This window comes from Mya arenaria, chromosome 3 (genome assembly GCF_026914265.1).
Source record: "Mya arenaria isolate MELC-2E11 chromosome 3, ASM2691426v1".
NCBI classification, from domain to species: domain Eukaryota; kingdom Metazoa; phylum Mollusca; class Bivalvia; order Myida; family Myidae; genus Mya; species Mya arenaria.
In genome coordinates this window covers 86,896,059-86,964,646 of record NC_069124.1, presented here as the reverse complement: position 1 = coordinate 86,964,646, position 68,588 = coordinate 86,896,059, and the positions used below count along the sequence as shown (strand labels likewise).

General features: G+C 36.9%; 6 protein-coding genes across 9 annotated transcripts in view; 3 read left to right on the top strand and 3 right to left on the bottom strand.

Moving 5' to 3' along the window:
* LOC128227513 (methionine aminopeptidase 1D, mitochondrial-like) overlaps positions 1-5,202 on the top strand; it is a 19,535-nt gene extending 14,333 nt beyond the window's left edge. The window contains exons 6-8 of the mRNA XM_052938137.1: positions 2,846-2,943; positions 3,663-3,719; positions 4,059-5,202. Coding sequence (XP_052794097.1) covers positions 2,846-2,943; positions 3,663-3,719; positions 4,059-4,225 — 322 coding nt within the window. The 3' untranslated portion in view covers positions 4,226-5,202. The remainder of the gene's footprint in view (positions 1-2,845; positions 2,944-3,662; positions 3,720-4,058) is intronic.
* A 9,084-nt stretch (positions 5,203-14,286) lies between these two features.
* On the bottom strand, positions 14,287-15,833 carry LOC128229181 (uncharacterized). The gene is made up of 3 exons (XM_052940909.1): positions 15,378-15,833; positions 14,924-15,187; positions 14,287-14,789 (listed from the first exon to the last, which is right to left on the bottom strand). The coding sequence occupies exons 2-3, from the start codon at positions 15,139-15,141 to the stop codon at positions 14,600-14,602; spliced, it is 408 nt and encodes a 135-aa protein (XP_052796869.1). The 5' UTR covers positions 15,142-15,187; positions 15,378-15,833; the 3' UTR covers positions 14,287-14,599.
* A 722-nt stretch (positions 15,834-16,555) lies between these two features.
* On the bottom strand, positions 16,556-18,077 carry LOC128229250 (uncharacterized). The gene is made up of 2 exons (XM_052941029.1): positions 17,739-18,077; positions 16,556-17,466 (listed from the first exon to the last, which is right to left on the bottom strand). Exons 1-2 carry the CDS (start codon positions 18,022-18,024, stop codon positions 16,775-16,777), a joined length of 978 nt encoding a protein of 325 aa, XP_052796989.1. The 5' UTR covers positions 18,025-18,077; the 3' UTR covers positions 16,556-16,774.
* A 4,762-nt stretch (positions 18,078-22,839) lies between these two features.
* On the bottom strand, positions 22,840-38,670 carry LOC128227992 (kelch domain-containing protein 1-like). 4 transcript variants are annotated; one of them, XM_052938998.1, is made up of 10 exons: positions 38,578-38,648; positions 36,793-36,877; positions 35,789-36,029; positions 35,373-35,525; positions 33,095-33,240; positions 32,768-32,861; positions 31,128-31,280; positions 30,804-30,959; positions 25,454-25,627; positions 22,841-23,527 (listed from the first exon to the last, which is right to left on the bottom strand). In XM_052938998.1, exons 3-10 carry the CDS (start codon positions 36,000-36,002, stop codon positions 23,484-23,486), a joined length of 1,134 nt encoding a protein of 377 aa, XP_052794958.1. In that variant the 5' UTR covers positions 36,003-36,029; positions 36,793-36,877; positions 38,578-38,648; the 3' UTR covers positions 22,841-23,483. The 4 variants fall into 4 exon arrangements, with proteins under 4 accessions (XP_052794960.1, XP_052794958.1, XP_052794957.1 ...); XM_052938997.1 differs by lacking the exon at positions 36,793-36,877 and having other exon boundaries at positions 38,578-38,670; XM_052938999.1 differs by lacking the exon at positions 36,793-36,877 and having other exon boundaries at positions 38,565-38,637.
* A 193-nt stretch (positions 38,671-38,863) lies between these two features.
* LOC128227991 (m7GpppN-mRNA hydrolase-like) lies at positions 38,864-53,325 on the top strand. Its single transcript, XM_052938995.1, has 9 exons — positions 38,864-39,038; positions 46,590-46,741; positions 49,154-49,281; positions 49,401-49,499; positions 49,877-50,029; positions 50,256-50,368; positions 50,563-50,968; positions 51,575-51,635; positions 52,522-53,325. The coding sequence occupies exons 1-9, from the start codon at positions 38,956-38,958 to the stop codon at positions 52,755-52,757; spliced, it is 1,431 nt and encodes a 476-aa protein (XP_052794955.1). The 5' UTR covers positions 38,864-38,955; the 3' UTR covers positions 52,758-53,325.
* Positions 53,326-57,680: 4,355 nt separating this feature from the next.
* Positions 57,681-60,531, top strand: LOC128228139 (uncharacterized). The gene is made up of 4 exons (XM_052939274.1): positions 57,681-57,835; positions 58,110-58,199; positions 58,470-60,161; positions 60,404-60,531. The coding sequence occupies exon 3, from the start codon at positions 59,074-59,076 to the stop codon at positions 60,151-60,153; it is 1,080 nt and encodes a 359-aa protein (XP_052795234.1). The 5' UTR covers positions 57,681-57,835; positions 58,110-58,199; positions 58,470-59,073; the 3' UTR covers positions 60,154-60,161; positions 60,404-60,531.
* Positions 60,532-68,588: the final 8,057 nt, after the last annotated feature.

Genomic DNA, 68,588 nt, shown 5'->3' with positions numbered 1-68,588 from the left:
AAGTGGGTAGGGTAACGCTTCTGTGACATTGGCATGGCGGTCAGATGGGTAGGGTTAGGCTTCTGTGACTTTGGCTTGGTCCTCAGGTGGGTAGGGTAATGCTTCTGTGACATTGGCATGGCGGTCAGGTGGTTATGGTCAAGCTTCTGTGATATTGGCTTGGCTATCAAGTGGGTAGGTTAACGCTTCTGTGATATTGGCTTGGCTGTCAGATAGGTTGGGTAACGCTTTTGTTATAATGGCTTGGCTGTCAGGTGGATAGGGTAACGCTTCTGTGACATTGGCTTGGCCGTCAGGTAGGTTGGGTAACGCTTTTGTGATATTGGCATGTGACTTTGGCTTGGCCCTCAGGTGAGTAGGGTAATGCTTCTGTGACATTGGCATGGCGGTCAGGTGGGTATGGTCAAGCTTCTGTGATATTGGCTTGGCTATCAAGTGGGTAGGGTAACGCTTCTGTGACATTGGCTTGGCTGTCAGGTAGGTTGGGTAACGCTTCTGTGATATTGGCATGGATGTCAGGTGGGTAGGTCAACACTTTTGTGACATTGGCTTGGCTGTCAGGTGGGTAGGTCAAAGCTTTGGTGATATTGGCTTGGCTGTCAGGTGGGTAGGGAAACGATTCTGTGATAATGGCATGGATGTCAGGTGGGTAGGTCAACACTTTTGTGACATTGGCTTGGCTGTCAGGTGGGTAGGTCAACACTTTTGTGACATAGGCTTGGCTGTCCGGTGGGAAGGATAACATTTTTGTTACATTGGCTTGACTGTCAGGTGGGTAGGTCAACACTTCTGTGACATTGGCATGGCCGTCAGGTGGGTAGGTCAACTCTTTTGTGACATTGGCTTGGCTGTCAGGTGGGTAGGGTTATGCTTCTGTGACATTGGCATGGCTGTCAGGCGGGTAGGTGAATGTTTCTGTGACACTGGCATGGCCATCAGGTGGGTAGGGTTATGTTTCTGTGACTTTGGCTTGGCCCGCAGGTGGGTAGGGTAATGCTTCTGTGACATTGGCATGGCGGTCAGGTGGGTATGGTCAAGCTTCTGTGATATTGGCTTGGCTATCAAGTGGGTAGGGTAACGCTTCTGTGACATTGACATGGCGGTCAGGTGGGTAGGGTAACGCTTCTGTGACATTGGCATGGCCGTCAGGTGGGTAGGTCAACATTTCTGTGACATTGGCATGGCCATCAGGTGGGTAGAGTAACGCTTCTGTGACATTTGCTTGGCCCTCAGGTGGGTAGGGTAATGCTTCTGTGACATTGGCATGGCCGTCAGGTGGGTATGGTCAAGCTTCTGTGATATTGGCTTGGCTATCAAGTGGGTAGGGTAACGCTTCTGTGATACTAGTATTGGCTTGACTGTCAGGTATGTAGGGTAATGCTTTTGTGACATTGGCTTGGCCGTCAGGTGGGTAGGGTAACGCTTCTGTGACATTCATGATTGGCTTGGCCGTCATGTGGATAGTTCAATGCTTCTTTGACATTGGCTTGGCCGTCAGGTGGGTAGGTCAACGCTTCTTTGACATTGGCTTGGCTGTCAGGTGGGTAGGGTAACGCTTCTGTGACCTTGGCTTGACCGTCAGGTGGGTAGGGTAAAGCCTCTGTGACATTGGCATGGCCGTAATCTGGGTAGGGTAACGCTTCTGTGATATTGGCTTGGCTGTAAGGTGGGTAGGGTAACGCTTCTGTGACATTGGCATGGTGGTCGGGTGGGTAGGGGTATGCTTCTGTGATATTGGCTTGGCCATCAGTTGGGTAGGGTAACGCTTCTTTGACATTGGCTTGGCTGTCAGGTGGGTAGGCCTGGAGTAGTTCCTTTGACATTGTCTTGGCCGTCAGGTGGGTAGGCCTGGATTGGCTTCTTTGACATTGGCTTGGCCGTCAGGTGGGTAGGCCTGGATTGGCTTCTTTGACATTGTCTCGGCTGTGAGGTGGGTAGGCCTGGATTGGCTTCTTTGACATTGGCTTGGCTGTCAGGTGGGTAGGCCTGGATTTGGCTTCTTTGACATTGGCTTGATCATCAGGTGGGTAGGCCTGGATTTGCTTCTTTGACATTGGCTTGGCCGTCAGGTGGGTAGGCCTGGATTGGCTTCTTTGACATTGTCTTGGCTGTGAGGTGGGTAGGCCTGGATTGGCTTCTTTGACATTGGCTTGGCTGTCAGGTGGGTAGGCCTGGATTTGGCTTCTTTGACATTGGCTTGATCATCAGGTGGGTAGGCCTGGAGTGGCTTCTTTGACATTGGCTTGGCCGTCAGGTGGGTTGGCCTGGATTTGCTTCTTTGACATTGTCTTGGCTGTCAGGTGGGTAGGCCTGGATTGGCTTCTTTGACATTGTCTTGGCTGTCAGGTGGGAAGGCCTGGATTGGCTTCTTTGACATTGGTATACGAGAAACAACTTCAAATTTTTTGAATTCCACTGCATTGATATTTGTAAACAAGGTGAAGATCTTAATTCCTAGTTGAATGAGGTTATGCGCCAATGGAGGGTCATTCAGTAGGATGAGCAGCCTTGTTTTGGAATTGACTTCTATTTAATATAACTATGGAAAAACCAAACCAATTCCAAAACTAGTCAGATAATAAAATAAAAAAAACATGTGGGTTTTTACTCATCTATTGTACAACAATACAGGAATCTATCATAAATCTCTATAAAATAACAGTTACTGCATTAATTATCCTCTTAATCGAAATTATACAAAATTGTGCTTTATGTTTGTTGTGTTTAATTCAATAACTTGACCAGTGGATGCAGTGCCTATTATTTTTCATCTTCTGAACCTTAACATCACAATTATTCAAAGGAGGCAACACAAATAAAAGTTTTTTAACTGTAACTATTTCAGTGAGCATGCTGATGCAAATGGTTTCGCTGTGGTTCCAAACATTATTGGCCATGGCATTGGTACATACTTCCACGGACCACCAGATATCTACCACGTTGGTAAGTGCAATCACTTACATAGCCTTGTAATGATACAATAATTTGAATTTTTCAACAATGACAAAACAGTGTAATGCCTTATTTTCATATTTGTACTGGGGATAGAGTTATTACTGCTGTTTTTTACTATCATTCTTGTTCCTTTGAATATTATCATTATTGTATACATGTGCCTTGACATGACATAATTTTGGTAAGCCATGGTCAAGTTGTCTTAACAGTTAATGTGCCTTTGAATTTAACTTTGAACACTGCTCGCTATTGCCTACATGAGAGTTTGTGGTCCATTTACTGCCCTCACAGGTTTGGATGGACTGTTCTGTTATATATAATCATGGCGATATATCTTGGTCCCTGATATACCTTTCTTCAGTCACAGGTGGCTCATCTTTGAATGTGTCTGTTATTTTTTTAAATTTTACTCTTATTGTTTTATGGGAGTTTATCCGTTGAACTACATTGACAGGTTCGCTAGTTAGGCCCCTTACATATTTGTATAATAATACTAATTGCTATATGTTCTTCCTGAAGCTAATGATAATTGCTTTTGTCAAGGTGGTGTTCAGGGCAGTCATTATTACTGTGATAGCTATAGTTTCAACCTTTTATCACCAGTGTTCAATATGGTTTTCCTGTTCCATCTGTTTTATATGAATTTGAAAGTAAAATTGATACAATAAATACATTCACTATGAAAGTATGCTTTTTTTTCCCTTCAGAATACGTCACGGAAGAAACAGAAAAAGAAATGCAACCAGGGATGACATTCACAATAGGTAATTCATAGGCCTACTACAGTACATGTGTATTTTCAAATTTAGTATTTTTCTGCTGTTCCTTTCATATAAATCAAATATCCATTTTATGTTATAAAATGGAAGTATTTATCATTAGCCCTGTAAGTGTTATTTTCAAATTGTATTTTCAGATATTTTTACTAATAATAAACACACCCAGTTAGCCTGGATTAGGTAAAGCCAATGTGTGATCTCTTTCTACATCACAATCATTTTATTAATTATGCCAAGTCAGATTAATCCAAAATTGCAAGATTGTGTTAGTATCATGTTGAATTTAATCCCCATATTGTAATTTGTTGTTCACTTTGTTTATAGAGCCGATCATCAGTGAGGGTTCAGACGAGGTGCAGAAGCTGGAGGACAATTGGACGATTGTGTCTGTGGACGACAGTCGCTCCTGCCAGTACGAGCACACTATCCTTATAACACAGACTGGCTCAGCTATACTTACAAAATACTTTGATGACTACGAAGAGATCTGATAAACATGACTTATATCATTATACCACAAGATAGATACATGTATATATTTTTTCACATATAGGCATAAAAGTATTGCACCTACTCAGGGCTACTGACATGAAACTTTATAGAAATGTGCACCCATTTCACTTCATGACTGTTACAAGATTTTTATGACCTTTAGAAAAAAAAAATATCTCATTTTTTTTGTTTCATGTAGCACCGAAATTATTGCACCTACACTCGCGAAACTTTATAGGAATGTTGATCAGCATAGGAAATTTTGCACTTTCATTTTTTGTATCTTTTACTTTGTCTTACAAGAGTTATAGCCCTGTAGTTGGTAAAAAAAGTCCTTTGATCTGCAGTGAGCAAAAAATGACCAGAGGCAGCATATAAACAGTTGTGGTGCCTTTTTTGCTGCTTTTTTGACAGCATTAGTTATTTTCAACATTCATATCCAACTACGTACATGTATGTGTAAAGTGCTTGAAGAAGATTGTTGTGATTATTCTTGCAAAAATTGATATATCCGTCAATATGAGATCATTTATTTGTAATATTGCACAACAGATTAATGGACACATTTTTAATTGGTGCTGGCTAAGTGTTTTTTTTCTATTGTTTGAATGTTTGCTATTCAAATAACATAATATGAATACCGATAAAAAATATTCACATGTTGTTGTACAATATGTAAATAGTTGTTTTTGTTTTTTGGTATTCATCAGTTGAACAGTACATATAGTTAATTGTGCTAGTTTATAATTAAATTTATACTAACATTTGATTTCTGAAAATAATTATGCTTACTTAATAACATTAATGAAAATGTTTCAGTGTCTGGTTCAATTCCAAGCCAGCTGTTCAGCTGTTATGACATGACAGTGGTTACATTGATAATCATGTGTGCGCAGATTTTATATTTTATATTTGTTCATGTTTGGGTAAATATTCATTATTTTTGCAAAACAATAAAATGTTTGAAGACAAAAAATGCCATACATTTGCTTCAGTCCCAAAGAATATAAATTGTATGTTATTCCATATTTAGAAAACCTATGCTGTGTTTATATGCAAATCATTTGGCTTTGTCGAAGCGATAGCCATTTGTTTAACAAGGTTAATTTGAAAAGATTGTTGTAACCTGGGACCAATAATAGAATCTTGTGTAATGATCTTACTCCCAGTTAAAACTGACATGTACTGAAGTTGGACGTGTTTTTCATTCATGAAATATATCTTCACACACATTCAGCCAACTTTGAAATTCCATCCTCTTTATCTACTGACCATCTACTGTGACCTTGACCAATGAGAGTTTCAATCTGCGAGAAACGGCTCCATGTGCTAATCTACAATTGTGTGAGGTTTGATCAAAATCTGGGAGTAGAATTGTTTTTCCCAGTCAAATCAATCAAATCTAATAATAAAAAGACAAGAACAACTTAAAAATTGCTGAGCGCTACTCACCTTCCTATGCTGCTGTGCAATTCTCTGAAGTTTGATCAAACTCTCGATTAAAAGTGAGTGCTGAGATACAAATTATAAGTATAACATTTTATTAAGTAATTGACCAGAAAATGTGATATTGACCTGTCATGCGAGAGGAAAAATAAGGGTATTTGCGGGCTGTGTGTTTGATCAAAATCTGATTGAAAGTGAGTTACAGCTGAGACAGGATTTAATATGATGAAATATCTAATTAATATGATGAAATATCTAAAAGACTCTTTGACCTCTTAGTGTGACATTGACAATTAGTAGAAAAAACGTTATAGCTGATATATGAATTATTGCTATGAAATCCAATTTGTATAACATTGACCTCAGTGTGACCTTGACCTATGAGTCGGAATCTACGATCGGCATGTCTTATCATTTGACAAATGAATGCATGCATGGGCTATCAACTCCAGGCCTGTTAGAACTGTGGCGGTCAACGACCTTATTTACACTTCCATATACATCTAAATCACATAGTTTCCAATCTGCTCTTATAGCTACGGAACTGTGTTCTGCATATTAAGAGGCTTGCTAAAAGAAGCGCTGTAAGTATTAATATGTTATGTAGTAAATATAGTGTGAATACGCTGCGTTTTTGTTTATTATGCAATTAAAATAACAGAAAAAGCAATTATTTTAGTATCAGCGAGTTTCAAAACGCAATATAAAAAGCAGAATGCGCAAATAGTTTCATAATTAACGAATACTGAATCAAAATTAATACATGTATGTAAATTTGTATACACTTCGGCCAGGGTACTAGATACTATCGGTTTTAAATAGAATATGGGTAGTAGGACAGGTTTATTCCCTTCAAATTATGCACCTGTCGATTGTAACCACGGCCCACCCAGGTCCCGGGATAGCGGTGGAATTGGGCCGTGTTTTCACCTTCCAGGTGTCCCCGCAGTGCCAAGTGAATGTGGTGGTTTTGTTTTCGCGTCGAAATAGCGGGGAATGGGCCTTACCTAGTTATTCCGGGGAGCAGGGGCATTTGGCGGGGATTTTACCAGCAGTTTGTCCCCTCAGGACGGACATTTTACCCGGGATTGGCTGGACCGAAAGTCAAAGTCCCCGCTATTCCCCTGACTTGGGGGAGGGGCGTGGTTACAACTGGCCTATGTACATATTACTAAAGAAACGTCTACATGCTTTATCTGTGGCAGTGCATTGCTTATAAAACATAAGTTCCAGATAAGGTTTCATATGCATTTGGGTACTTTAGTAATTATTTGAGTAATCCACATATATAAAGTGGTTTTGATTTAATTGGATATCAGCATAAAAATCTGTAAGTATTTGGGAAGGAATTCATGAGCATGCATATATTCTAACTTTATATGTTTTAAATAATTTGTTTGACAATAACATGAAGCCTTTCATCGCTTCAAGCATTTCGATTAGATTGTGTAGTTGGGTTTATGTTTTACTCTCCCTTGCCCTTTTTAAAAAGAGGTCATAATTAAAGAGGGTTGGTTGATTTTTAGCTCTACTGATCCAAGGGTTAAGCGATGGCGCAATGGACGTCGTTCGTGCGTCTGTCTGAATACCATTTCTTGTGAATGTTCGTTCAAATTATCCCCCTGGTTTCACAAGTTTGGTGTTCTTATATAGGGAAATGTTTGAAAATCTTCAAACCGCAAGGATCTGACCCTTGATATATTATATGAGGCATCAAAGAAGGGTCCTCTACCAAGATTGTTCAAATTATGCCCCTGCGGTCAAGCAGCTAGGCCCTATCCAAGGAATGACAAGTTTCGTAAAGACTTATGGTATACAGCAAAAACTTTCAAAGTCTTCTAGGCTTATGCTTTGATATTTGTTATGTAGCATCAAATTATGATGGCCCTCTACCTAAATTTTTGAAATTGTGTCCTGGGGTCAAAGATTGCTCAACTCATTTTGACCTATTTTCTTATTTTTGAGCTTTATTTAAGTTGTGTTTGGATGACCTTGACTGTGACCTTTTGACCTACTTTCTTTATAGACACTACAGCGATACAATAGAGATCATGCAAACAGTTTAGAAAACAAATATCGAATATGTGCTATCATGACCTTGATTGTGACCTTTTGACATTTTTTTATTCTTGAAGCTACAGCAATGAAATTTGGACCATGTATACAGTTTTTATAACAAATATCAATATCGTCCTCGGATGACCTTGAATGTGACCTTCTGACCTACTTTCGTATTTTTGTAGCTACGACAATACAATTAGGACCATGTTTACAGCTTTGTAAACAAGTATCAATGTTGTCCTGAGATGACCTTGACTGTGACCTTTTGACCTACATTCTACTTTTTGAAGCTACAGCAATGAAAATTGGACCATGTGTACAGTTTTGAAAACAGATCAATGTTTTGCTTAGATGACATTGCGTTTGTCCTTTTGACCTACTTTCTTATTTTTAAGCTACTGCAATGGAATTTTAGACCATATGTACGGTTTTGAAAGCAGATATCAATATTGACATTGACAGGTTACTTTTGACCTGCTTTCCTTTATTAAAGCTACAGTTATAAAAATTAGACCATTTTGTTAATTTTGAAGCACTTATATCAACCTTAGATATTTGGTGTGTAGCATTATCTGATGGTTCTCTACCAAGATCGTTCAAATTAAGCCCCGGGGTTCAAAATTGGCCCCGCCCTGAGGGTCACCTGTGTAACATAACAGGAAAAATATTCTTGTCTAAAATATAATGGCCTAGAGCTTAGATATTTGGTGTGTAATATTGTCTAGTAGTAACAAAGGTTTAAAACATTCACTCAGATGAATGATTTAGGGCCAGTGTGGCCCTCTTGTTATTGTATCTCGATCAGACAAATATAACAGTTTGATATCCATGATAGCTCTGTTCCTTTTCATAACCAACAAGATCCGCTCATGTGTAATTGATTGTGACCGTTATAATTGTGTAGCCTCAATAGCGTCATATTTGAACTTGAAGCAGATACATTTGGTTATAACGTGAAGCAAAACCCCGCTCGATTCGGGAAGGATTATCGCTGTTAGTTTGTTATTTTCATATCAATTTTCATAAAACATAGCGGAGGCTAAGCGGGAAAATGTACACTATACTCGGTTACTGAGCGTTATGTCGAGCAAATTATAGGTGTTTTTTTTCAAAATGCTGATAATGTACAAAATATTGTTTGTTATAACGAAAAGCAAATTACGTTTCTGGTCCAAAAAGTTGTTTATATACATATACAATATATTCACCATGTTTGCCTTAAGACGGAAGTCTCGGAATACATGTTCTATCCCCAGGATATATTCATACTTTCAAATGAGGCATACACTATATAGAAATGTTAAATGTTTGTATTTTGTTATGACGAAAAGCAACACCAATGGGTTATAACGAAAAGCAGTTTTTGAGGAACAATTGCCAACCTCTCTCCTTCTTGCCATGAGCCCAATTAAAACCCGTTTTGCAATATTTGTTTACATAGACAGTAGGTATGATAATTGGTTATGTTATACAGCAATATATATATATATATATATATATATATATATATATATATATATATATATATATATATATAATTCCAACAGCACGTTGCATGTTCTTCATTAGCTCGTCTGTTTTTAGTTCTGGCTTCCATAACTTTAATGTTAATATTTATTTTTTTGATGTTTACAACACATTAAAGTTATGGCGTAACCCCCATAATAAAGTCAACCAGAATCAATTGAGTGTGATGATGCAATGCAATCACATGACCATGATGACGTCGATGTATTCTATTTATAGCATCGGATTCACATTGTTCATTTAGTTGAATCCAATTGCAGTAAGGCTGTAAATACCTTTTGATAAGTAAAAACTATTTATTTATTCCAAATTTGTTATTAGTTATTTATTAATTATTCGAAATAGATAAAATAACAGCAAAATAAACACTAGGTCACATGGGTATTTTCTGAAAATCTTGGTGTCACGTGATTAAATTTGAACACAACTATGACCTAGATAAGGAATGCTTGTAATAGGATTTATTAAAATGCTAAATCAACTATCTTTAAAGCGTTTTTTGGTTTTGAAAATGAGTTTGTGAACTACATTTTACTTCATTTACCTAAGGATACAGCTATTTTGTCTGTACAATACATTCAAGTGAAATAACAGCGTGACATAAAAATGTCACGAATTCTTGTAGGGTTTGGATACGGCGTTCTCTTCAGCGAACACATCCAAAAAGGTAATATATAACGTGTTCGCTGAAGTTCTTTAGCTAGTCTGATTTTTACAATAATAGAGTTTATTCGTATATGATTTTATTTTCACTATACACGATACATAGCGTGATAAACAATAAGAGTAAATTAAAGTTTGAGTGATATCAAAATATCAATCATTGATAACACGATTGTCAACGTGTTTTAAATTGCTTAAAAATCAAATGACAAGTGGATCCTGAATGATTTACGGATATCAACGATCGTCTCCGTAAAAGTGTTTTGGAGATATCTTTAATGCCATTGACCCCATCTTACGTACTAATGATATAGCGGTAGAAAAAAAGATTATGAATTATGTCAAGTTCAGCATGTAAGCAAGTTGCTTAACTGACAAACAAGAAGACAGAGAGAAGTTATCATGAAATGGTTACTTTTTCGGGCACTTTCAAATTCGATTCACTTGGACTCAACGTAATATTTGGAAGTAACAATGATTTTTTTTTACTTATTTATATAAACTGCATGAAATCAATCTTCCTTTTTTAAGCAAAAATCATGTTAAGAGCTGATGATTCATGTCTTTCTTTTTGTGTTGTGCTTATCGTGTGTGTTGTAGTTTCGATTTGTGATTTCCGACAAACATTATGCAAATTAGCAGCGTTTTCCGAACTCGGTCGGAAGATGGCGGTCCATTTAAAAGTGTATCATTTCCAGGTGACAATATCGTGTTTTCTGCACCTTTCTGTCAAATTGAATGCGGTATTGTTAATGTTAATAAATTTTAATGATACGATTTGTTAACATTTAGGTACAAATTGATGTATTGTTCGGCATTGATGTTATTATTAATGTATTATATTCATGTTTCTTTATGTTTTCGTATAACATTTTAATACGTACCCTTTTGAAATAACATAGATTTATTGCTTGCGTTTTCATTCTAAGCATTTATGTGTGTGTGCGTGTGTATGTTTCTTTCAGAAGGCCACATTGTAAATAAGTCGTGTGTTATGTTTGTTTATAATATGGTGCCTAAGTCTTAATGTGTTACCTTCTTTAAATAAAGTTTTTATTATTATTATTATTGTTATTATTATTATTATTATTATTATTATTATTATTATTATTCCTCATAAGAAATCCACAACTAACTCCCATGTTAACGACGGTAATGTCCGCAATCGACGACATGTTATCTTCAAATTACAATAGACCGTGTAACTTGTATGATTTGGTCACTGGTGGTTTGACAGTGCATATAATTTGCTTTTGTAATATATTTCTGATGAATATTTTAAGAACTGCCGACAAAAAACAAACAGTAATAAGATAAACAATTTTCATGTATATTAATATGCCATGATTCGCCACTGAACATTATCAGAAGATATTATATATATATTCCCTCCACCTTCTTATGTATATTGTGCACTGATTCATTGTTAAGACCATTTTTGTTCTAAATTGTCTTTTAGAGGAGGAAATGAATATATATGTCAATTCCTAACTATTAATTAAAGCGATTGTTATTTATTTCATTTGAAACTTTTGGGTTAAAGAATTTCTTAAAAAAATATTGTGATACATGTATTGTTAGTAGTGTCTGTTTGTGCCGTTCATTGTTCAGTACCTCATGGGTCCTAGCATTGTGCGTCTAGACAGGGTCTTACATTTCGATTTAAGAATTCATGTCTTGTCACGAAGTTGTCATTTTTATGTCTTATAATTGCTGCAAAACATAACCGATGCTCATACCTTCTGTCTATGTAAACACATATTGCAAAACGGGTTTCAATAGGGTTCATAACAAGAAGGAGAGAGGTTGGCAATTGTTCCTCCAAAAACTGCTTTTCGTTATAACCAAATAGTTTTTGCTTTTCGTCATAACAAAAACAAACACTTAATATTTCTTTATAGTATATGCTTCATGTGTAGGTATGAAAATATCCTGAGGATAGAACATGCATTCCGAGATTTCCGTTTTGGGGCAAACATGGTGAATATATATATATAAAAAAACTTTTTGGACCAGAAACGTAATTTGCTTTTCGTTATAACAAACAATATTTTGTACATTATCAGCATTTGCCCACGATTTTTGAAAAACACTATGAATTGCTCAACATATCGCTCAGTAACCGAGTATAGTGTACACTTTTCCGCTTAGCCGCCGCTATGTTTTATAAAAATTGATATGAAAATTTAACAAACTTACAGCGATAATCCTTTCCGAATCGAGCGGGGTTTTGCTTCACACTATAACCAAATGTGATGTCACAAACCACGTGGTATGTCCGCACTGATTAGTGATCAACACCATGAACACTATTTGAAAGGCCGTGGCCTTCGTTCGAGACGCAAGGGTCATGTCATCTTCGACTTCAAATCTGAGAACATGTTTACTGCAGCCTCGACTTATAGCTGTCTTAACACCACAGCTAAAAATAAAATAAAAATTTGCAAAGTTTTATTTTTAAGAATTATCACATTTTATGTTTACAACGATAAACAAACTGGTTTGCAACTGATGAATGCTTTCAAAATATTTACAAGATATGAAATAAATGATGCCTAAAATACTTTAACGTCATGAGATACAAATACAAACACGGCCTCTAAACGCCAGCTCCACCACTTGACGGTGGTGCAAAGAAAAAGAGCTGTCGACACTTCCGTGGTGGAGCTGTGCCCTATGTTTACATGAACAAACGTGAGAATGATGGGTTTTTTTTTATAATTTCATTTAATCGACATATTTCGAAAATCGGAGAATGTGGTACCGTGTAAGAACACTTCTACTGCAGGCTGGTTACTATTTCGCTTCAATATTGCGCAAAGTGTGGTGCCAGGAGCTTTTCTCTCGAATCGGACTTGCGCATATTTTGAGATCTGACTGCATAGCAAGTACATTTCGGTGCTTACACACCCCGTAAGAACATTCTCACGCATGCAAATATTGGTGTTATGTATATTACATATGCCAGAACACAACAAAACTAATAAACACTTCTTAAAAAGGAAACATGCACATATTTATAAAAGTGGTGGCGCTGTTGCCCTAGTGGTGGCGCTGTCGAGTAGTGGTGGCGCTATCGACTCCGTAATCGAGTATGTTTTGCGCTTGAAGTAATATAAAAAGTTAACGCTTTTGGAATGAATACAAATGTTGCTATGTTTATCATTCATTGTTATGCTGGTTATGCATACTTCTTGCGGAAACAAAACTCTACGCGAACTACCTTAACCTTAATGAAACCTATTTCGAAAACAAACGGCTAGGTGCTGTTAATTTTACGATAAAACTATAAGTATCTATCATTGTGTCCGGTTCTTGCATACCGGATGTGTGTTTCCGGTCAATTTACCAGTGCTGGAAACACGCATCTTACACCACCATGTAAGATGAGTTACACGCAACAACGCGCTACTTCTTATTTCTTTTATTGTATGGTTTAGGAAAAATACATTAGTTCATGTCAATAAAGCGCAATCAAATACATAAGTATGCAATTAATTAAAATAGATAATAAATAATCGTAAAAACGCGATATACTGTTAAGAGTTATTATTTGACGTTAATAATGATTTAAAACAACTGCGCTTCATGACGTCAGTAAACAACGCTGCACGCGCATTTTGGTGAAATGTCAATGAAAAGTGCGTTTTCTACGTCAATTTTTCCACAAATTGATAATTTTAGATGTGCAAGAAAAAATATCAATCATGTTTTTCCGGTCCGGATCGAAAAATCCGTCCCTCGGTAAGCCTCGTTACTGGCTTACGCGCGTGCACTCGGGTCGGATTTTTCTTTCCATACCGGACACACATGATTTATACTTATAGTTCTATGGTTAAATTAACAGCACCTAGCCGTTTGTTTTCCAGATAGGTTTTCAGTAAGGTTAAGGTAGTTCGCGTAGAGTTTTGTTTCCGCAAGAAGTGTGCATAACCAGCATAATGTTCAATGAATGATAAACATAGCAACCTTTGTATTCATTCCAAAAGCGTTAACTTTTTTTTATATCACTTCAAGCGCAAAACATACGCGATAGCGCCACCACTATTCGACAGCGCCACCACTAGGGCAACAGCGCCACCACTTTTATAAATATGTGCATTTTTCCTTTTTAAGAAGTGCTTATTAGTTTTGTTGTGTTCCGGCATAGGTACTATACATAACAGTTATGTTTGCATGCGTGAGAATGTTCTTACGGGGTGTGTAAGCACCGAAATGTACTTGCTGTGCAATCAGATCTCAAAATATGCACAAGTCCGATTCAGGAGAAAAGCTACTGGCACCACAGTTTGCATAATATTGAAACGAAATAGTAACCAGCCTACAATAGAAGTGTTCATACACGGTACCACATTCTCCGATTTTCGAAATATGTCCGTTAAATGAAATGATCAAATAAAATATAAATCATACTCACGTTTGTTCATGTAAACATAGGACACAGCTCCACCACGGAAGTGTCGACAGCTCTTTTTCTTTGCACCACCGTAAAGTGGTGGAGCTGGCGTTTAGAGGCCATGACAAAGTGACATTAAAAATGCAAGTTAACAACACAAAATTCCATTTCAAAAATTGATAATGGAACGAACTACACAAGTCACACAGCAGTATATGAGTATGCACATTGTGCGTAAATTACTAATCCATAATGCTGCTTTCGACATGAAATCCAGCTCTTATCCAAAGTAAGCTAGCGATACGCACGCGCTCACAAACACGCATGCGTTGTAGAGATGGTCGATGAGAAAGCCAACGACCGCTCGCCGACTGAAGGCGCAGTGGGCCACGTCCACCAGCATGGACAGGGTCGCCATGCCGAGACCTACCCGCACTCCCTGCTCCACCGACCGCACACCCAGGTACGGTCTGCAATTGATGTTTAAAAATTAATCCTTTGAAAATCTTAAAAACAAAACAAAAAACAAGGATAATAAATACAGCGACATAATAACTGAAACCGTCGGTCAAAGGACACAATTAGCAGTTATTAAAGTACATACCCGATAACATAATGTATCGCGAGGACAAGCGCCACCTGGGAGACGATGCAGGCTATAAACTCTACATGGAAGGATTCCTTTTGCAGCTCCCAAACTTGTTTATCGCTCTTGCCCGGAAATGTGGCACGCAGCCATAACGGCCCCAGCGCCAGCTTCGAGTACAGCACCGCCCCAATCACCTGCGCCGCTGCCATGGCAACCACTGCGCCCCAAACCATATCGGATCCGTGCGTGTGAATAAACTGTTGGGACTCTACTATATTGCTGAAATAAAATTAAGTAAATAAATTAATGTAGCTTTTCTGTTACAATTCCTGTTACTTTATTTCCCGATATTTCCCTCAACAAAAATTGTAATACCAGCTCAAAAAGAAATCAAAATGATATGTATAGTATGCACATGATAACGTAGCAATACTTTTGAAATTCTAAAGTACACTATGATAAGCCATACCTTACAACCACGCTCGAAGGTAGACGCTGCTATGAAATCCGTTTTTCACAAGATAACTTTTAAAACCAATCTTAGACCATAAAATATAATTTCATCAGTTCTATTTAAGTTTCATAAGATAATCAAGTCATAAAAATACGATTATTCCGCACATTTAACGTTCCTTTCCAACTACTTTCACTCGAGAAATAGGTCAGGTAAAGCTACAAGAAAAAGGGGTCAATAAACCCGCTGTTAAAGAATTTAGCGATAACAGCTGAGTCCAACAATGGCGGGAACACGCAATTTACACAGACGATCTGTAGTCAGATCTCTCCAACACAAGTAATGCCGATATGCTGAACACGAACTTGTACATTATTCACATTTTTGTGCGATGGTTTATTGGTTCTTTATATTTTCGTTTTACGGTTCAAATATATATCGTAGCAGTTTTTTGTTTCTCAAATTAAACCGTAATTCGTAGAAGCCAATCCATCACGAAAACACTTATTCTAACTTGTGAAAAGCTCCGAAATACCTATGCAGTTTCTTGGGAAAGGAATGCAATAAAAAGAACAAAACATAATGGATATTATTTTCAAGCATCGTCCGTTAAAAGTCGGGCGAGCGAGCAAACCAAACTTGACCGACTGCAGTCTTCACATACAAGAAAACCAGGATTAGTATATTCAATTTAATCAAAGTGTAAGCATAGTATTGCCTATCCATATCCTGTATCATAAATAGTTTTCAGCGAACACGACATCAAAAAAAGAGCCACGAACTGAACTGTCGTCTTTTTCTTAACGGATCTTTCCGTGTCTTAGCCGTAACTTCAATACAGTTTGTAATCGGTCCTGTCCGAGTGTACACAAACCGGTCACAAAGGTTGTTTTTTCAAACTTGAATCTGTTCATTTGTTTAATACTGGGTAATATTACATTTGTGTAGTGAAATAAACACAAAATAAGACCCCTAGATAATTCTAAGATACGACAAAACCGTCAGGCTATAAAGTTTTTTTATTGATACGAGCCACTGATGTCCAGTTAGGCGTCAACTGAGGACGTACCCGGCCTGAACCCCACTTACTGACCTGGAGCGGCTCCAGGATTCGACGTTAAAGGGGTCGTAACTTAAGGCCGTAACATTATGACTTGTGCCCCCCCCCCCCCCCACACACACACACACACACACACGCGCGCGCACAAGGAAATTTTAACAATTGCTAGTCCGAAATCGTGCATTTTGGGCGTATTTTATTACTTTTTTCTCTTAATACATTAAAATAAAAAGTAAACTTGGACGAAATTAGAATTTGGATCCGCTAGTGCTGACATCTTGGGCCGGAAGCCGGTTTTTATTTTTTCCACGAAACTGATTGTTTCGTTACATTGTAAAGGTACACTATTTTGTCATACAATATTTGCAATAGACACGAACAGTTTGTCTGTGATAACATCAATAGTGCTTTTTGAGTATAATCTCGTGACTGTCATGCCCTTTTCCGCGTTCTTGAAGCAACGCGGGGGTCGCTTACAACTCGGAACTCGAAAACTCACAGTAGAACCAGCTGACAAATGGGAGAGAAGTCCTCTAATTACATAATCCGCGACTTTTTCATTCTCCGCTGTGACATTTCGCAGTCCGTGAAAGCCATCCCTCTTCTCGTGAATGCTTCCAAACCCGACCACTCTTCTACCATCCAGAGCAACTAGAGTCTTAACACCCCGTCCTACAAAGAACGCCCGAAGGACGCGCTCCCTGTCCAACGAAGGGTACACCGCCCGATCAAGTCTCATCATTTCGGGCCAGTGTTCCTCAGACAACAGTTCCAAGCGGCAAGCGGGTGTTACCTCCTGTTTTATGGTGTTCATCAAAGGCATTGTATACCCGGTGAGGTCTACTCCAGGGTGCACGAAACCCTGGCGTCGGTACCAGTCTACCATGGCAGGGACGCCGTCCAGAATTATGTTGCTGCTGCCACCTTGGGCCACCATCGCCGTCCAAATATTACGTCCTATCCCCTGACCACGTGCTTCTGGCAACACGATCAGGTTATCCATGTAAACCACGTCCTTCGCGCACTGTATGGACATCCCAAAGCCTGAATATATTTGCCAACATAAAGGTTCAGCGTAGCAAATTTTTAATAATTTCCCAAGCTAGCATTTCATTTCTTCTATCCTAGTCAGTCAGAATTTTTCAGTTTATAGTATTCCGTAAGCATATAATTATGTTCATTACCAAATTCATTTAACATACAGAATATAATCCAATTAACTAGTGTTAACTGAAATAGTGTTTTATTTGGATATCACAGTCAGGTACTTCACTCCGCTAGTATTTAACGAACGAATGTGCAAGTATGTTACTTACCAACAGGCCGGTTGTTGTCGTCAGCCGCCACAAGGAGACAGTTGGGGTCGAGGGTGAGCTGCGCGGTGATGTCATACATGGAGCCATCCCAGCCCTCCGCCTCGATATGCGACCCTAGGAACGCTGCTTCCTCCGGCCTCCCCGCCCGGATCCGCGAACACACGGACTTTCGCCGGGCTCCTGGCTGGCATGAAAACAGTCTATCCATTTTCAACCTTGAACGACACATCTTATGTAATGAACTTGCCATTTCAGAAATTGCTCTATGGTTTGACACTACTCTCATAAAAGAATCTGTAAATTAGAACAGTGTACATATAGTGAGTATACACACACTCTTTATACGCCTGATACGGATTACTGCTCACGCTATCTAGAGCATAATCAATTGGTTGAATGATCCGACGACGTTAATCGGGGTCAAGTATTTTAGGAGCTTGGTAAATGTCTAAATAATATAAATATGTTTCTGTATCAAAATGTTCCAGCTTCATACCAACTCAACAATGTGGTATGGTTTCTTGAATTAGAAAGATATTCGAAAAAATAGAGAAAAACAGTAAATTATATACGCTTTCTTGTTTCAAAAATGCACACTTATATCTTTCTTAAAAAGCAAGCAATCACCACAATGTCACAAGACACAAAAACGTATTCATTTTGTAGAAAGACTTTTCCAAAATGCATATGCTGTATGCACCAGTCAATTGGAACCCGCCCCCCCCCCCCCCCCCGGTCCGGAGAATAGTGGGGACTTGACTTTCGGTTCAGCCATCCCCGGGCTGGTAAAATCCCCGCCAAATGCCCCTGCACCCCAGGTTAGGCCCATTCCCAGCTATTTTGGCGCAAAGACAAAACCACTGCATTCACCGGCACTGCTGGGCCACCTGAAAGTAAAAACACGGCCCATTTCCCCGGCTTTCCCGGACTTGGGGGTGTGGGGTGTGGTTAGCTCAACTTCTTATACACCTACACACTTTGCAAATATTGAGCCTCAAAACTAAATAAAAAATAAAATTTGAAGCGTTCTAGGTTTTGGTCAATATTGCAGTGTGGAAGGACCTGATGTCGTATATTCGAAGTGTCGTCGAGGAAGGCAAATCAAAGGGCAATTAGTCTGTAATCAGCTAAAATATAGTTATGGTTTCTATACGCTTGCACTTCCTGTCATGTTCGATTTAATATTTTTCAAGTTATACCCCGGATACGTGAAATTGCAACAGATCGACCGAACGGCTGGTGGTAAGCTTATTTATACTCGCACTTGGGCCTTGCCCATTCGGCGATTGCTCCAATAAGATTGTTAGTCTTCTGTTTTAGGAGTATAGTGCACAGACAGAATGGTTAACCCTGGTTAGAGCTACAGTGTATTTGTTCTTTAACGTGCACCAGTGTAAAGCATTGTCACACGGAACCTGCGATCCCTGGATTGACAGTCAACGCCACACCACACCTTCCGCCGACCGACCAAAGGGTGAGTGACTCTAGAATACCCCCTTACAACACAACCTGCATGTTCAGCCAATGAAAATGCAGAAAGGCAATCATTAAGATTAAGAAATTACAACTTTCTCGGATGTTTGAAGGTCCGCCTGTTGCCCCTAATCCGATACACACTCCCTGTGTTAGATTTTGCGTTGACAATATGTCTGTCAATGAGGTTGTTTTTTAAGTCAGTTCAATGACCTCAAGTAAAATCTTAATTGTTAAAGAGCTCGTTCCTTCGCCCACAGGGGCAGGGTCCGTTGTTATGCCACACCCTATGGCCTACTCCTTTTTTTATTATAAAAATAAATAAATATTCCCAGGCTTATTCATAATGATGGGGGAACTGTTACTAGTAATAACTAACAAGAATTATATATATCTTTTATATTATCATTCTATAATCTTGTTAATTATTTCTATTAACAGTTCCCCCTCATTATTAAGCCTACTAGGAATATTTATTTATTTTCATATCTATATTTATTTATTGCTTTTTTTTAATTTTTGAGGGGGGAGCGTGGTCATAGGGTGTGGCATAACAACCCGACCTGCCCCGGTGTTCCATGTGGCACAGCTGAAAATTTATTTAAAATATATAGCAGCTTATAAATATGTATGTATAAACACTAACATGTACAATACTATTTTATAAGGTAAAACATTTGTACATAACTGCCTTTCGGTAATTGCGAATATTTTCCGATCATTTATGTGCATCAACCTACATTGTGGGCCTTGAATGGGTGAAACGGGGACATGGTAAAGGTGCAAGATATATACCCAATGCAAGACTATGACCTTGTGTACATTTAATTTAAGGAGAGCAGAACAATTGCAATATAAATAATAGAGACCGTTACCAAGGGCGGCTCCAGGATATTATGTTAGAGGGGGGTGTAATCCACGGAGAACATTCACAATGCTGGTGATTGGTTGCTAACGTAGTCAATGGTTGTTTTTTAGACTCTGAATTTGAATTCGTCCAAAATATGTACATGGAAGAAGTCTCCCAAGGCGTGACCAGTTTTGAACACAGGGGCCAATGGGGTCATTTTATCAACAGTCGTACGAAAACAAATTGTAAGATCAAGAATTTCGGTTCAATTCTAATTGAATGACACAGCTTAAATTGAAAGTCTAACTTCCAAAAATATACACTTAACGTAAACTGGGCAATTAGCTTTTATTTGAATAGAGGGTATTACTAACTACTCAAGTATACTATAACAATTCCAACAAGACCGGTCACAGACAGCTATATCCCCCGCCTCATGGGGACATTTTTTGTAACGAAAGCTAATCAATGGTAAGGGTAGTTTCTCAGGAACATAAGAAATGCGCAAAATTAAGAAAGCGCAATAACTCGTTCGAAAAAGGTCAAATTGCGAAAGCCTGACAATATGCACTGTGTAACTATATAGTCATAAACCTAAGAGGAGTTGCGAAGAAACCAATTTTAAATGTAAAATAAAGAAAGGGCAATAACTCTTTCAAAAATGGTCGAATCGCGAAAGTCCAACAATATGCACTGCGTCACTATATAGTCATCAATCTGTGAAAGTTTGGTAGAAATCGCATGAAAAACGTAAGAGGAGTTGGGAAGAAACCAGTTTTAAATGTAAAAAAGGGCAATAACTCTTTCAAAAATGGCCGAATCGCGAAAGCCCGATAATATGCGCTGCGTCACTATATAGCCATCAATCTGTGAAAGTTTGGTAGAAATCGCATGAAAAACGTAAGAGGATTTGCGAAGAAACCAATTTTAAATGTAAAATAAGCAAAGGGCAATAACTCTTTCAAAAATGGTCGAATCGGGAAAGTCCATCAATATGCACTGCGTCACTTTATAGTCATCAATCTGTGAAAGTTTGGTAGAAATCGCATGAAAAACGTAAGAGCAGTTGCGAAGAAACCAATTTTAAATGTAAAATAAGCAAAGGGCAATAACTCTTTCACAAATGGTCAAATCGCAAAAGCCAGACAAAATGCACTGCTTCACTTTATGGTCATCAATCTGTGGAAGTTTGGTAGAAATTGCATGAAAAACGTAAGAGGGTTTACAAAGAAACCAATTTTAAAGTAAAATAAGCAAAGGCCAATAACTCTTTCAAAAATGGTCGAATCGGGAAAGCCCGACAACATGCGCTGCTTCACTTTATGATCATCAATCCGTTAAAGTTTGGTAGAAATCGCATGAAAAACGTAAGAGGAGTTGCGAAGAAACCAATTTTAAATGTAAAATAAGCAAAGGGCAATAACTCTTTCAAAAATGGTCAAATCAGGAAAGCCCGACAATATGCGCTGCTTCACTTTGTCTTTATGATCATCAATCTGTGAAAGTTTGGTAGAAATTGCATGAAAAACGTAAGAGGAGTTGCGAAGAAACCAATTTTAAATGTAAAATAAGCAAAGGGCAATTACTCTTTCAAAAATGGTCAAATCAGGAAAGCACGACAATATGCGCTGCTTCACTTTATGATTATCAATCTGTGAAAGTTTGGTAGAAATCGCATGAAAAACGTAAGAGGAGTTGCGAAGAAACCAATTTTTTTTCGGTAAAATAAACAAAGGGCTATAACTCTTTCAAAAATGGTCGCATTGCAAAAGCCCGACAATATGCGCTGCTTTACTTTATGATCATCAATCTGTGAAAGTTTGGTAGAAATCGCATGAGAAATGTAAGAAGAGATGTAAAGAAATGAATGTGGGATGGACGGACGCACACACGCATGGAATCGTGCCTACCATTACATGATTACTATATCCCCTCGCCTTTTCATGGCGGGGGATGAAAAGCGATCGTACACTAACGATACATGCGTAGTTTAGATGGCCCCCATGAGCAAAATTGGTAGACCACTAGTCATTGCTGTAAACAACATATCTTATACATTGCATATGAGCGAACTTGGTAGAGTACAACTAGTCAATTCTACCCACTAAATATATAAGCATATGGCCAAGTTGTTGGACTATTTTTATTTTTTTTCCTTTTCGTCACCATGGTAATCAGAGTTCTGAAAGGAATTCTTTGGGTAATATTTGAATTAAGACCATCCAAGAAACGTTCCTGTGAAGTTTGGTTAAAGATGACGTAAACAGAGATCATGAAAGCTCCCTGGAAATTTTCAGTGAAGGTTAAAAGTAACAAAGATCATGATATACTAATGGCCAAAAGTCTTGTCCGGTCTACAAAAACTACAATATCCAAAGTCTTGTCTGGTCTACAAAAACTACAATATCTGTTTGATTTTATATCGCACACTCATAAATTTGGTATCGATGGAAAGAGGACATTAATATGCATTCAATGAAAAAGAATTTTGGAATTTGAGCCAGTACTGCCGGTACAGTAATCTGTTGAAAATTGGCATTTAGGATTTGCAAGGCACAAATGAAACCCATACCGGACACGATTTTGGCCATTAGTATACTTGCATCATCATTGGATCAAGGTTGTTACGGAACATAGGCATAGGTCACAATGATAGTTATATTTCTTTGCAGAAGAATTTCAGATGACTATAAAGAGCCCCAGTGTTCATAGTTAATCATTTTTACTCTCGAGATACATGTGTATAATATTTGGGTTTGATCAATGTTCTAATAACTAAGTAGAGAAGCATAAAAAGTTTTTTACAATTCATTTATCAGTATACAAAACAACATTTCTAACACAGAAATACTAGTACATCGTATTCAGTGAACACTTTTAATTAGAAACGATTAATATTTATACAATTATTGTTTACAATTTATTTATATGCCGGTAGACTATTCTGTAGAGCTTTTCAATGAATTCTATGCAAGTCTAAATTAAACAAACATGTTCTTGAACGGACAGCTGGCCCAGTTGTGCTCAATTAGTGTCATGAGGCAAAGCATATTGTGTTTCACTGACCTGGGTCAAGCCCTTATGTAACTATTGAAGGCCTAGATTGTCAGGTTTGAAGCTCATTTATATTCAGATACATAAACAAGTGTTTACAAGCACTGACTGACTCCATATAATGTCATCTAGACTTGCCTTCGTCTTACTCCTTCCTTGGTACGTAAGTAATCAATGAATCAAATAATTCCATTTAGGACGCCTTTGTAACATTTGTGGACTGGTTAAAAACAAAGATACTGTCATTATTACTGGCTATATCCCTCTGCACAATTTATGTTCTTAAAATATATTCATAGCCAAATCTTCCCCACATATATATGAAGGTCCTGCAGTACAGTGGATGTTCATACTGCTGCTGGTCCATCTCAAGAACTGTTCACAGGCCGAACTCCTCCTTTTAAAAGATCCGCTGTAATAAAATGTTAAAAGAATGATAAAGTTTCACTTCTGTCAAATGAATCAAGAAATATTTTAATCAATAAAAACAAAAATGAAGTATGCTGCTCAGTAATCATAATTATAATTGAAACAAGAGCTGTCATAAAGACAGCGCGCTTGACTACGCCGAAGAATGATTGGCAGAAGAGATTCAGTTTCAACTGCTTTCTTCTTGTTTTGTAACAGTGACCATGATCCTTGGGGCCTAAAACACAATCCCATGAAGGTCCTCCATAAACTCTTCCTATATATCATATCAACTTATCAAGTTCGGTCACAGTAAGTCAACCATAACTAAAGTAATTCAGTACCAAACAGTAATCTTTTTTTAGAAACAGTGACCTTGACCCTAGGTGCCAAAAGGCAATCCAATGAAAGCTCTCAATAAACTTGTTTGATATACCTAGTTTGATCAAGCTATGTCAACCCTTACTTAAGTTATACAGTACTAACCATATTTCTATTTTCAGCAACAGTGACCTTGGCCAAGACCATAACTCTGGGAGCCAAAACACAATCTTATAAAAGATATCTAAAAACTCTTCTCACATACCAAGTTTGGTTGCAATATGTCCATCCTAACTTAAGTTATTCAATACCAACCATTTTTCTTTTTATAGAAGCTTTGACCTTGTCATTTATCCCAGGGGCCTCAAACGCAATCCCGTGAAAGGTCTCCATAAAGTCTTCCTATATACCAAGTTTGGTCACTATATGTCAAACCTACCTAAATTATTCAACACATAAAGTGACTTTGAAGCTCCCCTTCCACCAATCCGCCTGAACAATGATGCAAGTCATTCTAGTAACTAGTTTTCCCTTTGTGAAAACCTGGTTAAGAATATAAAAATCTGCCAGTCAATAAAAAAGTCAAACAAGGGCCATAATTTGTATCGAGGGTTAAAATGGAGTTATGTAACCTTACTGTAAGATGCTCGTCATTAATAGTGCGAAATATTAAGTCAACTGTATAGAAGTTTCTTTTATTAAAATCTCAACTTGCCCTAAAACTTTAACATAAGATCCTAGGTCAACCAGGGGGCATATTATAATATTAATTATCTTCTCAAATGGCCTTATAAACTAAAAGCAGTCATGTGTAAACAGTGATAAAAAGTTTTTTTCACACTTAATCAAAAACCCTTCAACTGTCATTGTAATTCTTACAACTTGCGAAAGTTTTAACACCTAGCAAGTTTCGGTTTATTTTGAAACAACGCGTTCGGGGAAAAAGTCTGAAATAATGACCTCGAAGGAGTCATAAGGTTTTGTGCATGATTTGTGTACTTGTGACTGGCTATTGTGCTCGACTCCTCAACTTATCTCGGTTTCTATGCAGCGTCAATATATTTTTATATGAAAATAGAAGGAAAAATGTTCAGGACTAAGCTGTGACCTCGAGAGACCGCCGCTTCTCGACTGCCTGTTCGACCAAACACAGTTTAACTATAAAAAACTTGTGACCTCTGGGGAGGGGCCAAATTTGACCCCAGTGACATAATTTGAAAACTCTTTGTAAAGGACCACTAAATGAGGCTGCATACCAAATAACACCGGGCTTGGCCTTGATGTTTCAGAGAGGAAAGATTTCAAAGATTTTTGAGAAGAAAGATTTCAAAGATTTGTTTTTTTAAGTGTATAGAAATTTTGTGACCTTTGGGGCCGGGCTAATACCAACCACATAGACATAATTTGAAAAATGTTGGTAAAGGACCACTTTATGAGGCTGCATATCAAATATCAAGGGTCTAGGGCCAAGGGGTTTCAGAGATGTTAAAATTTTAAATGTTGACGCTGGACGACAAACAACAGATGAGTGACGGACATTGGTTAATCACAATAGTTCACTTTGAACACTTCATGGCCAGGTGAGCTAACATGACATTTCTTTACATACCAGTTTGTAAGGTGTAAGTGTCTCCAAAGAATTTCCGGCACATCCTGTTCTCAGCATCATAATCTGAAGAGCCCCCAAACAGGACAAGCAGTCCAACTACTACAGCAACAGAGTGCTGTCCCCTGGCACATGGCACTTCTCCATTCAGCTTCGGCTGTGACCACTCATATGTTTCTGTTATAGGAGAATGGTAGGATTTACACTTTTTACCACATATGTTACAGACAGAAACGAAATCCTAAAAGTTTGAACATGTGATGAGGTCATACAACACTGCTCTAGTAAAATAATGTGAGCTGTTGAATTACCATTGAATAAACGAATGAGCATTATAATATTGTGGAGTCAACTGCCTTAAGTAGGGCTTCTAAAAGTATGGAACCTAAATCAGTCCGGACCCGGTGACAACCCCACCCCCCCAAAAAACGGTTACAAAGTCTGATTAAAAAGAAATGTCCGAAGAATTATGTCACACATTTTCATGATGTGTATTCTATCAATACTTTTTTGCGATGTGGCAACTCGTAAGAGGACTTTAAAACCATCATAGCCGACTTTGATAGTATTTGATAAAATCTTAATTTTAAATGAGATTCTCATCAAATTCTGCGGCGTTTCTAGCAAGAAACACTGCGATCTTAATTAATTGTGGCTGGCGAGAAGCGGTCAGACGACAAAAAGTGAAATTTTATTTGCTTAATGCTTCAGTGGATCAACATTCAACTGATAATCTTTAATAAACAAATATATCTATATTCATAATCAAGGCTTCTAACATTAAATTTGATATAGACAACAAATTTTTCATTATATTTTATTAAAATGACTTAAGCGGCACACTCAGCTTTGAGACTAGTTAATCAAGCGCATCGCTGTTGATGTCCTATAGAATAAGGGCAGGACCGATTGCAAGCGTCTGCTAATTAACAGGTATCGAGTGTTCAGCATAGCGGAAAAAGCAGCTGGTCGGGTCAGTCTGATGGTAACCAGGACACTTTTATTGGGGTTTATTTTGAATGTGTGAATGACCAAAGAAGGATTGTGTATTATAATTTCTACAAATTTTATTGACTTAGTCTTTTTGGGCCAAATTTATAAAAAAAAATTGGACCAATTTTTTTTACCCTTTTTGAAACTGAAAACGGTATGGCTTGGTCAAAATCAGCCCAGACTGGCAAATTGCTGGTTTTTAGAACCCTTGGACTTAAGATATTATTGCCTTGGTCACGATATAATGACAATTTCCTTTTTACTGTTGTTACGGTGTAATTTTCTTAACATGTTATGTTAAAATTGTCTTTTTTATGTCTCATGACATGTAGAATATATCTGTTGACTCAACTTATACAGACTTCCATCGCTTGATTTGACACGTTTTCTAATTTCAGACTCGAAATAGCCAAAATGTGGCTAAAAACTGTCGTTACGATGTTTCATTTCAAAATTACCCCTTTTTTAACATAAAAAATAAAAAATACTGGAAAATAATTTTATCAGATATCTTGAGCATTGAGTAAGCAATTTAGTCTTCTTTCTGTAGCTGGTTATTTCATTTAAATTGCATAAAAACTGACGTAGTACTACTAAAATAACTGAACCCACCATTTCGTTACCAAAATCTGGCTTTTTCAATTCAGGGATACAAAATGGCCAAAATTTCTTAGCAATATGGTATTTTGTGAAAATATGACCCTCAATTTGAAGAACTACAACTCATTTATTAATAGCAATAAGAAATTTATACATAATACCTACATTACCAAATTTATTATACGCCTAAGTATGCACCCAAAAATACAGAAATTTTTGTCCCATCCATAGACGCATGTTTTTCCCAGCAAGGAATATGCTTAGCATATAACCAACCAGGCAGATTTTGCATTTCCATTCAGTGACCAAATATATTATTTGTTGCATTAATATCTGATTGTAATTCGTAAATATGAAGCTCAACATGTCAATGTCCCATCCGTAGACACCATGTCCCATCCGTAGACACACATAAAATGCTCAGAATTTGCATATATATATATATTAAGCGAATTGAACCACTTTCCTTTGACAGAAATGTAGCACATATTCAAACCTAGGCAATGGATTACCAAAAACAACTCATTACCTTTGTATTTTCATTTCTTTACTTCTATATGTTGCTAAAAACATTGAAATTTATTTTTTTCTATAGTGTGTATGTTTGGGAGTTAAAATAAGTAGCCAAAATACAGGATGGATTATGCTGTTTTAGCCAGACATAAAGAGGCCTATTAGAAATTTATTTATGGTTAAGAAAATGAAGTACAGTAAAGCTGGTAAATGTCTACGGATGGGACATTTAAATCACGCTATGTACGAAATGTCCATTTATAAATTCAGGTGTGACTAGAATTAACATTAATACAAAAATGGACAAGCAGAGAAATAAAAACCATTCAAATATACCTGAAATTGACATTAATGTAAGTGCAAAAGCACTTAGAATGAAATGATACAGGGGAAAACAGAAAAATCAAAGAAATGAAAAATATGATGAAATGAAGAGGAAAGATGCTGAAAGGAAAAACACATGATAGGCAAATTGACAAAGGGAGAAAAGAAAGTGATCCAAGAGAAACCAAAAAACAATAATAAATATGGAGAGAAAAGAAAATGAAATAGCTTGCCAAAAAGAAAGAAGGTGCAGACAATATCGCAAACAAAACTAATGGAGAAAACCAGACTCCTAGACAGACACCGTGTAACAATAAGAATAGAGAAATGAAAGAAAATGAACGCCTGAAAAAGAAGAAGAATGTGCTTAAAGATGCTTAAAGTACAGAATTGGACGATGGGGATAAAACTTAAAAAAATACAGTGTGCAAAATAGACTTTCAACAGACCAAGATACTACAAACATTGATCAAACAAAAACAGATGGTACAATAGACAACGATGATATTAACAGATCCAGAACAGCCACAAATTCAGCTGAAATATAAGTAATGAGATGTGTGAGCCTCCATTTAATTCAAGAAGCAAGAAGTACAAAATATAGAGCAATACCAAAAGTAAAAGAAAGTATGCGTACAACACCAAAGCGTAAAACAAGAGTGTAAGAAAAACTGATAGAGTATGTCACCAATGATGAGATGAAATTTGGAAGAAAAGGGTGTTATTTTACCAAAGAGTGCTAGAAGAAATTTAAAGCTGAGCGAAACAGTCAATATGAACAACATTAAAAGGATGTGAAATTGAGTCATGGAGGGATTTCACAAGAAAAGAAGACAGAATACAACAATGTGTTGCAATGTGTGCTTGATAGGAATATAACCAAATACCATACTAGCTTTGGTAGTGGGATTGCTTCCTTCCTACAAGTTAGGCGACCAACAGGGAAAATAGACAACACCAATGGAAAGAAGTGGAAACTAACACCAAGAAAGACAAGGAAAGATAGGCTGACTGCAGGAACTGTATTTTGTCAGTAGATGTGTCCGGAAAGGTACCGAATAAAAATGATGTAAAGTTACTCAATGGAGAGAACATCCAATCTCAAGTAATGACAATGACCTTGGCCGAGGCATATGAATTATTTATTTTCTGAGTTCTTAAGTAGTTAAGAAAAGGTCATTGACAAAATGTCATTTTTACATATGATTCAGAACAGTTTCTCAGTTTTGGAGTATATATATATATCAGTTATCAGGGCTTTTTCTGCCCATTTTTTGAAAAAGTATCCTAGACATTTTGGGAATTTTGCGTCACAATTATGCCTAAATTGAGAAAATTTACAGATAAAATAACAAGCTTTTTAGTCTCCTGCAAATGAGGAAATTATTAAATATAAGTTTATTTTCCCTTTCAAATGCCTTAAAACAGCTGAAATCTTAATTCTTGGGTGTAAATATTTATTGCAATGAATCATGACAGATACTATTTTTTTTATTTCAAATGATCTCTGAATGTGATGCAAATCAATGATTTCTGAATTCAGTTATCCCCAAAACTTTACATCACCTAATTTTAGGATGTTGAATGAACCGGTACAGGTAAAAACACTGTTTTACTTTTGATTGGGATTTTTTTCTGAAGATTGGAAAAATATATCATATTTTGCTTTAGGAATGGGTCTGATAGTCGGACCCGTGGGTACTATATAAAATGCCCTGGTTATTGTTAATTAAACATGTTTCTAAGTTAAAATTTCCTTGAAACATTGAAGTAGTTAGTAACTGGATACAGTATAAGTATTGTGGATACCATCAGGGAATATCTTATGCCTGCAGCTTGGTATTACATTAAAAAGTTTTATGTCCCATCCGTAGACACTAACAACACATGGTACATTTACATCGTGTCTATTTCTAACAACTGAACTAGTGAAAAGTCTTACATTTGGTGTTCAATGAGGAATTTAAATCATATACTGATTGACACCATTATAATTCAATGAATTTTCACCTTTGAAAGTTGCAACTTAAAACTGAACTTAAAAGGTCCGATTATCAAATTACAATTACATTGTAAAAGGTTGTCTTACTGAAATCTAGAAATATTAAATATCTTGTACTTCATTTTTGTGTTCTGTTAGCATTTTTGCAACAAGAGATGTTTATACTAGGTTTGTAACTGAGCTTAAAGTTCATATGTAAATATATAGTGTGCCTTTTATCCCATCCGTAGACACTTCGGACCGGATACAGAAAGTGATCTAAAAAATTTATGCATCAAGATAATGCTGAAAAATTGGTATGGCCTTGTTTGTTTTTGATTCTGGTGTTAAAAAAAATCACTTTTATTTGCTTCCTTGGGCTTCTAAAAATGGTAGATCATTTACAAGCAGTCAAATGCAAAATAATATCATGACATTTATGGTTAAATCTCATTTATTTCTGCTAAGAAGGAATAAAGTCAATTCTTTTGCCCATAACTGTTTATTTGGCACCTATGCAACAAGCCTGGCTAAAAAAAAGCATTATAAAGGAGTTCAGTCACATTATCAAAAGCATTTAAATATATATCACGAAATAATTTTTTTTCAGTATTCCTTGATACATAAACCTCCTTGAAAAAAAAACTGGAGCTCGAACCTAATGATTTTATTCGAATTATTATAACAACATGACCCTACTGTTATGGAACGTATGTAATTTGGCTATTTGAATACTTTTATTTTTTACCCTTTGTGAAACACTTTTTGTCATTATATCGTGACCAAGGCGTATACATCTCATGTGATCATATTCTTTTGTTATTGTTTGTCCATTCAATATTATCAGATCAAAATCACAAACTGAACATTTTTTAACATTGAGGAGCCATAACTGAACTGTAGTGTTTCCATCTGTTTAGGAAACACAAGAAGTAAACTCACCAGTATCAAACACATGGAGATCAGCAAGATGTGTGTTATCCTGCCCACGTCCACCGATCACAATCACCTGATTCCCAACTGCGGTAGTTGTGTGGAAGGAGCGGGCAGCAGGGAGCTCCCCTCTTATCTCCATTTCCAAGTTCCATTTTCTTGTATCTGCAAAAAATAATTGACTCAGTCAGTAAAATCTTACATGTATCTTAAACATTATTTTTCAAATCAAAATAGGAAGAACATTTCTTTCAGAACATAATTTAACATATAAAAAGGTTCTACAATGTATACATTTGTTTTTGCATCTATTCACATTTAGCAGCTCCTAACCTATATTATATATGTGTATATCATTGGTTCTCTTTTCTGTGTCCCTGCCTCCAAAAATGATGAGATTTCTCCCCACGGCACACATGCCATGAGCTGCCCTTGCAGTTGGTATACCCAAATTCATGTGCATGGGCTTGGACCATAGTTTGGTGACTAAAATACAAGCAAAACATAACACAGTCAGAGTTAAAGCAGTATAGTTGTTGCTGTTTTTACATTGAATATCTTCAAGTAAAGCACAGTTAACTAATGCTAAGTGTATTTTTATGTTCTTTGCAATGAACAAATAAGAACTGCAAGGAAAAAATCAGAACTTTTACAGAAATGTGACAAATACCCCAAAAAGGCCTTGTTGGACAGATAGCAATTCTTATTTGGGCCAATATGGACAGATAACCCATAGTATATTATATAACGTATTTTCATTATGATCTTCCAATGCAGTTTTGAAATGAAGAGAAACCCATGTGGAGTAAATGCACAATAAATAAGATTAAACAAGAGCCGTCGTAAGACAGCGCGCTCGACTACGCCGCTTTGACTTAGAATACAATAACGATGTAATAATACCAAGTTTGGTCTCTTAATGTCAAACCTAACTAAAATTATTCGATACATAAGGTGACTTTGATGCTGCCCTCCCACCAGCCGGCCCAAACAGTAACGCAAGTCATTCAAATAACTTGATTTCCCATTATGAAAATGTGGATAAGAATATACAAATATGCCTTTCAAAGGAAATTAAAAAAAAAACAATCAAGTACCATAATTTGTATTTAGGCTTAAAACAGAGTTATGTTTCTTGTTGTAAGATGGTCGTAAATAATTTTGAATTTTATAAAGTGCATTTAAAGAATGGTATAGAAGTTTTTTTTATTAAAATCCCAACTTGCCCTTAACTTTTACTTGCCTAAAACTTTAACCTAAGTCAATCAGGGGCCATAAATTGTATTAAGGATATGGATTTATGTAACCTCATTGGGTGATGGTCCTGAACAATTGTGTGAAGTATTAAGTCAATTGAATGAAGGGTATAGAAGTTATTAAACAATATCCCAACCTGCCCTAAAACTTAAACCTAAGTTCCATAGTCAATCAGGGGCCATAATTTGTATAAAAGATAATATGGAGTTATCTAACCTCATTATGTGATGGCTCTGAACATCTGTGTGAAACATTAAGTCAATTGAATGAATGGTATTGGGAGTTTTAAGTGAAAATCCCAACTTGCCCTAAAGCTTTAACCTGCCCTAAAACTTTAACCTAAGTCAATCAGGGGCCATAACTTGTATTTAGGATAATATGGAGTTATGTAACCTCATTGTGTGATGGTCCTGAACAACTGTGTGAAGTATTAAGTCAATTGACAAAGGATATAGAAGTTATTAACAAATATTCCAACTTGCCCTAAAACTTTAACTGGACGACGACGCCGGGGCGGGTAGTATAGCCTACCTATTCTTCAAATAGTCGAGCTAAAAAACAATTTCAGCGTGTTTACGGTCATATTATTTGAAAAAGATCTTCAACAAACTTTACTTTCATGTTAAGGTGCAGAATATCTTACATATATATTAAACCACCAAGATCACTTCACAAAATTTTATTTTTCGATACAAGATGATAACTGTGAGGTTTACCAGTATCAAACATGTACAGGTCATTGAACCAGCCAAACTGCGCAGCCTGCTGCATTCTCTGTTCATCTAGTACATCGTCGCCATCATCATCAACCTGCAAGTAACATAAATGTAGGATCAGTGTTGTATCTAATACAAACATTGCATTATAGTGAGGTCAATGTGTGGACCAAGAGAAGTGATATCGACCAAGAATATCCAAAGTGTATTTAAACATCTATTCTGTACTATATATCAGTAGTTATCCCCACTGTAATTGTTAAAGAAATAATGGAATTCATTTAACATTTCTTGTTTTCTTGAGGAAGAAAATTCTGTCATTCTTACATCCTCCCAGTCATCCTCCTCCAGGGAGCCCTGCGGCCCGAATCCCCCAAAGTAGTAGATAAGGCGGTCAATGACAGCCCCCTGAAGCTTGTCCCGGGCACTGGGGTGACTCCCTTCACTCTCCACAGCTGACCATTTCTTGCTCTCTAAAGATACAGGGCTTGTTTTACAGGGTGTTTCATTATTACTGCTACAATTTCATGACTCCTTAGTTTGCACAACATATAATATATGATGAAACAAAAACATGAAGCTTACAGCAGAGAGAATCAAGGTTTATTTGGTACAAAGCATTGCATGATAATCATTATACATTGAATATAAAATACAGTCTTTCACAAGTTTGTGCTATAAAATTAATGTAATAAGCAAATGCATTATTTTTCTTTAATGCTTTTTTTGGTGAAATATCATGTAACTCATGAACACAAACATTTATATACATGTTTTCACCACTTGTGAAAATAATGCTTTTTGTGATCAATCAGTGAAATAAATTTTCATTTTAGGACATTCAATAAATATCCTCTATTCTTTTAATACATTAAAGAAGAAGACCATTACAAACCGATGCCAATACTCCTTACTGTCCATCAGGGGGCATAACACAAACATTTTAGCCAGAGTAATGTAACCATGTAGGTATTGTCATGGTAAACATTTGTATGAAATTTCAAGTTAATATGGAAACTCGAATATTAGCATGAATATATTGCCTGCTGGGAGCAGTTACTTTCGGAGTGGAAAAAACTATTATTAACTTTGAATGTACTAATGTAATAGAACAATATGTTTTACTATTAAAATTGATGAAGTTAGTTAAAACATTTAAATGTTATACAGTGGAAACTCACTAAACCGGACAAGGTCCGGACTGGGCAAAATTTCCGGTTTAGTGAGGATTCCGGTTTAGTGAGGATTTGATGTACGGAGTAAGTTTACTCAAAATATTAACTGAGTTAACCTAAAGGGAAGTTGACGTTTAGACGGAGGTTGAGACATGATTAAAGCACATACAAAAGTGATAAACATAATTAAACATTTCTGCAATTTTATAATCATCTTTTTTTCCAAGTCTTAAAATAAAACAACTCGCGTAATTTAATGCTTGTTAAGTATGCTTGATAGTTTAATTAACGCACCGCTCGTATTTGATTCAATCATAGAAGTCTTTAGATAAAACAACCCTCCAAAATGATCACTTAATAACCGTTTCTAGTTCTTTATTTTTAGCAACACACAAATTAATGTTTCAATCAATTTTCTTTTCACAAGTTTGATTATCGCGCTGCAGTCAATCCACAGCGCAATCATCATTATCGATTATTGAGTTAACACAACATCATAGGTGCAATATTTAACGACGCACCGGCTGTCAAAACAAAGTGACCAAGTGACACGCGAATTCCTAATACACAACATCATTTTGACATGTTTGAACAAATATACATCCGGTTTTGTGAGGTAAAATTACGTTGACAAGTAACAAATTTTCTCGATTTTTTGTCCGGTATCCGGAATTCCGAGGTTCCGGTTTTGTAGGGATTATTTTACATTGAAAATAAAAGGGGAAAACCGGGACTCTGAAAAAAGTCCAGTATCCCGAGGATTCCGGTTTTGTGGATATCCGGTTTAGTGAGTTTCCACTGTATATGTAAAAATATTAAACTTTTTCCTTTTACAACCTGGTGAAACCAGTTTAAAAAACATTATAATTATTAATCACTCTCTTCGGAAGAATGTTACATGAGAGCGTGATATTTTGTTGTGGGGGAAACTGGAGTACTCTGACCATTGTTAAACTAAACCACATCAGCAGCAAATTGTATAAACTTAAAGTGTTGTCTGACCGTTTATCAAACTTAGTCAAGATATTGTGCGAATAAACAATGTAATCATTAATGGTATCACATTAAAGATTTGAAAAGAAATGTTCAAGTTAGAGAGCAGACAAAGTGAACATGGGCAATTTTTTAATAATACAAGGGCCATAATTCTATAGAATATAATACAAGGGCCATAGTTCTATAGAATTAATTGCGTGATCTGGCTATTACATTAAACTTAACTCTGTTGGAATATTATGCAAAAAATCATTGTAATCAAACTTGGTTCAGATCGGATTTAACAAATGCTATCATTAAAGAGAAGATATGCCCCCTCCACCAAACAAAATGATCCCTAGATTTTAAAATATTGCCATGGTTAAAACATGCACTAAACCATCAACATTTTTTTCTTTAAAAAACATACGTGACAAAAAGAGTGGTGTAATTACCAGTGTCAAACATGTAGAAGCTTTCCATCCAGCCTGACTCCTGATTCAGTCCTCCATATAAATACAATTTAGTGTCCACAGAAACTAAGCTTGCTGCAATACGAGGTTCGGGGATCGAGCCTTTTGCTTCTATCAAGCTCCAGCTACCACTTTCTGCAACAGGAAACATGTCAAAACTGACAAAATGAAAATTAATACACATGCATGTCAAACAGTCAAGATTCTACAAAATGAGTAAACATTCAACACAAAATTTATTGTTCATGTTATAGAATTTGAAAATATTTGCAGATATGTGCTCTGCATATCTATCCTAGCAAATTGATGCATTAGCATGAGAACTACCAGAATATATCTAACTTGAAAATGTTACAAGAGGATATCTGTCTAAACATGTATATTTAAAATTTACCCACCTGCATCAAAACAGAGAAGGTCATTGCTCTCCACAAGGTCTTGTGTGTTGCTGTGTATGACTCCCCCAAATATGTACATCTTGTTGCCTACACTACAGGAACACTGCCCTTCCCGTACAGGAAAAACGCAGTCTGTCACACGCTTCCAGGCCAATGACATATCATTGTCAATTTTAATACCAGAGCCTTGCGAAGTACTTCCTTCACCATTCATTATTAATTGGGTTTCAACTCGACTCTCCTGCCATAAAATAGAGTAGCATGGTTTAGGTTAGAGCAGACATAACTTGTAATGGTCATGTGTTAACGCCTCAGTGCCACTTAGGATTAAATATTTAAAGAAAAAAAATGAAAGTGAGCATTAACTATGAAATGTTTGGGAAATACGAACAAAATTCCAAACTGGTCCACTTACTTAACTATATGCTAATGAGGCAAATAAGTGGGTGGAGCATAGCATCTGAATGTCAGTTAGTGAAAAATCACAGATAGGTAATTGCTAAGGTTTTTGTAAAATGCACTATTTGTGTAGTATGCCAAAATGAAGTGTGGCAAATCATTAGGAGCTTTAAAACTAAGATACTAAAAGCTGCACCCATTCATCAAATGTTGATTTTTGCTGAAATTTTGTCGTTGATGACCATGATTTTCATGCTTAGTTTGTTATGCACCAGTCAATTGTAACCACGGCCCCCCCAGGTCCGGGGGTATACCGGGGATAGCCGGGGAAATGGACCGTGAATGCTGTGGTTTTGTCTTCACGCAAAATATAGCGAGGAATGGGCCTAACCTAACGTCCCTTGGGTGGGGGGCATTTGGCTGGGATTTTACCATCAGTTCATCCCCGTAGGACAGGGATTTTAGCCGGGGTTGGCTGGACCGAAAGTCCCTGCTAGTCCCTGGACCTGGGGGGGGGGGGGGGGGGGGCATGGTTACAATTGACTGGTGCATTATTGCGTCATTGGTTTTATAGACATTAATGTATAAACAAAATATCGACAAACTGTATAGGCCTTGTGGTGTAATGGATCAGGTGGCAGGAAGTCTGGTGGGTTTTCTTGACTTCACTGGTGTGGGTTAGCACCTAGTCTAAAATAATGGATGTGTTATACGGGATTCTTTCAATCCCTAACGTCTAAACGGGTTGGTGCAAAAACTGGGTGAGTTTGAAAAATATTGAAATTGTATTTAGTGAAGTATTTTATGTTTGAAATGGATAATAAAGGTTTATATTCATATTTTACCATGTAAGAACAAAGCTATTTTGCACAAAACAAGCATTAAACACATGATCTACCGTTCCAATAGAACGAAACTTGACTGACACAGACAACAATTATGCCAAGCGGAACAACTCGACCAAATCGTAATAACTCGGCCACCACTGACAAGCTTCATGATAGACCTCGTAAATACAATCATAACAACTCAGCCATGACCAAAGTGCAGGGTTCGAATTTAACTTTGAGGAACACTCGCAAAATTTTGCGAGTGCATTTTGAGGCAACTCGCAAAATGACAAATAAACTTGCAATTTTATTATTTGCTTTATTCCCTTATAATATTGTCTAATTAAAGTAGAAATTAACACCTAAGACATATTATGAATATTTAAAAGTGACTCGACTACTAGAACTTGTTGATGGCTTATTCTATTTGGGGGGTATGGAAAGACTCGTCTGATGCTGGCAGCTTTTTGATAACAAAGCTGTCCAATAATTTGACATTGTTCACTTTGTATATTTACCCTCGCCATCGGGTAATTTAATACCCATTCGACAAGCACGCTACAGATTTCATTAAGCTTGTAAGTATTAAAAACAATAAAATAAAATATATTTAAAATAAAAAAGCAACAGTAAATGTAGCGTGGATACTTTGGACCATGAACTATATCGATCAACGAAGTCTATTCAATTTGACAGTTGGGCGGAAATGTATTCAAAGGATGATGGGGTTTACATATAGTGCGCAAAAGCGCTAAATTTAGCCAATGATTGAGCTAGGTGATTACGTCATTCGTATTTACTTTGTATTATGCACGCCTCGGAGCATCCCGGAAAGATTCGAGATAAAACTCGGCCTTTTCCGTATTTGTTCTATTTTTGAAAACCTACTAGAGCGTGACTCCGTACTGTCTTCTTTATACCGGTAGTGTAAACATGCCACTTATAGGCTGTTCACACTCGACTACATAGCGGAATTAAGTTCATGTTTATTCTACTTTCCTTTTAACATTTTGTGGTCTAGAAAAAGCCACTCGCAGAATTTTGCGAGCTTGAATAAAAGTCACTCGCAATTTCCAAATATCGCTCGCATTTTGCGAGTATGCGAGTCTAAATTCGAACCCTGAAAGTGCTCAGATTGTTGTAAAACTGTGAACTGCAGCCTTGCGTTATGTTTTGACAGAATGAAATGAAGAAAACCCCATCAAACACATAATTATTCGTTGGATATTTATTTTGGGGGTACAGAACAAATATAAAATAACATTATCTAGTAATATTTCTTGTTTTTATGATATTTTATGGACGCAATATGCTTTAACCCGGAATCCCGATCGGAACAACTACCCACTTTTGGTACGAAACAATTTGTACGTGAAGGATTTGCCATATCAAAAATCGTAAAAAAATCCGTCAACGTACAAATATTTGGACTGTTGTTTGTATCTTCACTCTTAATCGTTTTTCCCTTGCATTTTGTTTTCATTGTTTTAAAATCATCAGCTACTGGTGGAAATAAAGACTATTGAATTGATTTAAATAGAACTTACATATTTTACTTACTCTAAACTGAGACCAATAATACAATCCTATTTCCAGCTTTATATTATTTTGTTGTCAATCCAGCGCGGGAAAAGATAGCGAGCTTGATTAAATAAAATCGTAAACGTGAATCGATTATCAGGTTTAAAATTTACTGTTTAATTCTTCTTATTCAGACAATTTGAGAACAATTGTGCTATATAAAGGAGTTCTGATATAGAAAAGTATTATCGGACGCATACAATTTCGAAAAAAACTTCAATATCTCTATGACTCTTTTTGAGGAAATTAGTTTAGTCTAACCGATTTGTTGATATCGCCGTGAACCTTCGGTATTTTTGATATGTATATCAAACAATAACATGAACGTGCAAATATTTTCCAATTCAGAACGGTAAAATGAGTCAGTTACAGTCAAATAACCAACCACCAAATACTCCTAGTTTTAAAATACCGGGATATGTACTGGACGACTTGTGTAGGTGAGAAATCGTAGCTTTAATAAATATTTTTGAAAAATCAAAGTACCGTAAGCACAGAAAGGTTTGAAATGTACATACTGTATACAATCATATATATGGATCACACATCCCTTAGACAGTACAGATATATTTTTATCTTTTAACAGCACTAACATTCTTTTTCTTTTCACTATGTACATACTAGATAGTTGTTTCATTTCAGGGTAATTTAGGTATTGCACAATTTTTTATCACATGTTAAGCCCACCTGGGTGGATTGAGTAGCTTGGGTGACTTGACATTCATACTCTATTTTTAACCCCCCTACGCACGGCCATAATAGTCATATTTGACGGGTAGCCATTAACAAAGAAGAAGAAAAACAAAAACCAAATACCCAGTACATAATCATGGATGGGTGCCAAGGTTGGGTATAAAAGACTGGCCGGACTAGACCAATTCCGGACCATGTGAAATCAACAGAAATCTCCGTACCAGCCCGGAAATGAAAGACCAGTATAAAAGATTGGCCAGTCTGGAGAGTGTATTTAAATATAAAAACATACACAGTGCTCCAGCTAGCCCGTTTTTCAATGGCGCAGCGCCCGTGCCCCTTTTCTTACTGCCCTGCCCCCTTTTTGAGTAGTGCCCTTTTCACAAATGCTCTATTAGCGCAAAATATCCGGTTAGTGCCCTTTTTACTATTGAAATCATTATAAAAGATTGACAGCCCTTAATCCGCTTTCATAATTGAGACAAATTACGTAATACTTTATGATAATAGTGTTCCCACTAGGTGTCACCATGCCCCCATTGATTGCTTAAAATATGCCGTACTGCCCTTTCATCTTCCCATGTGCCTTGACCAAGTCATATGACAGCTAATTGTGTATTTGTGTAGTGAGCAGACGACCTATGTATTCATAATCGGTCATCTACTAATCCGATAATTAGGAAGAGCCAAATAGGGAAACATCGGCAGGAGGCGTGCCTATTGAATGTCAGCCAATCAGAATATACATTGAGAACTCGTTCAATCAATGATGAAAGTTCGTAAAATGCGATAGAAAATGCGAAGGGATGGTGAAAAATGTTGTCAAGCACAATTCAATCTTTTAAAATAATTGTTTATTGTATTGTACAGACGATACTGGCCATTTTAAACATTGTTGATTTGAAGCAGATGGTTACTGCCGATATGTAAACATAAGAAAGGTGGCGCTAACACAATCAAATACATCACTTTTTCAGTAAATGTTTTGAAAGTTTATTTGTTAAATATTCATGATGAAAATTTCTTTGTCACCCATAAAAATATGTTGATTCCTTATGCAGCGTTTACCTATCATGTTTACGATCATGTCAAAATTCGCCGAAACCGCCATTTTGTCAGAACGATTTTCCGAGTTATTTTATCAATGTTCTATGTTTTATAAGTTATTTTTTTAAGCAAGGGCAGTGATTTTTATTGTCATTTTATTCTAAAACATCAGCATATTAAACATAATTTTAACAAAGACAATTAAATAACAGCCAGGCCCAATCGTACCAAACTAAGATTCGTCCTCTACATTTTTTGTGCATTTATTTGATTGCTTCAAATGTTTAACTGTCTTTGTTTTCTTCTTCATTTTACATGATATTTAGGAGAAATATGTGACATCGCACGAAAGAAGACTTCAGAAAAGTACAATCATACTAACACAGACAAAAAGACAAATTTTTATTTTGATATTCAAACACACCCTTCTAAATTTTGAGAGAAAAACAACCCATTTTGTTAGAGTCTGAAAATCATGGAAAATGATATAAATTGAGTATGAAAACAAAACAAATAATATGGGGGAACCCCCAAAACCCTCCTTGTGACAGGGGTGGACACCTCTCACAACAACCCCCAATCGCCCAGGCTATACGACTCATGTAGCTTGCCCTTTTCAAAACTCCACCCTGCCCTTTTCAAATCCTGGCTGGAGCACTGATACATGTATATTGTGTTGTGAAGTGCAACTATAAATTGAATGCAATATAAATTGAATGCAATTTGTGAAGATATCAAAAATACATTTTAACGTCATGCAACAATAAGTGAGGTCTGTTTCATATATAACATAGTGCTTCCATTAATTATAGCTAAGTAATTTGTGCCAAATGTGTAATTGCTTATTCTTTGACTTATACTATTACATTTATTTAAGCTAATTTTTCAAATTTCTCTGTATGGGTTTCGTTTTAGTTAGTTTAAACATATTTATTATGCAGAAAAACAACAATACAGCATTTGTTACAAACATATAAAATAAAGGATTGGAACGGTAGAATTAACTAATAAAGTTCCTTTCCTTGAATAGTTATTTGCAATAGTATTAAATACAGGTTTTACTAAGTAAAGGATTAATATGATAGCTCTCAGAGTAGTAAGATGATTTTAGATAGAACGGTGGTAAAATTTCAAATTTAAATAATTTAATATCAGATAATGAAAAAAAAATGCAAAAGAAGATAATGATAAGCTATGTTGAGATAGGAGAAGGAAAGAAGGAAGGCAGAGTAAAAGTCATAGGATGGATTTAAACTGGAGTCGATTAATAAAATCTTTTTGTTAAGTGAATATATTGGTGGACTGCATCAAACAGTTTGAAATTCTGTTCTTAAGTCAGAGTGTCAGCACCATACAATAGTGAACGAAGAGTTACTTCAGTCAGTGCTTCCACTGAGTCGATCAGAGAAAGTCTATGATCAGAGTAGAGTGGACATAAAAGAAGAAAATGATATGTTGTTTCTTGGCGTCCGCAAATACAGAGTGGAGAAGATACGATGTTTTTCGAATAAAGGTGATGGTTTAATGAGCTGCATTCCGTTCGTAAACGAGTGTGTAGGACTTGAAGCTTACGCTTCCCATAATAGAATAACTTGCTAGATTTAGAAGTAACTGACTTGAGATACTCTTTGAAACCAGACACGGTATCTAAAGAAGATGCCTCAGCTGGAAGACTATTCCAGGAAGAAATAGCCGAAGGAAGGAAAGAGTTCATATACAATGATGTGCGAGTTCTAGGAATGGAGATTTTAGATGAATTTCTGAGAGATCTTGTTGATTCTTGCCCTACTGTTGAGGGGACCAAGTTTGAAAGATAATCAGGAGTGAACCCATTTCTCATTTTAAAGAAAAGGAGAAGTTTGTGCTTTTCGCACCTAGTTTGTAAACTTTCCCAGCCAGTTTCAACTTCGAGAAGACGTAAGGAAACCAAACATGTACAACCAGTTACAATTCTGGCACACTCTGTCTGGATTTTATCTAATTCATTCTTTTCATGTTGGGTGCAATTACTCCAAATAACGTCTGCATATTCAAGGATTGGTCTGACAAAAGATAAATAAATAACTTATAAAGATCGCCTGTCTAATTGAAATCTTAGCCGTTTCATCGCGTTGATCCGAGCCCAAGCTTTATCTTTAATATAATCAATATGAACATGCCAACTACAATCTTCAGATATATGTATTCCGAGATGTTTATGAGATTCAACAGAGGGTATCACTGTATCAAACATTTGCAAAGGAGGATGAAGGGGCTTTAATCTTTTTTTGGTTAGCACCATAGATTCGGATTTAGATGGATTAAATTTCACAAGCCACTTGTCAGCCCAATGAGACAACTTTTTATACCCCCCAAAACAAAGTTTGGGGGGGTATACTGGAATCGGGTTGTCCGTCTGTCTGTCCGTCTGTCCGTCCGTTTTTTTTTTGTCCGGGATTCATCTTTGTCGTTATTGAACAAATCTTTTTCAAACTTTCAAATATTAATGACCATGATGTAAACCTGTGCCTCCGTGGATTTGGTCAGAGTCGCATGATCCTGAGTGGAGTTGTGGCCCCTTAATGAGTTAAATTGGGCAAAATTAGCTTTGTCCAGGATTCTTCTTTGAAGCTATTGAGCAAATCTTTTTCAAACTTTCAAATATTAATGGCCATGATGTAAACCTTTGCCTCCATGAATTTGGTGCGAGTCAAATGATCCTGAGTGGAGTTGTGGCCCCTTAATGAGTTAAATTGGGTAAAATTAGTTTTGTTCGTCCTACTCCTTCGTCATTTTTGAATGAATCTTTTTCAAACTTTTAGCCATGGTGAGAACATTTGCCCCTGTGATTGTGGTTGGAATCACATGATCATGTCTCCAATTATGGCCCCTGAATAAGTTAAAATAGGCAAAAATTATACAGCTTTGTCTAGTTGTTACTAAAAATAGAAAAACGGTTTCCGGACGATAACTCATGAAAGGCTAGACAGATTTGAACAATTTTTGGTACACAGGTGTAACATCAGAAGATACAGGTCAAGTTCGATATTGGGGCTGGTGGGGCCAAGGTCAAGGTCATTGTTACTAAAAATAGAAAAACAGTTTTCGGACAATAACTCATGAAAGGCTAGACAGATTTGAACAATTTTTGGTACACAGGTGTAACATCAGAAGATACAGTTTGGTACACAGGTGTAACATCAGAAGATATAGGTCAAGTTCGATATTGGGGCTGGTGGGGCCAAGGTCAAGGTCACTGTTACTAAAAATAGAAAAACGGTTTCCGGACGATAACTCATGAAAGGCCTGACAGATTTGAACAATTTTTGGTACACAGGTGTAACATCAGAAGATACAGCTCAAGTTCGATATTGGGGCTGGTGGGGCCAAAGTCAAGGTCACTGTTACTAAAAATAGAAAAACGGTTTCCGGATGATAAATCATGAAAGGCTTACAGATTTGAACAATTTTTGGTACACAGGTGTAACATTAGAAGATACAGGTCAAGTTTGATATTGGGGCTGGTGGGGCCAAGGTCAAGGTCACGGTTACTAAAAATAGAAAAACGGTTTCCGGACGATAACTCATGAAAGGCTAGACATATTTGAACAATTTTTGGTACACAGGTGTAACATCAGAAGATACAGATCAAGTTTGATATCGGGGCTGCTGGGGCCAAGGTCAAGGTCACTGCTACTAAAAATAGAAAAACGGTTTCCGGACGATAACTCATGAAAGGCTAGTTTTTCTTGTCAGCAGTGTAACTTCTAAATTACTCAACATATTTAAATAAAACAGTACATGCATGATAAAAGAAGATGCAGTTTGCAGTAACCTTGGAGTTATGGCCTCTTTTCAAAGGAATGGTTTGCCATTCCGGTTTCCAGGCGGCATTTGGGGGTATTCGTCACTACTGTGACAGCTCTAGTTGATATCGGACTGTAGTTACTCAGCTGCAACTTGTGGTGTTTCGACTATGATAAATAGACTAGTATCATCAGCAAATAAATTGATGTTAGAATTGACATCATTTACAATATCATTAATGTATATAAGAAACAAAAGGGGACCTAAAATAGATCCTTGGGGTACACCAGCCTTAATCTCAGAAAATGATGAAGAGGCTCCTGGAATAACCACTCTTTGTCGACGATATTCCAAGTAATTTGAAAACCAAGAAAGAAGTGAACCACATATGCCTGCATGTTCGAGTTTGTACAAAAGGCCACGGTGCCAAACCTTGTCAAAGGCTTTACTTATATCAAAGAAAACAACTCTTATTTCAAGACCTTTGTCAAGGGCATGGCAGAACTTATTATAGATACATGTTAGTTGATTAACGGTAGAGTCACCGGGCATGAAACCGGATTGAAAACATGTAAAGAAGTGAGTATCACAGAGAAAGTTAAAGACATGTTTAAATATAATCCGTTCAAAGACCTTTTCCATAGTATTTAGGAGTGATATTGGATGATAATTTGATGGGTCTGAAGGATCACCCTTTTTGAAAATTGCACACACATTTGAACACTTCCAACTTGACGGCATAATAGAAGTATTTAATGAATCATTAAACAGATCACACAAAGGCTGACTGAGTTGAGCAGAGGCTTCGAGAAGAATGCGATTGCTTACTCCGTCAGGACCAGATGCTTTACCCACAACCAGGCAACTTATCGCATCTTTTACTTCAGATGGCGTAATGTGGATGTTATTAAGAATATCATGAGTAGGATTTGAATCAAGCAGAGGCAAAGTTTGACTGGAAAAAAAAAATCGTTCAGAATATCGGCCTTATCTTGTTCGTCTGTCTTTAGTTCTCCATCAGCTGGGTTAAGGAGTGAAGGAATAGCTTTGGATGTATTCGGACTAATGAAGGATTTAAGAGTTTTCCACCAATCTTTCGAACTAATTTCGCTGGATTTGAGTTTGGAAGCAAGATTATCAAAATACAAGGATTTGGACCGACGAATCAGAGCAACAACTTCATTTCTAAGACCACGGAACTTTAACCAGTGTACTGGATTATTACTGGACCTAGCCTTTCTGAACGCTCTTTTGCGTTTTCGAATTTTTAATTTAATATCAGCATTCATCCATGGGGGATGTTTATGATTAACATTAACAACCTTGCTTGGAATACAACAGCTAGCAATATCAGTGATGGTTTTTGTAAGATTTGAAGTAAAGTCATTAACATTATTACACTTCACAGCTGACCAATCAACATCCGATAGTTTCTGTCGTAATGATTCGTTTTAGTTCAAGTATATTGTTCACACAGTGTCTATCCAAACATCAAGAATTATATGCAACTTATGAACAACCCTAGTTTTATTTATATATGTAATGTGTTGTTTGTGGAGTTTTCTGTTGTTGTTCCAGGTTTTTGGTTTGAGATTGTTTGTTTTTGTGTTCTGGGTCATTGGCGTTGATACTGTGCCGTTAAACAGGGTTTATGTTTCAACTTTCAACTTCTGGACTTGCTTCTGTATTTTTTATATATATATATATACTTGTTAAGAATTTCAGGGGATTTTGCCATTTTGTAGACACGTGAACCTCTGGCAACGTCATAGAGGTAGATTTGGGTTTCCAAGCCTGTAGATTGGGTCCAAAAGTGGTAAAATTTATATATTCCTTGAATTTTCACTCAAAAAACAAGGATGGAAACGATGTAAACAAAAACTTGATGGTCGTTTTTAGATTTGGAAATACTCCTAAATAAACTCCGGGTTGTCCAGTGATTTGTTTATTGCACCACTTTCTTTAAAGTGACAGATTATGGGGTATTTTAGCATGGTTGATAGAATTTTGAGGGTTTTAAAATAAAATAAAGGCCAAAATATAAATATTTCAAGAGCGGTAGATTTCATTGGGAGAGCAGTATAGAGGTGGGGGGGGGGGTCTCAAAAGCAGTAGATGTTACCTACCGCCAGTAGATTTCACATGTCTGGATTTTGATCGATCAACATTTCACTGCTCCTCAATATTTTACCTCTTTCTATATCCTGAAGTATCTTATTTATACTTCTATTAGACATGTGAACTCTACCGGCGTTAGGTAATATCAACCGATGTCCCGACAAAATCTATTGCTTTTAAAAACTTTTTTTACGTCAAATAAGGTCATTCAACTGCCAAAATGTGTGCCATTTTGAACCTCAGGACCTATCTTCTTGAATTTTTGAGCATTGCATCTTGAAAAATTAAATTCAAAAGTAAAATTACATAACTTAAGTTTAAAATGCAGCACATGTTTTTAATTTCAGTCGCTTTATCATCAATGTACCAGAAGAAGAAAGGCAAGATTTGATCAGAATTTTCTTCCAAATTGAGCTAGCTCATTGGTTCTACCTTGATTTCTACTGCGCTGAAAACCATGAGCTGAAAACATGTGGAATTAAAGACTTTTCGTCACAAAGTATCCTTTTGTGAAATTTGGTGTGCATTGCTCTAAAGTTCTAAAGCAGGCTGTAGCTAAGGAAGGTTCTTCTTAAGTCCATTTGAAAAGTGCTCTAACCAGAAACTCATTCATGAATAGCACTCTGCCTAGCAATCCACCCTGAATAGTGCTCTGCCCAGTAATCCACCCTGATAGCACTCTGCCCAGCAATTCTGCACTGAATAGCACTCTGCCCAGCAATCCATCCTGAATAGTGCCCTGCCCAGCAATTCCACCCTGAATAGCACTCTGCCCAGCAATCCACCCTGAATAGCACTCTGCCCAGCAATCCATCCTGAATAGCTCTCTGCCCAGCAATCCACCCTGAGTAGCACTCTGCAAAGCTAATCCACCCTTAAAAGTGCTCTCTGCCCAGCAATCCACCCTGACGGTTGCTCTGCAACTCCACGTTTAATAGTGCTCCACTTAACAATTCCAACCTGAATTGTGCCCTGCAACTCCACCCTGATAGTGCTCTGAGTAGTTTCACTTTGAGTTGTTCTGTGTCTACCAAATCCATTCTGAATACGCTAGTGCTCTGTGCAGCAGCACCTTTAGGATTGCTCGGTGTACCAACGCCACCCTGAATAGTGCTCTGCGTAGCAATTCACCTTGAGTAGTGCTGTGTCTCCCCTCTCAACCCTAAATAAAGCTACCGTGTATTACCACCAACTCAACCCTGTTCAAGGCTAGTTTTTGCAGATTTTTAAACAAAATTATTTTGATTGCCTTTTGCATGGCATTATTTTATTATATTTTAGCAAGAGCTTATGCAATGGCGCACTGTCTGTCATCTGTGCGTCCTACCATGCTTCATAAACAATTGCTTGTGATCATGATAAAGTTTGATTGTATCTGAATCACACTTATACAGAAGTAGGAAATTCAGAGTTTGGCTCCTTTCAAAAACCAGTCAAATCCACCATGGTCATTGAAATAATTTTGTAAGGGAGACAACTTTGTACAAAGAGTTGTGTGCTTATTTTTTTTACTCTCCCTTTGAAACATAAGGTTACATGCTCTGAATGAAAACAGACAATAGTGTTAGTATTTCTTCCATGAAATGTATTTATGTGCAGTAGAGTAAGTATTGTATGGCATGTATTGATCTGCATCATTGTAAGTGTCACATGGCATGTATTTATCTGCATCATTGTGTCACGTGGCATGAATTGATCTACATCATTTAAGTGTCACGTGGCATGTATTGATCTGCATAATTGTAAGTGTCCCATGACATGTATTTATCTGCATCATTGTAAGTGTCCCATGGCATGTATTTATCTGCATCATTGTAAGTGTCCCATGACACATATTTATCTGCATCATTGTAAGTGTCCCATGACATGTATTTATCTGCATCATTGTAAGTGTCACATGACATGTATTTATCTGCATCATTGTAAGTGTCCCATGACATGTATTTATCTGCATCATTGTAAGTGTCCCATGACATGTATTTATATCTGCATCATTGTAAGTGTCCCATGACATGTATTTTTCTGCATCATTGTAAGTGTCCCACGACATGCATTTATCTGCATCATTGTAAGTGTCCCATGACATGTATTTATCTGCATCATTGTAAGTGTCCCATGACATGCATTGATCTGCATCATTGTAAGTGTCCCATGGCCTGCATTGATCTGCATCATTGTAAGTGTCCCATGACATGGATTGATCTGCATCATTGCAAGTGTCCCATGACATGTATTTATCTGCATCATTGCAAGTGTCCCATGACATGCATTGATCTGCATCATTGTAAGTGTCCCATGACATGCATTTATCTGCATCATTGCAAGTATCCCATGACATGTATTTATCTGCATCATTGCAAGTGTCCCATGACCTGCATTTATCTGCATCATTGTAAGTGTCACGTGGCATATGTAGTAGTGTAAGTATTGTATGGCATTTACCGGAATAGATCTGCAAAATTGTAAGTGTCCCATGACATGTATTGATTTATATCATTGTAATTTTCCCGTGGCATGTATTTATCTGCATCATTGTAATTGTCCCGTGACATGTATTTATCTGCATCATTGTAATTGTCCCGTGGCATGTATTTATCTGCATCATTGTAATTGTCCTGTGGCATGTATTTATCTGCATCATTGTAAGTATCACATGACATGCATTTATCTGCATCACTGTTACTAAGTATCACATGACATGCATTTATCTGCATCACTGTTAGTATCACATGACATCTATTTATCTGTTGTTGTGTTAGTTTCACATGACGTGTATTTATCTGTTGTAGTGTAAGTATCACACAATATGTATTTATCTGAAGTAGTGTTAGTATCACATGACATGTATTTATCTGCACCACTGCTAGTATCACATGACATGTATTTATCCCCCTCCTTAACTTGTGGGCAGTATTTCACCACTGTCCGTCCCTCAGTGAACATGTTGCTGAGGTGGACAAGATACTCGGCAACTGGAAGTCATACAAGATGTCTGTACCCACATACGGCGCCATCATGCTTGACCCGACCAGCAAATATGTAAGATCTCTTAAATTTAATGATGATTAATGATGAGAAACTTGAATGTTATATTTTTATGTTAAATTTGAACAGATTATAGATATTTATATGGCATGAATGTCTTTTTTGGTTTTCAGTGCCTCCTTGTGCAGGGGTTTTGGGCGAAGGCGAGCTGGGGATTTCCTAAAGGCAAAGTGAATGAGAGTGAGACTCCGTGGGAATGTGCCATCAGAGAGGTAACATCTTCACCAGTGGAAGTCATGTGCAGTTGTGAGATTGTTTGATATTACGGTATATGTAAATATTCATTCTCAGATATTTGGAAAAAACCCTCACAACTTATACAATGCAGTCTAGACACATTTATTTTTTAATGACCATTCATGTCATCTATTTAGTTAAAACTTGTAATCAACTTATTAACATACGCTTAGTGAAGCAAAAGTAAGATTACAAGAAGAATATGAAGTAAAAGCAAGGAATGTTGTGTTCTTGTTACATAACTTTCATAACTGGCATTTATGAATTTTCGGGAAGCTTGATTATGTGGCAACATTGTTGTATATATCAGTATTGATGCAGAGCAGTGTTATGTTGTACCATTCCCCTGCAGGTGTTTGAGGAGACGGGGTTTGATGTGGCTCAGCTGATTGACCGGAATGTGTACCTTGAGAACAAGATGGCCGACCAGCTCACCCGCCTCTACATCATCAAGGATGTTCCTCTAGACACGAAGTTCCAGCCAAAAACCAGGAAAGAAATCAAAGTCTGTATCATGTACATCCTGCATTCAAATATACATGGAATTATTTTCGAATGTTTTCATTTTTTAGTCTATGAATCTTGTTTTGTAAAAAAATGTAATGTGTTTAATCTGTTATCTTAATTATCTATTTTAATGTCATAAGTGTGTTGTACTAAAATATGAATTGTAGTGCTAACATACACATTACTGATGTAAGCACGTGGCAATGTTGTGATTTGTCTTCTAGAGCCTTCAGTGGTTTCCCCTGGATTCCCTGCCGGCCCACAAGCGGGACCTGGTCTCCAAGACCCAGCTTGGCCTCAACCCAAACACATTCTTTATGGTCATACCCTTTGTCAAGTAGGTGGATATTTTATGAAATTTCCATTTTGGTAACATGCATAACCTACATTATGTTACACATTGCAAATCTTTATCAAGTGTTGTAAATAATCTATTTCCAGCGTGCTTTCATTTTTAGAAAAAATAGTCTGTAGTGTAAATACTGCCTGAGGTAATTTAATTTAATTTTCATTTCCCTACTTATATTTCAGAGCCCTTAGGAAGTGGGTTGGCAGCAGGCAGAACCCCGGATCAACCTCAGGAGCTTCAGGGCCACTGAGTGGCAAGCCCCCTTCATCGGGCCGCCCACTAAGTGCAGGAGTAGGGAATGACCAGTGGTCAAGCAAGGAGCAGGACAATGTCGCCAACACAAACAGGCAGTTTCGGGAAAAACAGAAGCAGCGTCAGCAACAGTACTTCTCCCAACTCAACCAGAACGAGTACCAAGAGTTCATGCAGTTCAAGGATGCCAAGTCGCGTGCACGGGATTCACGGGAACGGAAGAAGAAGGAGAATTCAGAGGGGGACAGGTGGTCGCAGTCCCAGGGATACAGCTCACCGGGTGGATTCAAGTCAGATAGGAAGCAACAGCAGCAAGCACAGCAGTATCACATACTTGTAAGTTTGTGAGTGTGAGAGGGGGGACATTGCCTACCCCTTCTATATTCATTATTGAAACCCCTTATTGTAAATAAGACCAGATAAATTCTGTTTCATAAAACATATATGTTACTGTAAAATAAAGTTGCAAGTTGCACTTGTATACTCAGGGTTAGGGTTATGACCCAGTTAAAACCTCTTTTTCTGGCAACATGTACGTTTGTTGAATAATTTAGAATAATTCAACTTGTTGCCAACACATTTTTTTTGTTGTTGTCTGGAAACCAACTGGACTATGGTTTGATTTATTGCCCTTTTTTTCTACTTGAAAGTATGCAAAATCTGTTTTTTCTGTGATTATTTAGATTCAAATTGAGTCTTTTTTATCATTGCATATAGCAATATGGGTAATATCAATAATGGTAAATTAATAAAAATTAATACTAATTTTTCTTCCTGAAAAGTATCTAAAAGTAGGTGCAACAATTTGAATGCCCAACGATAAGGTGTTTGTATTGCAATCATTCTATTATATTATATTCTTTGATAGCATTCTATTACTGGAAGTTGCTTGTTTGTAATGGTGTTTCTCTTGATTAATGTCATTAGTTTTTGTTTTTGCAGAACCGAGATGGGAGTGTGGGAAAGCCGCGCCGCAGTCTCGCCACGCAGTTCGACAACCAGGGTATGGTTATATCCAAAGTAGTATGATTTGTTCATGTTATGGAAGATCATGAACATTACATATATATATAGGATCTGTCACAAGTCAACATTACAAACACAATTTTATTCAACAGAGGCAAGATTACTAACATACTTTCAGGACGAGTTGAATTAATTTGTGTAATATATGATGAAGAGTGTCAGATTCTTTTCATCAAATGCTTTTTCTGGTGAAAAATATAGAAAAGCATTATCGCTCATTCTGTGATGCTGATAAGCTGAACACCACAAAGTAATGCCATTTTCCACACTACATGCATTGCAGAAATTAGATACTCGCAAGAATTTCTAACAAAAGATATATCTTATAGTTTTAATTGTGTTTATAACTAGAATGTAACCAAGATGATATCCAGTAAGAATCAGAACATAAATACTTAATAATTCGTTATATGTTTATGACATCATTACCAGTTAGGTTCTGAAAGTCTTTAAAAATGTTCTTTAACAAAAATCAAGAGAAAATATCATGTTTTCCTCTAAAGATGTTGATGGAGAGTGAACTACTTGATTCAGAATAATCTTTACAATAAAAACAAAAAGTGAAATAAAGGTAGAACTTGATGGAATATTGCCCATCTATTTTCTTAAGTTTGTAAGTAACATTAAAGTGAGTGATATTTTTTTTTTACAATAGAATTAGAACAGTGTTATATAACACCTGTGTTAAGCTTAAAAAAACATTAATGGTATAGCATGTGCTAAACTTTTTTACATGTTAAAAGAATAATATGGGATGCTTTTTATTGAAAATGTACAACACCTGAAAGGTACATGCCATGGTCACAGAGTTTATCATTTTTGTTTTCCATCTGTATTTGTCATAATTTCTTTGATATGATCAGGGTCTGGACAGAGCAGACAGTTACAGCAGCACCACCAATCACAGCAGCAACACCAAACACATCAGCAGCAACAACCGCAGCAGCAACATCAACAGGGAACCAAGTATGGAGGCAAAGGTGAAAGGCGACATCGACGCAATGAAAACACACAACCATGTGATATTGAGAACTTTGTGCCCCAAGCATGGGTAAACTTTAAATTGGACGTGGAATCTGTGTTGGCTTGTATTAGCTAGTAACCGGGATATATGAATTTAATGGCAGCAACAGATCAAGATCATTTTCGTTTTTGTGCAGAAGACAGAACTTCTGAAGATTTCAATAAATGTTAGAAACAGAAGACTGGTTTACAGTGTACTCAGTACATCAGTGCAGAAGAGTCAGTCTCATGTTTATGCAAAACATGTATTCAAAGAGGAAACATATTGTTACATACATAGTAAAAACATCCATGAAGTACATTAGTCATGTCATATTTCTATTCCACCACCACCAAGTGTGTAGGGAATTACAGAAATAAGATCAGATGCTGTTGAGTCTCACAGACATTTAACATACACACAGAAGCTCTAGAAACAGTTTTAAGAACATACACATGCTATGTACAAGTTCAACACTACCTGTAAGACAACTGACAATATAAATACATAAGTATATGTGACAACATTTAAACTGATGGGATGAGATGTATTGTGAAGTACTCTGCTCAGAAGAGGCCCCTTATTGCCCATCTGTTTGTAACATAAGGATATTATGTTGAAGGATTTTAATAAAAAAATATATTTAAAATTATGTATTCTATTCATCAATGTCCCATGCACAAACCATGTTTGAATCTGGTTGGGTCAATGTCACAGTATAAGATCATGGTTGATCTTTGATATCGTGTCTGCTCCATATCCCTAACAACCTTTGAAGGATTTCAATGAAACTTGGGTCATATTATGTACTCATAAAAGGTGATGTTCAGAACCGATGTTAATACCTTGGTGGGAAATGGTCAACATCTCAATACAAGTTGAAGGGTTTGAGTCTTGCCTCCATGTAAGCTCCATATCTCTTACACCCCTTCTATGTTCAGGGGAAATACATACAAACTGGTGTAGCTTTCGCTATTTATCTAAGATAGGAAAACATCTTTTGTTTGGTGTTATTTGAATGTTTATATGATTTTTAGATTTTGGTCCTTTGTAAGTTTTTATTTGGTTACCCTTTATCTAATTGAAGATATTTTTAATCCTAAATATTTAACACATTTTTTTATCATCCGATTGCTCCTGCTCCTGGGTATATTCAAGAACATGTAATGCATTTTCAAAATCACTTTTCCATTTAAGAATAGGATAATTTAGCTGGTGGTCTATTTATGGCCGTACGACATTCATTTTTAACAAAAATTGATATTTCCCACGGAATGTTTGGCAGAGGCAAACTGCATAAAATTACCAAACCAAAATTAACTTGTGTAAAAAATCATTCTAAATGATACAGGTTTTATGTATAGATAATACGATGACGTCCAATTTGATGAATGAAAATTAATAAAGTATTCTGACTTCATTTTGATGTTCATTTTGATGTATTTATAAGTGTGTCCATTCAGTTGTGGCGCATTTGACAGATACATTTTTAAAAAAATGCATAAGGTTGAATTTCACTCAAATTGTATGATTTTGACTTACACGCATAACGAACTATATATACACTCGTTTTTAATATACAGTAGTTAATTTAAATAACAAAACCGCACATATTTTGCTATATCTGTAAAAATAGTCCCTTTATCGTCACTTTAAATTTATTGCGCGATTTAAATGTGTTTATTGGTCACCAGCCAGTTCCTGTCATTGAGCATCCAATCCGTTCTAAATTAGCAACCTTGTTTTTATACATGATGATGACACGTGTTCGAAACGATCGGCATTTGTTAGAAGTGTCCATCTGTAAACAATAATCATTAAAATATTTCGAACGAAATAATAGTAAATGTTACGTATAATATCTGGGTTAGTTATGGGTACCAGATAATAAGAGTTTCTGCAGCATCTTAAAACACATGGCTTTGTGTTTTGAGATGCAAACGTACATACCATTCTATTATTTTTGTTATTCCCAATTTAGATCGTAAAGCATTGCGATATTTTGTGTCTTCAACGACTTAATAGTACTAAAACAATTTCACCCGATAATGAATAGTGAAAACAAACATTGATAGATCATATTCAGTTTGTTTAATGTAATTGGCACTTGACGTGTGTTTAAATGTTTCATGATTTACTGAAACACGGAATTACAATGCAGAATTATATTCTTATATACAATGATCAAACGAACCATCACTTGCTGTTGTTGTTTTTCCTGGACCGGTATTCAAAACATATGTTTAGTCACATACCTGATAATGTTCCTTAACAGACATGACGGCAATGATGTTGTTTTTTCTATTTTTTTTTTAAATAAGTTTACTTTACTCAGTTTACTTTATTAGAAGTTGCCTCTCTATATATAGAGATGGAGATATATCTCATTCATTTAAGTCTGTACTCAGTAAAGGCTGGGTTAACATACATTCTCTATAACGCGCGAAATATAAATGTCCATGACCGTTGAAAGCGATTAAATCAGCGTTTTATTATCAAAACATGCATTTGCATCTGTTACATCAGACTATTTGTGGTGTCCACCAGAGGCAAGGTCTGCAGAATGAATGGGACCAAGAGAGGAGGATTACATACGAAAACTACTTCCATTTCAAAAAAGTCCACTCAGCTCGCTGTCATCCATGTTTTAATAAACACAATTGAAAGAGAGCTTAATTCAAGCATTTTGAAAGCGTATGATGTATGAGTAAAGTTTCCTTTAACCGTTAACGAGGTAGTCGGAACGAAAACTCATTCCGTCAGAACGTCACAACATGTACAATTTGTACATCAAGTTAGAATTCGACATTAGTTTACCATTTCAATTTTCTGTGGTGGCCTTTTGTCGGCATACATTGGGTTGGAAATTGATTCTGTACTACATAATAAGTATATATAATATAATATATTATACTAATAATCATGATAATTATAATTATTATATAAATTTGGATATTAAACATCATTGATGGAGCTATGCCGTTACTTCATGTATTTATTTTTTTAATTAAATACCACTACAATTTCCTTCAACATGACCAAAAACCTCCTCATTAATAACAAATTTATTCCAGATGTCTCTGAACTTGTTCACATATATTTAAAAAAATAAAATATCTAAAATATATTCAGTTATTTGGCCGATTTTATTCAGAACGTAAAAATAACAACGTTGTTTACGTCATTGCTGTCAACTTTTAAATCTTTACTGCTCTCGAAGTTCCATAGACACACATGTAATCTGCAGTATTTCTTACAAGATTTGAAAGAACTGTTTCAGCTGTGCTTTTTTATTTAAATATATGAGCAAATGATCAAAAAGTTCGGCTTTAAAAGTTAACAACTATGCCGTTTAACGTTGTTAACTTTTACAAAGTTCTGTGCAATCGGCCAATTGTCTCCTAAATACAATTAAAGTATATGCAATGTATGGACAAAACTGATTTAAGTAGTTATCGTATCACCTTCCCAATGAAGTCCCCACCTAGTAGATTTCGTGATTAAATGTGTGTACAAGCCCCCGAAGGCTTAATCATAGTGTAATCAGCATGAGGTAAATCGCACATGGATACATCGAGTGGTAGGTCGGAGGAATGCGCGGGCCCGACGACGCTGGAATCCACCTCCGGACGTTGTTCCGCTCCGCCTTCACTGTGCTGATAACATTCAGGCCCGTCTAGGAGGGACGCTCTGTACTGTAATGGTGCGCAATATCTTATTCGTTGACAATTGTTAACATGACATCATGATCAACGCGTTTTTCCAATACGCCACCTTTCCATGTGTTTGCAGTTTCACTATTGTGAAGATTCCGCAAAATGCTTAAGCGATAAAAATTAATTAAAATACTCGAGTATATTTTCTCACACGGGCCTCAATATTTAGTTGCAGTTGTATGAGGTGCCCAAGAGTTAAAATGCAAGCTGCAAAAAATTTTCATCACTACCTATCTTCGTTAAAAATCCAATGCTTCCCTTCATGTAGTGTATAAGAAAGTGCCTGGACAAAGTTGCATTGTAAAAAAAATGAACAAGGGGAGACAACTTTGCAATTAAGTGCATAAGAGTTATAACTCTTACAAGGTGCACAACTTTACATCGGTATTCACATTGAAGTTCTACTCCGGACAAATTGTGGTTAAAGAAAAGAAGAATATATGTTGAATACATAACTGTATAAAAACCTTACTTTTTGTTATGAAAATAAAATAAAAATAATTTAATCTGAACAGAAAAAGTAAACGAAATCGTCGAGCCTGGATATCGAAATTTGACTTGCGCTGTACACACTGAACTAATCGGCTTCTGATTCAAAAATGGTATCAATGATATTGTAATACTAATGCGATTCTATAAAACTTTATTTGTTGGAAAGAGTGATGCCGTGTTCGTCAAAGTAAGTAGGGTTTTTTTTCAAATCCGACATGAAAGTGGTGTTAAGGGCATGATACTGCCAAATACAGTGACATTATGATGATTGAAGTGAACTTGAAGTGTTACGTTCATATCACACTCTAAATATTCTTATTTTGTATATGCTCATTTTACTGTAGAAATAGCATATCATTGAGGTTGATGAATACTTAACCAAACTCTGCTTTAACTGAATGCGAAATACGATGAACAGTATATAGGTGATGATAAACCGCATCGTAAAAGTTCAACATTGTCATACATTGTTGTTGTTCTATATATATATTCATATATTCATACGTTTAAACATCACGTTAACCGATACATTGTGGCTTAATACTTAGTTTGTCATTTAAAACTTCCGTGACGTCTTTTGATATGCAATGCAGCTACTGATTAGCTCTAAGTACACATGCGTCAGACAACGTGAAACAAAGGCTACTTCCAACGTACAGAGATCAATCACATCACAGGCTTTGCGATTTTAAGTTTTCCTTACCGATCTTTCGCGTATAGTTATTAATAATCATGTTATTTTTAACATTTGTGTCAGCGGTTATAGTTTTATTAGAAAACAACTGCGGTTTATTAATGCTTATAAATACGAAAACATACCAGACTCTTCAGACGAATCACCAAGACGGAGAAGGGTTGGGATTGAAAACTTAAACCACTATAACATAGCTATAAAAGCTAGTTTACAATTTATCAATCAACTAACAAAAACGGAAATACAAATTCATCATACACATTAGAACGAAGGTAGGTGTTGTTTTTTGTAATTTTGATACAGCCTGCTTTAGGTAGAATGTTTTGTTTGCTTTTATTATTGCCATTCGTTCCAAAATCTCATGTTTTGAAAACAAGTGCGTTTTTTTCTTTTTCCAAATAAAATGTTGTACATCAAATGACACTAGCGTAATATTGAGCTTGTTTAACACGTGGCGTTATTAACTAGCAATCTTAGTTTGCATTGTTGAATATGTGTTTACAACTCTATATGCAAAAGAAAACAATCTCTCTCTTTTTCCTCCAGAAACTGTACTGAGGTATTCAGCAGACATGAAGACTCTATTACAAACATTATTATGTTTCGTTTCCGTGGCGCAATGCCTATCACAAATGGGTAAGAACTGTTTGTTTTTGTATATATGTTTAGTTTTACTACTTAACGTTGCATAATTGTGTATGGTTTTAATAGTATTCGCGTAGTATTTTTCATAACATGTCATCAAAAGCGTCTTATAGAGTGCAAAGGCGGATATCAAAACTATTTCAAATCAATTATGAAATTATTATTTCACAATTTGATTGTCATTGCCATCAGTTATGAACATTATAACATGTTAAATACGCTCTGATTGTATATTAATTCAACGCGTTTACTTTTGATTAGGCACATACTCAGGCAGACGAAGAACAGTCGTGAAGAAACCAGTGGTTTTCGATCAAAACCCGATATTTCATCCCAAGCCTTTAGGTCCAAAACTGAATCACCCAAAGCCAGTTGTTAAGCCTGAAGTGTTTGGAGTAGAGAACAGTGCATTCGGTCAAGGGCGTCTTTGGGGAAACGGTGCTGAGCCGGATTTCAATAGGTTGCTGTCAGGTGGTAGCCAGTTTGGTCGCCCTCTCAGATCAGGTGAAGGAAGTTTCATGGGAGGCAGTTCTGAACTCGAGTTAATTAGGGAGCTGCAAGGTAGCACCAAGTTTGGTCGTATTCTCAGAGCAGGTGAAACCATCGACGGAATCTTACTTCCCGAACACGGGGGAACCTTGGAGGTAAGCGGCATCACTGCTGATGGTCGCGGTGCTGTCATTCCAGGAGGTTTACCGAAAACTGTTTTTAACGATGGATGGCAGCATCCCTGGGGCGGCAATTCAATCCCATCTGATTATGCAGGACAGGAGCTTATTTTGACCAGGCTCTTGGACATTACGTTTACCCCCAAAATGTAAATGCTGGCCACCAGGTTACCAAGGAAACTCATAACATTCACAACATGGTGAAGGCTTCCGTTGGAACTGGTATCGGCGTTGATCCAATGTCGCACAACATCGCCAAGTCTTCCGTTGGAAATGGAATCGGCGTCAATCATGCTTTCCATACGTCTGCAAAGTCCACAATGTCTGGACGTCATATAGGAGGAATCGGTGTTGACCCTATTACCCATAACATCGCTAAATCGACCTCCATCGGAACTGGTGGAATAAAAGTAGACCCTGTCAATCACAACATCGCAAAGCAGAGCCAGTTTCAACATAACACGGTTAAATCATCCAGCGGTATCGGACACATTGTCGCTGGTAAACCCAATTATGGTGTCGGATTTTCTTCTGGTACTGTTCGTGTTGATCACCATGGACTCACTTCTCACAATATTGGAAATAGTCACAATCTTGCAAAGGCCGCCGGTGTGCCCACAGGCTCTGGTTTCATGAACCCAGGATCCCATATCAGCCGTAAAGCAGAAGCACAGGCGGGTCACGATTTTGCAAAAGCCTCTGGCGTGCACATAGGAAATGGCTTCGTGAACCAAGGATCCCATATCAGCCGTAAAGCAGATGCACAGGCGGGTCACGATTTTGCCAAGTCAGGTGGCATGAATCGAATGAATATATTTGGACAAACGTCAGGATCAAACTTTGTTCACGATATGAATAAGGCTCAGTCCGGTATTGGTCAGCAGTTTGGTTTGGGACATATGATAAGACCAGTTGGTGGCGCATCAGTAGTGCACAACGTTAACAAGGTCGGAGCCGGTGGGGCTGCTGGTGTGGGACATGATAGGCTGGCTGCAGAAGTAGGACACGGACTTGCAAAGAATTCAGTTGCTAATGCTGCTGGGATTGTTGACATGGGATCTGGAGGAGCGGTATCTATGGGAGATCCCTTTGCAAATCAGGCTGCGTCGCGACTTGCCCAGGAGTCACTTCACGTCGCCCAAAAGACGGTCGGCATGGCTTCTAACGGAGGTGGTGCTTTCATACAGCCTACTATGCATAAACCAGCAATGCCAAAGAAGCCTGTTGTCTTCCCTACCGGATACGGCGGTCGCCCTCGTCGTGTTCGTGGTCATTAGAGAATATTGTAAGTATACATCGATATATTTCCAATTTAGTTCGCTCAATTGTGATTAAGCATTATAACTCGAAACGCAAAACAATGGTTGCTAACTTCCTGTACAAATTAACTTGATTATCTAATAATTGATAAGCATTACATTCAAAACATGTATCTTATCATGATGATCAGTTTATCCTTTTATCAACATTACATAATTTCAGAAGCTGTAAGAATTATGTTGATATAAATATTGTTTTTCTTTGCAGATTTATTCAGTGATGTGCAATATGGTTACGAAATGGGCGAGGTACTTGATCCAACCAGTTATTGTGATATGTACATGTAGCATATATTTGATTATTTATTGAACGTTAAAATAAAAGACATAAAAGTATACTGTCATTTCATTTAGTCCCTTTTGTATCTATAACCTAAATATTGTGATTTCCCTAATGATAAATGATAACAAAAACAGTTTCTGTTGTTGTTAGAGAAACGTCTCTTATAAATATACTCTAATTGACATCTTTGTACACGAAAGATAGCAGAAATAAATATAGTTCTCAGCGTTACACCGTATAACGGAGAACAATTGTCTCAAAATAGCCTGTTAAAAACTGGTTTGGTCAGTTTTGTAGGTGGCGCTATAAAGCGCGGGAAATGACGTAGTTAGGCGGGTAAAGTGGGCTTTGGTCATTTCTACCGAGACTGCTGTTCGGGCAACATCAAACTTGAAGTCGTTGTTTTGTTTTCGTAGAAAGTATTTTACTTACAATGGACGGCTCTGATGTAAATGACTTGATAGAAGCCAGGCTGACACAGCATAAGAACGATATGCTAGAGCAGATAGGGAACATGTTTAAGCTAAGTACCACTTCTCATTCACAAGAATTGTCGAAAATCAGTAGGATCATTTCTACGGAAACTCCAAAGTGCAAACGCAAATCGAACGAGGAGCAATATAAGATTGATGGAAAGGTTTTAAGGACGCTAGAAAATGCAGTTAGCACAGAGGATCAGATAGTGTTAAAAACTTTCATCAAAGAAGGTATTAAATCTCTTTACCGATATCTTGAATTTTAGGTTTACAGTTAAACGATCTAATAACTTGCTCAAAATACTCGTGGAAATCATGAGCTAAACAGCTTGACACGTTATAGTTATAAGTACATGGCAGTGAGAGGTTTAGGATTGTGTAAAATACAAATACAAAGTAAGACATTAAACGTACATTTAGTAATATTATTGAAGTGTTTATTTATAATTGAAACAGAAATTACAGGGCACGTGTTTAATAAGGATTATAGTTTTATTATCGTATAATCTAATAGGCGCATTATCTTTGGAACAGATAAAGAAAGTACACTCATATTTATTTTCTTTAGCCATGGAGATGTTATCGCACCGTCAAAAATGGTGATGCTAGCTGATTCGAGCGAGCTTGGTTGGCGCGTAGTTCATGAGTACGAGTCTAATCCGTTGGCAGAGGATTCGGAGGACGAAAAGAGGATCATGCAGGCCGAATCTCGCGCGTCCCGGAAGTTTAAGACAGAGAGGGGCCGTAAGACACGTGGGCGTTTTCATCCCTTTCAACGAGGTGCCGGAAGAGCAGTTCAAAGGGCTCAACCTGCGAGCATACCTTCAGCAACATCAACGAAGCCTGGGTTGTGCTTCAACTGAGGGAAGGCCGGTCATTGGAGGCTAGAGTGTCCTAGCAGTTCTAACAATAAGATGAGTATTGGTTATTGTTGTTTTAGTAGTGTAGAAATGCAGCAGTTCGAGGAAGCTGCAGATACACAACAGCTCGAAGAAGCTGTCGATATAACACCGCTCGAGGTAACGGTGGACTACTCACAGCTTGAGAAGGCACGAGAAGTCAGAGAAATAAGTTCTCAAAAGATTGACACTCACTCCGCGGAATCACTTGCTGGTAGGCTTAAAACACATGTTTCGAAATGGCGAGAGATTTCTGATAATTCTTACATAATTAATGTCATAGAGCAAGGCTACAAATTGCCATTCAAAACCCTACCTAAAGAGGCGGAATTAAAAAACAATAAGTCTGCACTTGAAAACAAAGATTTTGTAAGCAAAGAAATACAATGTTTGTTAGAAAAGGGGATGGTGTTTAAGACGAACGAAAAACCTATGGTCGTAAACCCACTGACAGTAGCGTATGGGAAGTCAGGAAAACCCAGGTAAGTGCTAGACTGTAGACATATAAACCCTCATTTACATTTGTTTAGAGTCAAGTTCGAGGACATAAATGCAGCATGTGAGCTTTTCAAACCTGGAACATATGTGTACACGTACGACCTCAAAAGTGCCTACCATCACATTGATATATTCGAACCACATAGGTCGTTTTGGGGTTCGCCTGGGAAATTAATGGTAAAACGGAATATTTTGCACATGGTTCCTTGCCATTTGGTGTATCCGTTGCTGGTCACATATTCACTAAGGTCTTACGGGTCGTAGTAAATTTTCTGAGGTCAAAAGGACACAAGGTCATTATGTTTCTAGATGACGGCATCGGCGGAAAGGAAACATTCTCAGAAGCTCTAGATCGAGCCATTATGTTGAGCAATCTCTGATTGATTTTGGTTTCTTGTTGGCAAACGAAATATGTAATTGGCGCCTAGTCATTAGGCAGAGTGGCTCGGATATTTTATCAATTTTGATATAAACAGATTTTTTATACAGACGCATAGGATTGAAAAACCAGAACATATTTTACAAAAGGTATTAGACATTGTCTTAAAAGATAAATGTAGTGTGATACAGGCCAGGTTATTGGCTTCAGTCATTGGTCAAATAATTTCTTTGGCAAGAAAGTTCGTATGATTACCAGGTTCATGTACAATTGTTTAGTCACCAGGGCAAGCTGGAATTCGCCGGTATTGGTGTCACAAAAATGAAGAGCTTATATTTTGGAAGGATAACGTGCGTATCTTTAATGATTCTGGACGAAGCTTGACGTCTGTAACTGTATCTCAGTTTGCAGTATTTTGTGATGCTAGCGCTGATGGATACGGCGGTTATATAGAGAGAACGGGTTTTGATAATAAAGGATTCCCGGAAGTGGGCCTTTTGCGTCCGGAAGTAGGCGGACAATCCCATGTAAATGGTATTTTAGAAACAGAAGTTAGTCTTAGAACGCAGACTGCATCTAGTAGTTTTTCATTGGGCGCGAGCAATATTATGTCATTGGGTGGTGAGGGAATATCTGCTCCCCCGGAAGTTGGCAGTAAGTTGGTCGGGGTTATCAAACAGAAGTGTCATAAGACATATACTTGTAATCAAACTACAGAAGTTGGAGGTAAGTCACCCCTGGAAGTGGGTAGAAAGTCGTCCCCGGAAGTGGGCCGTAAGTCGCCCCCGGAAATGGGCAAAAGTCGCCCCCGGAAGTAGTCAATATGTCGTTTCCGGAAGTAGGCAGTAAGTCGCCCCCGGAAGTAAGAAGTAAGTCGCCCCCGAAGTGGGCAGTAAGTCGCCGCCGGAAGTGGGCAGTCAGTCGCCCCCGGAAGTGGGCAGTAAGTTGCTCCCGGAAGCGAGCAGTGTGTCATGTCTAGAAGTAGGGCATTTCGCAGTTGATAACGCTGAGTTGTCCCTTGTAGAGAAAAAATGTTCACTCCAGGAAAAGGGTAATATATTTTTTCAAAATGAGATTAAGCTACACTGTCATAAAACTAGAACGAAGGGTAGATCACTCCCGGAAAAGAGCGGACTAAGTAAACAAGAATCTGAAAGGTTTGATTTTTCAAAAGCTTTGGCTTTGAATGATTCAGTTGTGATCGGTACGTGGTCAGAGTCAGAACGGCAAAAAAGTTCTACATGGAGAGAAATTCAGGCTGTCAGACGGGTAATGGTAAGTCAAGTGGACATAATAAGGGATAAAACTGTAAAAGTTTATTTAGATAATAAGAACGTACAGTCTATTTTGCAAAATGGTAGCAAAAAAGAGGATTTACATTTAATCGCATCTGATATTTTTCATTTTTGTGAGAAAAATTATGTTTCGATAGAACCAGAATGGATTCCAAGGAATGATAATTGTCAAGCAGATTTTTTAAGCAGATGTGGAGACTGTGACGACTGGTTTTTATCAAAAACGTGGTTCTGTTATTTTGACAATCTTTGGGGAAAATACGAAGTAGATAGATTTGCTTCTTCCTACAATAAACAATGTAAGCGATTCAATTCAAGATGGTGGGTTCCTGGAACGGAAGGTATTGATGCATTCAGTCAATCTTGGAAAGGATCTAACAATTGGCTTGTGCCTCCACCAAGATTGGCCGTAAAGTGTATTTCAAAGATTGAAAAGGAGAATGCGGAATGTACGCTGGTGGTGCCGCTTTGGGTGTCGGCACCATTTTGGCCTTGTCTTTTACAAAAAGAAGGCATATTTAAAAGTTATGTACGAGAATACAAGGTTTTACCAAAACATGGAGTGATTGGCAACGGAAAGGGTAATAACGGGGTTTTCAGTAAGAATCCGTTACCTTACCATATGATTGCTCTTAAGACAAAGTTTGTATAAGATAGATGTTCATACATTGATTATTTTGACAGGTCCTGGTCTGAAAGCAACAATTCAGCAACAGATAAAAGAGGTCGGCATAGACATTAGCAAATAGGATGATATCGCTGGAAAGATGGCAAGCTATGTTTTACAATCGAGGGCGCCGTCTACAACGGAGAAGTATAGTGGTTGTTTCAAAAGTTTTGAAAAGTTTTGTGATTCAATGCATTTATCATGCCGACCAGCGAATGCTATGTCCGTGACAATATACATATCTCATATGATTGATAATGGAAAATCTTACAGTGTCATTTCTTCGGCAATTTATGCAATTAAATGGATTCATTCTATACACGGATTGGCAGATCCTACAGATAGCAGTTTTGTGAAACATTTATCTGATGCCGCAAAAAGACTACGTTCTAAACCTAAGAATAAGAAAGATGTTGTAGATTCCACAATGCTCATAGATTTGTGTACTTTAATGGAGAAAGACATGTCCCTAAGAAATCTAAGAGATTTAGCTATGATATTACTCTGCTATGCTGGATTTTTGCGTTATAACGAAATGAGCAACCTCCGTTGTTCGGACGTGAATTTTCAAACTGATCATATAGCGCTCAAGATAAGATTAAGTAGAACTGACATTTATAGGGAGGGAAGGGAGGTTTTGACAGCTAAAGGTAGCACAATTGTCCATATATCATGTTACAACGTTATATGAATTTGGCAGGACTTGATGAAACTTCAGATGAATTTTTATTCAAACCCGTCTTAAAATCAAAGGCCTCTTTTCGATTAATAACTAAAAACAAAAAGATCAGTTACACTAGGGCTAAGGAATGTATTGTTTCAAAATTATCATTGGTAGCACCAAATCTCAAGCTGGGTACGCATACTCTACGAGCTAGCGGTGCTACATCCGCAGCAAACGCGGATGGTATATCTGATAGATGTATAAAGAGGCACGGTAGATGGAAAACTGACTAGGCAAAGGACGGTTATATAAAGGATTCATTAGACAAGAAATTATCGATAACAAAATCATTAAAGTTATGAAATGGTAATAATATGTTATGAAGAATCACGAAAATATAAAAAAAATCTTCTAAATTTGCTAATAGATCCATAAACTAGTCTCGTCAGCATAAACGGTGTTTGTTTTGGTAAGGGTGAGTTGAGACATATAGTTCTCAGCGTTACACCGTATAGCGGAGAACAATTGTCTCAAAATAGCCTGTTAAAAACTGGTTTGGTCAGTTTTGTAGGTGGCGCTATAAAGCGCGGGAAATGACGTAGTTAGGCGGGTAAAGTGGGCTTTGGTCATTTCTTCCGAGACTGCTGTTCGGGCAACATCAAACTTGAGTTATATTTTCGTGATGAACATGTAATTTGGTGAAAATTATATTATTTCACAATATAACCGCAATGAGATTGTATGTACAATTAAATAATATTTTTGAATTTGTATAATGGAGCATGTTGAGATATATTCGTTGTCTCATATTTGGAGGGTTAGTCTGAGAAACACTAAACGTGTTTCGAGCATTGTTACGAATACAGGTTTCCTCGCACATTTAAAAAAGATAAGCGAGGTTTTTCCTGGACGACCAGTATCCCAGAGAATAATATTAGATCTTATCTTTTTACATACGTAACTGATTCAGAAACGTATGTTTTTCGATAGGATTGTGACATGCTCAGTTTGGGGGTGATATATGTATACTTATGTACATGTTATAACGTTATAACGTTATGTATGAAAACACGTAAAAATGATAGTATAGTTTTATATACACGCAAAGAAGTTAAAAATAGTTGTAGTACATTTTTTGTGTTCGGATTTTTGTTGTTGCCACCCCCTTTTATCTGTTGTTGCCATGATTTCAATGAAGTCTTAGCCTTTTAACCTTTATATACTGATATTAGCAACCTTAATATTGTTGAGGATTTCGTAGAGAAGCCATTATGAAGTTCTTCTGCATTACGATCGTTAAACTAAAATAGATTGAAATATTTTGAATATTTGACGTTTCTTCTACAATGTGTCGGTCACATTAAAAAATGAAATTTTAATTACTGGAACATTACGAGATCAATTACACACAATCGAAAAAGCAATATCTTCAGTATATATTCCAATACGACATTCTGGTGACAAGTGGGTTACCTGCTGAAAATATTGAGGCTGTAAGTTGCACGTGTTAACCTCCATTGTATTCGAATATGAATACGAAAAGGATATTCAATAAAAGTCACAGCTTTTAACGATTTTTCTTTCTCCTAAATGCTGACGTCTCATGCGGTTAAATAATGTCATTATTTTGTAATAAGGTCATGACGTCATTTCCTGCTTAAATACAGAAAGCGCCGAAGGTTTTAAGAATGATTTTGTATGTAATCAAGAGAAAAATACACGTTTTCCTATCATATTTAAATCGAATACTAACTTTTTCTCCAATAAGCTTTACCATACAAACTAAATGATAAAAAACGTGTGTCTTTCTAGAGTATTATTTATTAAGCTATTTTTTGTGGCCAAAAAAAAATTACAACATGTGGAATGATGGTGTTATATTACACACTTGTAATACACAAAGTACGTGATGGTAATATTAAACCGGAAACACAGAATAGCATTATATAAATAACTATATAAAGCAACATAGTCCCTTTCTAAAAAGAGCTTCACGAACAAACGTAACGTGATCATATCGTATGTGTTTTTGGTAGAACGTTACAGAAACTAGACATTTGGACCTTGAACTTTCACCAATGATCTCGATGCTTCATCTGCTGGTTATGACCAACCTTCTTATCTGGTACTAAAGATGCTATGTATGCAGGAGTTAAGTTGTATTTCATTTTGTAGAAAAGAGTTAATTTATGCATGAGTCTTCGTGAGCTAAGCGTAGGAAATCCTGTTTCTGCGTAGAGTTTTGTTAGAGAGACCTGACGTGTGTTACCCGAGATAATTCGCAGTGCCTCTAGTTGGATTTGTTCCAAATCGTGTTCTTCAGCTTGTGTTAGGTTATCCCAGACGGCATCAGCGTATTCGAGAATTGGACGAACAAAGGTCGTGTACATTATTTCAAGAGAACGTCTATCAAGTGTGAACCTTGGGGAACACCGGCTTGAATTGGAAGTGTGTCTGAGTAGTGTCCATTCAGAACTACGCATTCCTGTCGACCATGTAAATAATCAGAAAAACCAATAGAGAACAGATCCTGATATACCTTTTTGTTATAATTTGTGTAGAAGACCTTTGTGTCAGACTCTATCAAATGCCTTTGAAATATCGCAAAACACAGCACGAATTTCTTTACCTTCATCCATAGCTTGGTGAGTATGATATATGTACGAAAGCTGATTAACGGTTGAATCATTCGAAACTAAACCAGATTGCAAGGAAGAAATGCAATTGTTGGCAACGAAAAGTTGAACATGTGCTTGTGAATGACCTTCTCAAGTACTTTACGTATACAACTTAACAATGAGATAGGGCGATAGTTCCCAGCTAACTGTGGGTCATTTTTCTTGTGAACAGCACATACATGAGCTAATTTCAACTTTTTAGGAACTTTGCAAACTCGAAGGGAGTAATTGAAAAGGGTGCATAGAGGCTTTGCTAGTTCAGTTGCCAATTCTTTCAAGACACGATTATTTAATTGATCCGGACCTGACGCCTTCCCAGTTGATAGAGATTTAAGCATAGAAAAAACCTCTAATTCAGTTATCAAAATAGAGCTTAACTTGTGTTGGTAATGTAGCGTAACCGCATTGTTGCACGATTCCCGCCCTTTGTTATAAATTAGCCATTTGCACTTACAAAGTTAAATGTCTGGCGGTGTATTTCAAAGGTAGTTTTGCATTTTAGACTTATTTATTCCATACAAATATTCTTTTAGCGACAATAATAATTAAAGAAA

What these genes read in the sequence shown, in the direction of transcription:
- LOC128229250 (XM_052941029.1), bottom strand. Translation starts at nt 18,024, where the DNA reads ATGAGAGTAGTGTCAAACCATAGAGCAATTTCTGAAATGGCAAGTTCA. An exon ending in CGACAACAACCGGCCTGTTG is followed by an intron (nt 17,467 to 17,738) that starts GTAAGTAACATA and finishes AAATATATTCAG; the next exon opens with GCTTTGGGATGTCCATACAG.
- LOC128229181 (XM_052940909.1), bottom strand. Translation starts at nt 15,141, where the DNA reads ATGGTTTGGGGCGCAGTGGTTGCCATGGCAGCGGCGCAGGTGATTGGG. An exon ending in GCGATACATTATGTTATCGG is followed by an intron (nt 14,790 to 14,923) that starts GTATGTACTTTA and finishes CATCAATTGCAG; the next exon opens with ACCGTACCTGGGTGTGCGGT.
- LOC128227992 (XM_052938997.1), bottom strand. Translation starts at nt 36,002, where the DNA reads ATGAATGGTGAAGGAAGTACTTCGCAAGGCTCTGGTATTAAAATTGAC. An exon ending in CCTGTACATGTTTGATACTG is followed by an intron (nt 31,281 to 32,767) that starts GTAAACCTCACA and finishes CTTGTATTTTAG; the next exon opens with TCACCAAACTATGGTCCAAG. An exon ending in TCTCCATGTGTTTGATACTG is followed by an intron (nt 25,628 to 30,803) that starts GTGAGTTTACTT and finishes CTCCTATAACAG; the next exon opens with AAACATATGAGTGGTCACAG.
- LOC128227991 (XM_052938995.1), top strand. Translation starts at nt 38,956, where the DNA reads ATGAGTCAGTTACAGTCAAATAACCAACCACCAAATACTCCTAGTTTT. An exon ending in TAAAGACTTTTCGTCACAAA is followed by an intron (nt 46,742 to 49,153) that starts GTATCCTTTTGT and finishes ACTTGTGGGCAG; the next exon opens with TATTTCACCACTGTCCGTCC. An exon ending in TTGACCCGACCAGCAAATAT is followed by an intron (nt 49,282 to 49,400) that starts GTAAGATCTCTT and finishes TTTGGTTTTCAG; the next exon opens with TGCCTCCTTGTGCAGGGGTT.
- LOC128228139 (XM_052939274.1), top strand. Translation starts at nt 59,074, where the DNA reads ATGGTGAAGGCTTCCGTTGGAACTGGTATCGGCGTTGATCCAATGTCG.